This window comes from Pinus tabuliformis, chromosome 1_1 (assembly GCF_031772625.1).
Source record: "Pinus tabuliformis cultivar Carrire ecotype Pingquan chromosome 1_1, CPIR1, whole genome shotgun sequence".
Taxonomy (NCBI): Eukaryota; Viridiplantae; Streptophyta; class Pinopsida; order Pinales; family Pinaceae; genus Pinus; species Pinus tabuliformis.
In genome coordinates this window covers 766,556,484-766,628,572 of record NC_142297.1, presented here as the reverse complement: position 1 = coordinate 766,628,572, position 72,089 = coordinate 766,556,484, and positions in this window count along the sequence as shown.

Here is a 72,089-nt window from a genome sequence, read left to right as displayed (position 1 = left end):
TCCCTGTATTTGGCTTTTGTCCCTTAAAGATGCACTTGTTTCTGGCAAGCCATAGTTGCCAGCAAAGAATAGGGCGAGCATTTCCAAATTTTATTTATCACTGCTTTTTTCTTCTTGGTATAGGGGTAGCTTTGAGCCCAATTTTTTTGGAGAATTGACAACTGCACTGTTGTGTCTATGCTTAGCTCAATGGGCTGATTAACTACTTCCAGCATTCTCTTGCCATAGTGCAATTCATAAATAGGTGCTGAATGTTTTCCTCATCACTTTGGCACATGACACATTTTGAGGGTCCTTGGAAGCCTTTCTTTTTTAAGTTTTCTGCAGTAAGGATTTTTCCTTTCAGCAGTGACTGAGTAAAGAATTTAATTTTAGGAAAAAATTCATTTTTCCATACTATAGTCCGTAGATTCCAGTTCTCTTGACTATTGTAATTTTCTGATTTCACTGTGTAATTTCCTCCAGATGGATCCCATATAAACTCATCTTGGTCTTCTATATTCTTTGGCGCTACTCCTACTAAGAAGGCTTTCAGTTCTTCCCATTGGCTTCTCAATCTAGAAGGGAGTGTCGGCACTCACTGATTTGTCCAGATATTTTGTTCCCATTTAGAAATATAGTGTAAGGTGGTTAAGCTTGTCTCCTCCATCCAATCTTTTAATTCTCTTAGATTTTGTTGTTGTTTTAATGGATTTTCTCCCATTATTCTGCCCTCCCATATTGAGATTTTTTTCCCATTCTCGAGAATTTTGGAGATTTGATCTCTTATATGTGGAATGATATTTTTAACCAATTTCCAGACCTGTGTACAAGGTCACTCTGGAATTGTTTCGGTGAGAATTTTTGTCCTTTGACAAATTAAATATTTTCTTGTTAAAGCTTTTCCCCACCATTGTTCTTTTCCATTTATCATTCTCCAAACTAACTTGATCCCAAGTTCACTATTCATCAGTCCTGGTATCCGGATTGAAATCCCTCCTTTCACATAGGGGAGAGTTACTTGTTCCCATCGAACAAGGCTAAATTTTTTATTTTCTTGCTTTCCTCCTTGCCATAGAAAGCTTCTAATGATTAATTCCATTTGTTTATGGGCACTTTCCAGAGCCATTATTATGGCATACTGATATATTGGCAAAGCTGAAAGGAGGGACTTGATCATTATTGTTCTTCCTGCAAGATTGAGCCACACCATTCCCCAACTCTGAATTTTCCCCCTCATTTTTTCCACATGCTTATTCCAAACTTTTGCATTGACCACTTCTTTTGCTAATGGTAGTCCTAGATATATAAAATGGCTCCATTTTAATTGTACCGGTATTTCCATTATATGGGATATTCTCTACATTATGTTTATTGAGACATTCTAGTTGTAAATTCTACATTTTTTGTTGTTTAAGAGTCCTCCTGAAACATGGAGAAAGTCAACTAGAAATTTTTAAAGCATTTTGTAATGATGCTAGAAGCTCTCCTATGAGGAGGGTGTCGTCGGCAAAGAGGGAGTGGCTAATCTCTTTGACTCCTCTTGAAATCCTGATGCGTGGTATTTTTTATTTTCCCTTTGATTTTCTAACTGTGAACTTAGAGATTCTGCCATAATGATGTAAAGGAAGGGGGAGATAGGATAGCCTTGCCTCAATTCTCTTGAGCTTTGGAAGAAGTTTCTTGGTCTTCCATTAATCAAAGGTGCAATCCAGGGATTGGTGATGCAAGTCATAATGATGTTTATAAACTTGGAAGAGATGTCGAACTTTTGGAGGACAACATCAAGAAATTTATGATTCACTCTGTCAAAAGCGTTGGCCATATCCAATTTGATAACCATTACTTTTTCTTTTCTTTGTATACTACTATGTATGTTTTCTTGTACAATTATTACATTGTCAATAATTTGTCTTCTTGGTACAAAGCCACCTTGATTTTCAGAGATGATGCATGGCAAAAAAAAATTAATCTATTTTCCAAAATTTTTGTGATGATTTTGTAGGAAGAGTTACATAAGGAGCTAGGCTTGTATCTATCAAAGGAGATTGGGTTTGTCTCCTTAGGGATGAGAGCCAAGAAAGAGCCTTTTGTATTTCCCCCAAATTTATTTTTTTTAAAGACATTTTTTATCATTCTCACCAAGTCTTTCTTGGTAGTTTCCCAATGGTTCCTACAGAAAGCAATTGTGAATCCATCTGGTCCTGGGGCTTTATCTGGGTGCAAACTCCACACTGCTTCTCTATTTTCCTCCTCAGTGACCTATTTATCTAAATCTCTATTTTGTTACTCGCTGATTTTTTTTTAATTTGCAGTAAAAATTCCTCGTTGTCCACTTGTTGATCCCTCGCTGAAAGGATATTTTTGTAGTGGTTGTGAGTTGCCTTTTTAATTTCATCAACTCCTCTTATTTCTTGCCCCTCTACTTGTATTTTTTCAATTTGATTTCCAGCTCTCCTTATTTTCATAATATTATGAAAAAAAAGCGGTATTTATATCCCCCGCTTTCAGCCATAAACATCTTGACTTCTGCCTGCTCTCTTCCTCCTCTTGTCGATTCTGCTTGTATAAATCCAAAAAAATCTCTTTTTCTTGTGCATAATCTTGCTCACTCTCTTGTTTGTTTTCTTTTTCCTTACTAATGTTGTCCAGTTTCCCTTGAAGTTCTATTTTTTTTTGCTTTTTCTTTTAGTGTATTTTCTCTTGCCCATGATTTTAAACGAAGTCTTAAAATTTTTAACTTCATTTCCCACACATAGTGAGGAGAGCCTGTTACGTTTATTTTCCAACTTTCTCTTATTTGTTTGTCAAAATCCTCTTTGTTGTCTCAAATTTTGTTGTGTTTGAAAGGGAGCAGACCTTGGTTTTCCAGCCTACCCAAACTCAATACCATTGGCTTATGGTCTGAAGATGACGCATGAATAATTTTGCTTTTCACTATGGTGCATGTTGCTGCTATTTCTTCATGAATCATAATTCTATCTAATCTTTCCTTTATGTTATGTTTCCATGTTCTTTTATTGCTCCAGGTATACTTTCCATTACTTGGAGGAATGCTTAGTAATTTTTTTCTTCAATGATTTCTTCCAGTGCTGGTCTTGAAGGATCATTGTAGCAGTTACCTCCCAGCTTCTCATCAATATTTTTGATCAGGTTTAAGTCTCCTCCCATAATTATTTTACCTCTTTGCCTTTCTGATGCTTCTTCTTTCACTAACTTCCAGCATTGCTCTTTGTCTCTATAGTGGTTGGGGGAGTAACTATTTATGATGCAATACTCCTCCTTTGTACTGTTATTTTTCAGATCTGTTCTTACCCAGTTATTATTGTTTATTTTTTTTACTAGCTCCCACTTCCTTTTTTTCCACATTGTGCATATTCCACCTGAGGCTCCATTAGAGTCTATAGTTGTTCCTTCAAAGTCTTTGTGCTTTTGGATCATTTTTTGAAGTTCATTCTTACTTACTTTGGTCTCTTGGATCAAAAAGATGTATGGATGCTCCTATTTTATTATATCCCTGACTGCATTGATTTTAAAGGCGGTTCCCAAACCCCTACTATTCCAAGAGACCTTAATCATTACTTACTGTTTTTATGGCATGTCTCTCCCTTTTCTTTGTGCTAATATTTTTCTCCACTTCCCATCTATTTGCCGAGGAAAGTATCCATTGGTTGTTTTGTTCCTATGGCCATTTCCTTTGCTGCTACCTCATCCCTTATTTCTTTATTGGATTTCCTACCAACTTTTCTTGGTTGTTCCCATGCTTGATTATTTTCTTTTGCTTTGTTTCTAGTTTGGATTTGATCTACTATGGGCGAAGGAGGGGATGGGCTCTAGATAGGGGAGGTGATGAGAGCTAATGCGTTGGATGGTGGAGGAGATCATGGGGATGGTAAATCTTCTCCCAAAGGTTCAAATGGATTTGAGGAAGTTATAACTGGAAGAGCGGTATTTATTGGAGGAATTGGGGCTACTTCGTTGGTCTCTTGAGGCTGTGAGGAGTTTTTTTCATTTTGTTTATTGAGGGGCTTCTTTCTTTTTACTTGCTCCCATGTGTCTTCGTGAACTTCAGCACTTTTAGCTTCTTCCTTTTTTTACTACATCTATTTGCGAAATTACCATATTCATGACATACCTTGCATTTGAACAGAATTTGTTCATAGTGCAATTGCTCAATATGAGTCTGTTGATCCACCTTGATCCTAATCACCTCACGTAGACCTTTTCCCAGATCTACTTCCACACAAATTCTTGCACAGGCATCCATGTTGTCTTTGGGTTCACACCTGTCAATGTATTTGCCTACCGTATTCCCAATAGCTCTTACCGAGTCATCATCCCAACAGTGGAGGGGTAGATCCAGCAACCTGACCCAGACCGGGACCGCGCTAGGAATATCCATCTCTAGATCGAAGTCTAGTGTCCATCTATTCAGGTAAAGTCCTCTCGAATCCATAAAATAGGGCCCATTTCTGAATATTAAGTCTCTGTCCTCTTAGTTTCAAAAGGAACGTATAATAACCTCTTCCACATAAACGTATAGCTATCTTCCCTTGTGTATTTTCACTCCAGTTTCTTTCCACCCATTTCTGAACTGATCTTGGGGAAGGCCAGAGCCCTATGAACTGTCCAACAAGGACATGCTCTGCTAAGGAAATGGCAGCTTTCCTTGGGAGAGTTGGTGGTAGTGAAATCTATGGAATGTCTGCAAGTTTCTTCACAAATTTGTTGACCGATGGCCTAGTTCTTGGAGCTCCATTTTCTGATATCAGAGTTGCAAATGCTACTTCATTTTCATCATTCCCTTGTTGGGAGGAAGATTCTCCCTCTACCGTGGGACGCATTGTTTGAAAGAACTCAGCAGCAAGAGGCTACTGAGTAAAGGGACTGCGTGAGGCTGCAATGGGTGAAGGAAAGGGAGCTCGCAAACATTAGAGGATTAATCGAGAGGGTCTATGGAGACCAGTTAGTGCTAGACTGGGCTCAAGTTGCAGGAAGCTGCAAGAGGCAACAACGGCGGCTAGGTCAGGGGCATGAGCGCGCAGTATTAAATGGAGGTTTTAATCAATTAAAAAATGAGAATACTTTTATATATACATATGTGAAATTTATATAATATAAATAATATTATAATTAACTAGTATAGATGCATCTTAACCAAAGATCTAAGCCAAGTGAGAAAGAAAAGTGATTAATAATGATAGAGGAAATATAGTGTGTGATTCTTTTAATTTTTTTATTATTGTATTTTCTTTAACATGATTGATCCAAAATATAGGTTTAATATTTTACAACCAATTATGTAGAAATTTCTCTATAGATCAGCTAGCTCTGATACCATGTAGAAATTCTCACAGTAGATTAAACTGATTATGCAATGTACTAAAGAAAAATAACTAATCTACTTCTACTATCAAACTTGCGGAAGCTTAATTGATTTGAGAAAGATCAAACAGAACACATATAACAAGGAAGAAGAATCAATACACATGAAACATAAAAGAATACTCTGGGGAAAGCCTCAGCTAAAAACCCCACTATCTGTATTATCATACAAGGTGGAAATATCTCAAGATTACACAAAGCTTTAGCTCTCACAGCTATCCAGCTCTCAGTACAATCCCTCACTACTGCTTATAGATAGAATAGATAACACATATGCCTTCTCCTCTATCATCCAAGCCTCCTATTTCCTTGCGTTGTTCCTCTGGGATGATTCACCTTCAACCAAGTGGAACACTGCTATTACACACTGTAAAACTGCGCAATCCTCAAGGAACCTTGTTCCTTCTACATGGATGAGTTTCCTTTATAGGAAAATTCCTCCAACTGATAGTACAATGTCCCTATATTTAATCTCAACTACATCTTTGTCTGAACTGACATGCATGAGTTATTTATGAGAGAATATTCAGTTATCTAGAGAACACTAGTTGCATGCATGCATGCATTAACTAACTGAACTCACAATCAGTTCCACAAATTATTTGGAACTAATCTAATTGGACTTAACTAAGTTAACTGAGCTAACTAATTAACTCAAGATGAATTAATTAATTATTTTTCAAACAGCTGGTGAGACTAAATTCGAATTTTAATTCTCAATTTTAATTCAAGGAAAAATTAAAATTGGAATATATCCTGAAACGTTATCTATAGCAATGTTATATTTAGCATTTATTATTTCTATTTCCAAAACTCCCTCTCAACATGAAAGGAATTCAACTCGATCCTGATCCTGAACCTTTGGAATGTTATGCATGCAACACTTCTCTCAAGTGTTGTTGCTCCAACAACTCTAGAAACAAAAAATCATCCAACCTGAATCAGAATGATGTCTCTATCATCAAAGTCTCTAACTTTTATTGCCTTTGTTGACTGAAAACTCTACACCTATGTGCTCTTCAATATCTGACTACTCTAGCCTTTTTCACTTTGATCTCTTATTACATCAATCACAATGACTCCTCCTCCTGCATCTGTGTTGCTGCTGGTCCTGTCTCCTAGCACTGCATCTGCATTGCACCTCCTCTCATCATGTTACATCATGCTACCCACTGCTGCACTACAACTTAGTTACGTTGAAGTAAGTAACTGATCTCCCAATTGACCTCCCTATTGGGCTAGAAACACCCTCTAATGCTGAAGCTCCCTTTATCGCTCCATCCGCATCTATCTCTACCCACTCATCCAGTCCTACTACTCCTCGTTAGGGCTTCGGTAGCAAGGTCTAATCAAAGAGGCTGGGTACCTCAAGGATCTTGCCCCTATTTCAGCCTTCATGGGACTATCACTTCACATCGCCCCACCTCACACCTGGAGGTATGGCTGCATGTGATCCCTCTGCTGACTTGGCTTGAAATTTCCCCCTACTGGAGGTCTTTGCATGAGTGGATGCCTCCACTCGATCTCCTCTCAACATCTCCAATTGTGGCTCCTCCATAATTGTCTGAGACTTCTTCTGGGGCTGCATGTTGTGCGGTAATGTACTCTCCCACTCAACCACCAAGTCTCTAACATTGGCCTCACTCCTCAAGGATTTGCATGCATCTTGAACCTCAAGAGCATACAGGTTCTGTACCCGTGAACCGATCTATTTCACCTGTCCCGTGGTGATGTGTCTAAGGAAAACCTTTCCCTTACTGAAGACAACATCGTAGCCTTTGTCCTCCAACATCGCGATCGATACCAAGTTCTTCTTTAGTCTAGGCACATACTTCACATCTGTCAAGGTGATATAAGCTCCATGCTCCCTCTAAAAAGCAACTGTTCCCACTCTTGAAACACTATACCTTTCATCGTCACCCATCTCTATGAGTATCTTGAGGTCTTTCTCCTCCAAGGTACTGAATAAAATTTTATCGTTGGTCATGTGGAATGAGGCTCCATTGTCAAGAAACCAACCACAACCCATCATCGAAGACACCATGCATGCAATGAGGGTGAAGTCCATCTCGAATTGAGAGGCCAATGCCTCACCTTCAGATCCTTCCGAGGATCCCTTCTTGGACTTCTTCGATGGGAAATTAGTCGCATAATGACCCATCTCGTGACAATTAAAGCATCTCACTTTATATTTGTCACCCTTCTTTCCTCCATGAGAAGAACTTGATTTGGGATGAGAATCCTTCTCCTTCCCTTTCCTTGCCTTACTCACTAAGGCTAGAGTTTCTTCATCCTCCTTGGATGAAGAACCATCTCGTGTGCTCCTCCTAATCTCCTCCTGCATGAGATCTGACCATAGTTGTTCCCAATACAGCAGTTTCTCTCTTCCATTCACTGAGTCCTGGTCGCTATGCCAACTCTTAGGAAGACTGAGGAGAGCAAGACTCACCATATCATCATCAATTGTCATTATTCCTACACTTCCAAGCTCATCTTTGCAGGTGGTGAGCTTGTTCAAATATGTAGAAATCGTGTCGCCCTTTTCACACTTGATTTTCCAAAGCTTGTCCTTGAGCACCAGCTTCCTCTAATCGTTGTTGTTCTCATATAGGTCCTTCAATGTATTCCACATTGAAAACGAAGTCTCCTTCCCATGGAGACTCGAGACAATATGGTCTCGAACTCCCTCCAGAAGAATCCTCCCCGCTTTCACCACACACTTCTTCCATTCCTCCAATTCTTGGGCATTAGCTGCTACTGGCTTGGGGATTTCTTGATCAATGAAATCCTTCAAACTATTGTCTTCTAATACCTCTTCCATGTGATCCTTTCATGCTATGTAATTCGAGCTGCCATCCAAGGCATACTCAAGTCTCAAACCATTGAACGCCATTGGTGAAATTTGAGATGTGATAAGAAATCGATTTTGTACCTGCAATCAAGAACTTCAAACTTCAAGCTTTTTCGTTCTTAGTATGTTGTTCACAACTCTGATCACCTTTGCTATGATACCATGTAGAAATTTCTCTATAGATCAGCTAGCTTTGATACCATGTAGAAATTCTCACTGTAGATTAAACTGATTATGCAATGTACTAAAGCAAAATACTTAATCTACTTCTACTATCAAATTTGCATAAGCTTAATCGATTTGAGCAAGATCAAACTGAACACATATAACAGAGAAGAAGAATCAATACACATGAAACACAAAAGAATACTCTAGGGAAAGCCTCAGCTAAAAACCTCGCTACTTTTATTATCATACAAGGTGGAAACATCTTAGGATTACACAAAGATTTAGCTCTCACAACTATCCATCTCTTAGTACAATCCCTCACTACTACTCATAGATATAATAGACAACACATATGCCTTCTCCTCTATCATCCAAGCCTCCTATTTCCTTGCGTTGTTCCTCTGGGATGATTCACCTTCAACCAAGTGGAACACTGCTCTTACACACTGTAAAACTGCGCAATCCTCAAGGAACCTTGTTCCTTCTACATGGATGAGTTTCTTTATAGGAAAATTCCTCCAACTAATAGTAAAATTTCCCTGACTTTAATCTCAACTGCGGCTTTGTCTAAACTGACATGCATGAGTTATTTATGAGAAAATATTCAGTTATCTAGAGAACACTAGTTGCATGCATGCATGCAATAACTGACTGAACTCACAATCAGTTCCACAAACTGTTTGGAACTAATCTAATTGGACTTAGTTCAGTTAACTCAGCTAACTAATTACAACTCAAATACAACTCATCCTTATCTCCTTAATTAAGGGATAACTTCCTCAATCAAAGGGATAATTATTGCATGTCTTCACAAAGACTTCATGTTTGAATTTCTCCAACTAATTAACTCAAGATGAATTAACTAATTATTTTTCAAACTGCTGGTGAGACTAATCAAATTTTAATTCAAGGAAAAATTAAAATTAGAATATATCTTGAAATGCTATCTATAGCAATGCTATTTTTAGCATTACTATTTTCAGCAATTCTTGTTGCTATTTCCAACAAATTATGTTTTTATTAATTTACATACTTTCTTAAATACAATACAATGGGATGATATTTAAGAAAAAGAGTGAGATTGAAGGGGGAATAGATTGAGGTTTAATATTTTACAACCAATTATGTTTTTTATTAATTTAGATACTTTTTTAAATACAATACAATGGGATGATATTTAAGAAAGAGAGTGAGATGGAAGGGGGAATAGAGTGTGGGAGACAGACATAGAGGTGAGAGACATAGTGAGAGAGAGAAAGGAAGAGAGAGAGAGGAGCGGGAGAAAGGGAGGCAGAGAGATGGATTTGGAGGGGGAAAGAGAGGGAGTGACAACAGAGAGATGAAGATGGAATTAGGGAGAGGGAAGAAGAGAGAAGAGAGAGAAAATGAGAGGATAACGATAGGGAAAGAAGGGGAACAGAGAGATAGTGAGAGATAGATATGGAGGGGGGAGAGGGGGAGAGAGAGAAGGAGAGAGGGAGGGATATTGTGACAGAGTTGGAGGGTGGAGAGAGAGTGTGTGTATGATGGGGGGAGAGATGGAAGGAGGTGGGAGAGAAGGGGAGAGAGAGGAAGGAAAAAGAGAGAGGACTTGAGAGAGAGGGGGAGAAAGAGATGGAGTTGGAAGGGGAAGAAAGATACAGAGAGAGAAAGGTGGAGAGGGAGTGGCAAGAGAGAGAGAGATAATATGTTTTTGGGGTGAGAAGGAGAGACAATGGTAGATATAGATATAGATGGGGAGAGGGAAGGGGTAGAAGAGAGAGGAAAAGAGAGGGAGGGAGGAAGTGGTATAGATGGGAGATAGAGATATAGATGGAGAGAGAGAGAGAGAGAGAGAGAGAGAGAGAGAGAGAGAAGGCGAAGAGATAGAGAGGGAAAAGAATATGGAGAGAAAGATGGATAGATAGATATATATGGGGAGAGAGAGAGTGTGTGACATATGTTTAGGGGGTTGAGATAGAAAGAGAAATAAGGAGAGATGGAGGGAGGTATAAATATAGATGCCAGGGGGAGAGAGGAAAGAAGAGAAAGATAGAGAAAGTTAGGGAGAGGCAGATAGAGTGAGATAGGGGAGAGATGGAGTGGAAGAGAGAGAAGGAGAGGGGGAGGTAGATAGACACAGAATGAAAGGTAGAGAGAGAAGGAAGAAGAAAGAGTCTCACAGAGACAACTACAGACCTAAAATCTAGATATAGAAAGTCATGAATATTTTAGATTTTCACTAAAATAGATGTATTGATTTCAATGTAGATGTTGATTTATAATTCTATTTAATACCTTACATATATGCATTTATTTCAATGTCGATGTTGATTTCTACTCCTATTTGATCACTTGCACAAGATGCATTAGGTTTAGTGTAGATATTGATTTCTAATCCTATTTGATTGCTTGCACTAGATGCATTGATCTCAGGGTAGATGTCTATTTCTAATCATATTTTAATACCTTACACTAGATGCATTGATTTTAGTGTAGATGTTGATTTTTACTCATATTTGATTGCTTGCATTAGATGCATTGGTTTCAGTTTAGATTTTGATTTCTACTCCTATTTGATTGCTTGCACAAGATGCATTGGTTTCAATGTAGATAGTGTTTTCTAATCCTATTTTATCACTTGCACTAGATGCATTGATTTCAATGTAGATGTCGATTTCTAATCATATTTAATACCTTACACTAGATGCATTGATTTCAACGTAGATGTTGATTTCTACTCATATTTGATTTCTTGCATTAGATGCATTGGTTTCAATGTAGATATTGATTTCTAATCCTATTTTATTTCTTGCACTAGATGCATTGATTTTCGTATAGATGTTGATTTCTAATCCTATTTTGTTGTTTTCACTAGATGCATTGATTTTAGTGTATATGTTGATTTCTTATTTGATGCAACAAGATGTATGATGTACATTAATTTCAAATTAATTAAATTAATAGTGTGCATTGATTTCAATGTAAGCACATCTCTACCTCCTCCATCTATATCTCTATCTCCCATTGTCTCTCATTCTCTATCTCTTTGTCTCATCCCCTAAACATACACACTCTCTCTATCTATCTATCTATCTCTCTCTCCCTTCCTCCCTTTCCCCTCCCTCTCTCTCTCTTCCACTTCTCTCTCCATATATATATATATATATATATATATATATATATATATATATATATATAGAGATATAGATATAGATATAGATATAGATATAGATATAGATATAGATATTCCTCCCTCCCTATCTTTGCCTCTCTCTTATTCCCTCTCCCTGCCACATCTATATGTCTATCTCCCCTTGTATCTCCTTCTCACACCCAAAACACACACACACTCTCACAATGTAAGCACATAAAAATTATTCAACCATAAATAGAATACTTGAATTTTCACCCTAAATAAAATGTTTGCTTACCCCAAATGTTTGCTTCTTGAAACTATAAACTATTTATAATTGGGTACATTCTTATTATTCCCATTTTCCATCATTCAACATTGTAAATTACTTTGCATTCAAATGTGGTAATAGAAAATAACTACCATTGAAAATTTTTTGGGGTTTTGATCCGAATGGAAAATGGCATCAACCCATGGTATTCATCCACCCATGGTATTCATCCACCCATGGAATTTACCCATGGTATTATAAGTGGCATCCACTCATGGTATTTATCCACCCATGGTATTCATTAACCCATGATATTTTCCCATGGTATTGTGACATCCACCCATGGTACTCATTCACCCATGGAATTGACCCGTGGTATTGTGACATCCACCCATGGTACTCATTCACCCATGGAATTGACCCGTGGTATTGTGACATCCACCCATGGTACTCATTCACCCATGGAATTGACCTGTGGTATTGTGACATCCACCCATGGTATTCATTCACCCGTGGAATTGACCCCTGGTATTGTAACTGAAAAATAATCTAAGTAACAAGTCGCATTTTGTAAAAAGATAGATGGTTCGCCATAATGTGGCCTTTATAGTTATTATCGGTTTTAATAAAAAAATTCTTTGTGGTTTTATTTACTGTGTGTTCTGTCATTTTTTTTCTAGCATTGCAATTCTTCAGATATTGGGGGCCTCCCCCACAAGATCCATTTCAATCTTTTAGATCCTGGGGGCCTCCCCCCAAGATGCGGATCAATGGTATGGAAGCAGGTTACGATTCCATGAGAATGAGGGTTTCATGCATATTTTAGTTTCAAATTTTTGCAGCAATATTCAAAAAACTTCAGGCATGCACTGCGACCTCCACAGAGAACTTTCTTGGGCCAAGCAAGAAGAATTTTTCTTTTCATTTTTTTGCAAGAATTGTTTTTTGGGCAGTGAGTTTGCAGATCAGATCTAAAACATTTGGTACAATATTTACAAAGAAAATAAAAACAACAGATCTGGATTCCTTGCGAAAAATACCAAAATAAAAAAAAAAACGACCAAATCAGAGTTTGGATGAGGGAGATATCGCTGATTTAAAATTAGTTATGTTGTAGAATTTTTTTTCTGACGACAACTGGTGAATTTTTTTTAAGTTATTCTGCAGAATTTCAAAAAACGGATTGTAGATATGAGATCCTCTTGAAAAATCACCCAATTTAAAAAAAAAAATGGGTCGAATCGGAGTTCGGATGTGGGAGATATCAATCATTTAAAATCAACTATTTTTTCAAAACTTTTGTGATGACAGAAAAAATTGCAGCGTGAATCAGAGATTCTAGGGTGTCCAATTAAGGATTTCCAACACATAGGAACATGCAAAATGGTCCTTATGCTTCCAAAAATAGGTTATAATAAATATTCTGAGTTATATTGACCGTGTTATGTCCATTTTAATTCTGGAGCAACATTCAGAGCAGGTTCTCGTTGGAAACGTGCCCTCCCACCCCACTTCTGTAGGCACTTGCTTCACATTCATCAGTTTCAGCATAGAAGCATTCAGCTTGGATTATTTGGAGACGTGCCCTCCCACCCTAGGCTATGTAGGCACCTGCTACTTCATCAACAACCAACATCATGGTTATGGGTCAACTGCACAAAATCCTTGTCATCGAAGTCTATTTTCTAGGGCGCACACTGTTAGTATCACATTTGGTCACAAGCATTACGGGGTATCTCTATCCTCAGATCTTCATTTTTCATGGTTATGGGTCATCCACAAACCCACACTTCATCGAATTCCATTTTCTAGGCCACACACTATCAATATCACAGTTGTTCACAAGCATTACAGGGTATCTCTATCCTCAGATCATTGTTCATCGTGGTTATGGGTCATCCACAAACCCACACTTCATCGAAGTCCATTTGCTAGGCCACACACTATCAATATCATTGTTGGTCACAAGCATTACATGGTACCTCTATCCTTGGATCTTCGTTCATCATGGTTATGGGCTAACCACATAAAACCCTTCTCTTCAGTGGCTCTTCATATTCAACAAAGGCTTTGCTGGAGGGAACTTTATGCAATGCGGACCATTGCTTCTTAAGAAGGGAGAAATGATCCAAATGGAAAATGGCATCAACCCATGGTATTCATCCACCCATGTTATTCATCCACCCATGGAAGTTACCCATGGTATTATAAGTGGCATCCACTCATGGTATTTATCCACACATGGTATTGTAAGTGACATCCACCCATGGTATTTTCCCATGGTATTGTGACATCCACACATGGTATTCATTCAGCCATGGAATTGACCCATGGTATTGTGAAATTCACCCATGGTATTCATTCACCCATGGAATTAACCCATGGTATTGTGACATCCACCCATGGTACTCATTCACCCATGGAATTGACCCGTGGTATTGTGACATCCACCCATGGTATTGTAACTAAAAAATACTATAAGTAACAGGTCGCATTTTGTAAAAGGACATATGGTCTACCACAATGTAGCCTTTATAGTTATTATCGGTTTTAATAAAAAGTTTCTTTATGGTTTTATTTACTGTGTGTTCTGTCATTTTCTTTCTAGCATTGCAATTCTTCAAATCTTGGGGGCCTCCCCCACAAAATCCATTTCAATATTTTAGACCTTGGGGGGAGGAATAATCCAGATTTAAGCAGGAACGCAACAAATTACAGAGATAACCATAAACACAGAGATGCACCAAAAATAATCCTTCATTCCATTAATGTGAAATACTGAAATATGCTTACAAAAAGAAATGGAAATAAACTAGCTAGGGCAATGGTAGCTTAACTCTGAGAAGAGATGTAGTGGCTACATGCCTCTGAATTGTGTTACAATGAGGCTCGAATGCCTATTTATTGTTGAGAAACAATGGAAAACCATTCACATCCCAAAACCTAACCCTAGAATATGAAATGCCAAATTGTGGGCCCCGTTTTGGGTAAGTTGGTACATCAACTTCCCGAGGTCATAACTTTGGCACCCGATCTTCATTTGACATGTACAATAGCTCGTTAGAAAGATCTATCCGAGCACTACCACTTTGGGAAGATAAACATTGATCCAAATATTTACTGTGTGTTATGTCATTTTCTTTCTAGCATTGCAATTCTTTATATCTTGGGGGCCTCCCTCACAAGATCCATTTCAATCTTTTAGATCTTGGGGGCCTCCCCCCAAGATCTGGATCAGGTTTAACACTCCATAAGTCACAATGATTGAATTTCAAGAAAACTACTATTAATATTGGAGAGCAATAGAGAAAAGGTATGTTGTTTACTATAGTGGCTCGAGTTAAATATTTGAATGGTCTATGGTTCCAACTACACTACTCTTTTCATATGATCGATATGAAAAAATGGAAAAACAAATAGGTGTCACAATAGGAACATGAAAAAACGGAAAAACTAATTAGGTGTGACAATAGGAACAATAGAAGAAAATAGTTTTAGATTGATTGCAACGAAGATTGTTTGTAATTGACTATATTCTTAGTATTCAAATTTTCTATCTATCAAAATTGTTACATTGACACTTTGCACTCAAAATTTGTATTTCATCAATTTTCGTCATTCAAGTTACTAACATTCTCTCTCATCTCAATAAACTGAGGTAAGTAAGAAAAATTTAAATTAAATTGACCAAATTAATCTTAGACATATTGTTGTTGGGAAAAGTATCCAATACGGAATGACCCTATCCCACTCTAAGGGTGACAGTTCCTTAGCAACAACCGAAGCAAAGCTATCTAAGATTTCTTCTTTATGAAAGTAAAAGGAGGGAGAAATAGATCCACTAACCGATGTCTTTCGCTAATGGTTGATCCAATCTTCTCTCCTTGCTGCTTGCTCCCAGCTCCTTGCTCTTTCACGGGCCCAGCTACACACAGATCCTGCAAAATAACAAGAGAGGGAAACTACAAGAAGCATACATTCATAATTGATTCAAGGATTAGAATAAATCAAATACACAAGTACATCAATACATCATTGAAACACATGCATATAGAAGAACCTCAAATGCTTTATTAATGGAAGAAAGTAAGGTTCAGGATGTGATACAACCATAAGAGGCCCAATCCAGCATCACCTTCCCGACGGAAAGAAATCTCCTCTTCACCTCCTTCAAAGCAAATCACCTCAATAATTCTATACTAAAACCAACAACAATTCTTTGCACAAATTCCAGCCTTCAGATCTCATAGGGTAGAGATCCTTATATAGAGTTTTGGAGAGAAGATGAGTCAGCCTGAGACTGGTGTGAAGCTGACTTGTGTCCTCTCCCACTTCAGTTCTTCTTCAATTCTTGAGTCCACTTGGAGATCCTTGCTTCCACTTGGAGTTTTAGAACCTCTTACTCATCACCAGGCGAATTCCTTGATCCAAGTGTCACTTTGGAAGCTTCCTGGGCACTGACACATTGAGGAAAGATACCTCCACATGTCAAAACTCGCTCAGCGCAGGTAGCCTTTGTTGGAGTTGACATTCAACGCAGGTAGACCATGGAACAGTTGACATTCAGCGCAGATGCTCAGTGGAGCAGTTGACATGATCCAGAATTGACTTGTTTTTGAGTGTTTTTCAGTGGAGAACTGATTTGAATTGCTGTGGTTTGCTGACCTTGTTCCTCTAGGGGTAGGAACAACATGTTTAGGGACTTTGGATCCCTTAGATTATTGACATTTCATGCTTCATGCTGTAAGGCACAAAAATGTCTATAACAGTTGCCCCCTAAAGTATGAGGTCGTTTATCGGGTGAAATGCTTTATCAGGAGGATCCAAAGTTCATTCAATCGCCGGGAGGTGACCTGTAATAAGATACAATACAATACATTATTTTTCATACTGCTTTCATGATCTAGCTGAGGCGGGCATTCCCATGCTCAGCTTTATAAATACATTTTTCTGTACATAGAACAGACAATCGTCTGAAGGTAGACTGATAATTCTCTGCTGAAATTATCATCCTTTGAGTAGGATGATCATCTGCTGCACATGTCAATGTCTTTATTTCCTGAATATATATTGCAGCCCGGATGGATGAAACTAGATCTGGGGTCTTCAAACTCGTCCGATCTTCACTCTAAGTACAAGTCGATCCATGTGAGAATTTCTTGGAATCGAACATGGAAAGACATCGCTTGATTACCAGTCAATAATGTAAACTGTTAACAAGCGCGAGAGGAATCACCGATAGTGATGATGACCCTCAAGGTACTGCAGTACAATTCACGTGGTGTGAATAGAGGACTTGGCATCGAACACCACGCAAAATCTTCTGGTCGAAGGTCATTGATGTATACTTGTCGCCGGAAGTGAGAAACTTTCCATTGAGGCATGCAAGCTTCAAAGTACTGAGGGGGGTGTTCCTAGATCAACTTCTTGGATAATGAGCTGATGTCGACAAGAAGCGATCCATCACAAGAGGGCCTTAATGAATCCCACATCAGTGACACGGAACGGAGCTAATGATTGTGATGAAGGTGAAAACGATCTGTGAAATATGATTCAGGGTGGCGGTCATGAAAGGATGAAAGATGATGTATGGCAGTGGATGGGACACGGTTGACTCTTTCTGAACGACATCTCTTGAACATATAACGACACTGATGTGATGGATCGGTAGCATTACCCCTAATGTGGATGGTATGGCGAGACCATGGTGATGAGACCGGTGAATGAAACAACCCAACCCGATGTGGTACGGAGGCAAAAGTGTCATGTTCAAGAGTGACTTGCTACCATTAAAGCTTTGAGGTTCTCCCAATTTTTCCCCATTCATTTCTGACCATTACCTCTTTATTTTTGTCAAGCTTGAGGAGGATAACATATGCTTGTTCTATAACCTGCCCTTCGGGCAAGCCCATCGCTATGTTTTAACGAGCCTAGCGATAGGGAAACTCGTTCTCATCTAAAGACAAGTTTGTCGCTATTTAATGCATTTAACGAGTCTAGCGACAAAGACAACTCAGTCCTTTTCATTTTTAGAGAGTCTAAAAAGGTACGTAAAGTTAACTCCAAAGGTCATTTTTTGTCATCTAATCCCTTAAGTCCGAAAAAGTATAAAACAATACAGAAGGGATGAATGTTCGATAGTTTTATCGAGCCGAACTAGAAAAGCGCTCGATCTTTTGTGTAATAATCCCTTAGGTCCAAAAAGATTAAAATCTAGAGGAGGGATAGCTCTTCCGGTCCTTTTAATGAGCTGGAAGGCCAAAACTCGACAAACTTTTCATATTTTACGAGTCCGTGAAAAGAGCTCAAAGAAGACTCGTATTTTGAGGAACGAGTGATAAACAGGGATAGCAGCAGATTCCAGGTACAGGTTGGAATTTTCCAATCACGGCAGTGTCACAAGGATGGCTAGGTGAAATCACTCTTCGCAGCTGTTCCTCAAAATAGGTAAACAATCAAGTGGAGGTGAATGATCGACGAAATGAAAAGTGGAGGTGACGGTGCAAACACGACCAAGGCTTTTATGGCAGATGAATTTACGATCTCAAATGGTTATTTACCGGTTCATTTTTTCTGGATGAGCTTGAACTCTGGGGGAAGCTTGCTCACATGCTTATGTTTATTTTTTAACGAGCATGAATTCTGCGTTAAAACTGCTCGATTTTTCGTTTATTTTTTAACGAGCATGAACCTTGCCAAAACTGCTCGTTTATAAGTTTGCATGCCCCTAGCATAATAACACAAATCGAGGTGCATGTCCCCCAAGCTTCATTGCATTCAACTCGGTGGTTGGAATGAAGGTTTACTTTTGAGATTTGGAAAGGGGGTTTGTTTCATTTTTTTAATGAGGTTGACACAGTAAAAGAACTATCCTCATGACTCCCTGTTTCATTTTTTAACGAGGTTGACACGAGGTAAGAACCGTCCTCGGAGCCCACTATATTTACAGTATTTCCATTAGGGCGATGATCCATGCTGACAAAATGTTTAGGAATCTTCCGAATCCATTAGATATAGAAGATTTAATTTTGTAGGTTTCCACTGTGGCCACTTCCGCCAGATTAGTTGGAGGCAGTAGGGCAAAAGTACCCATTAAGGCAGGGTCTTTTAGGAGGCCTACTCCAATATTTTCAAGAGAATGATTGCTTCCATGGATCATTGGAATGCTTCCCGTAACTTGTGAACTGTCGGGGAAGAAATTTTGTTGGTCGACGACTGTAATTCCTCCTTGAAAGGGAAATGCAATCTTCCTGAAGTAGGTCGACACAATTACGGCCATGGCATATATCCAGGGCCTTCCCAGTAGGATGTTGTAATCGGGGTTTCCGTCAATTACTTCAACATCAACTTCTATTGTTTTGCCCCCCAGTTCAACTTGCAAGTTACTTAAAATCCCGTATGGAGTGTATGGTCGTCCATCAAATGCTTTTAATGTCGTTGACGATCTAGACAAGGGTGGTGAGCCTAAATTTTTCCAGCAACTCATCGACATAAGACATGTAGATGCCCCCTCATCAATAATTGTTCGATGAACAGTTTTGTCGAGGGCTTTCACTTGGATAAGGAAAGCTAGTTGAGCTGGTAACTGAGGGTCATATCCTTTATGATCAAAGGCCACAAGATTGGAATCCATTGGGCCAATCCCACCTATTGCTGATAATAAAGCTTGCTCTTGGGAGGGGCAATTTTGCGGTACCTCAAGTGTCGACATAGCGGACGGCGATTGGGCCAGGTCCTCTACTATATTATAATCCTGTGTTATTTTTGCACGAGGATTAAATGTCGATTTGTGTACTACTTCCTTTGGCGACTTTATCATTTGCTCAGGAACGATGGGTGGCACAACTTTGGTCAAATTTGTCGTTGAACTACTAGGTTGTTCATTGGCCTTGTTATTCGACAGTTGTGGATTCCCGTAATCTTTATTCCTTGTCAAAGCATTATTTTGCTGCTTTGATACAGACAACATAAGCACTTGGGATCGGGAAGCATTTTTATTAGCAACCAAATTTTGACCTGGATTACGAAACGGATCAGTCAATACTGCTGGGGTTTTTGAACTCTTAAAGAGTTTCTTAACTTCAGCTATATGTGGACAATCTTTCGTCCAATGATCCTCATTGCATATATGACACCCTGTCGAGGGTTTCCTTTTTCTCCCTTTCTTTTTCTTCTTGCCCCCTGGTTGCTTCAGTTGTTTGCCATTGTCGGTCGACATGGCATTTACTTCTGAGACAAGAAATTCTTCATTTACATTTTGACTAGAAATTTTGTGCTTGCCGATCACGCTATCGTCGGCGTGATAGTGATTGTTTGATTTAGGAGGAGGAGGAATTGAGAATTCCGGTCTAGGGGCGTCAGGTATTTTGTTGTAGAGTGTGCCGGACTGAGTATAGACCAAGTCTAGATATTGCGCACGAGCGATAACCTGCTCTTCCGTTACGACTCCCCCCTTTGCCACATCTTCCGTGATGGCAGGAAGTAATGACTTGATAAACCATTCAGCTAATAGCTGATCGGGAACGTACGTTTTTACCATCCTACAACGACGTCGCCACTCATGTATATGATCCGATATATGGGTGGCAGTCGTCTGTTTGAAGTTGGTGAGGAGTTCTGTTCCCGTTTCATACCTTATCGGTAATTGAAAATGGGTTAAAAAGGTTTTGGCTAAGGTACTGAAGTTGTCGAACGAAGCTCTAGGCAATTCAATGTACCATTTTGCTGTTGTACCCGTTAACGTCCTCTGAAAGAGGCGAAGTCTTATCGAATCATCATTCAAGGTGTTCGATGAACACCATAGATGGAATGTCATCACATGATTCGACGGATCTTCACCCGGATTTCCATTAAATTTAGGAATATCTGACGGAAGTTTATGTGGAATCGCTGGCCACCAAGGGGCATAAGCAATTGGATCATTTGTCAGCAGGTTTAGATCTGGTAATTCTAGAGTTGCTATAAAGGGCAACTGTTGATTCAGGTTAGGCGAAGCATATCCAGGATAAGATGGGATCGCCTGAGCAATGGGTCTTTGCAAACCAGCATAATGCTGACAACTTTGACAAGGTTGATGGGCATAAGCATTATAATATGGTTGCCCATTACTTACAAAGACTTGTTGCTCAGGTCCTTGATATGATTGCTGGAAAGGCGGTTGTTGAGATTGAACCAGCTCTGGTTGTTGGACCATTTGCTGTTGACCAATATTGGATGATTGACCAAGATGAGGAGTCACAGTACTTGTTTGAGCCTGAGTCGCTCCAGGTAAGGAGACACTACCCTGAGATTGTGATTGAGTCATTGAGACAAGAGGCTGTTGTATTGCAACTTGAGAAGCTTGGGGTTGACATACAACAGGTAGCGCTTGTACTTGCGACGCATTCACCATAGCAGGTGTGGTGGGAATATTCGACACAGGGTGTACTGGTTGCATTGAATATACAACTCCTGGTTGTTGAGGCAGTATTGGTACCCAACCGCTGGATGTAATTCCAGTTTGACCTGAACTTTGTTGTAAACTCCCATATGGTTGTTCTCTGGGAGGGAACAATGAAAGAGCATACTGCCCTCCATATGGTGGAAATCCAGTACTTAAAGGGTAAATCGGCCTTTGAAGACACATTGGATCAACTTGTTGAGCTTCAAAATAAGAAATACTAGATGATAATCCATATTAAGAAATAGGAACTAACCATGTCGTCGTCCCTGATTGGACTCCGGCTTGTTGTTGACATTTTGCCGGGACAGATGGTATACCAGTGAACATCGTTGGAGTAGCAGCAGGAGGCTCTACTGTTGCTGTGTCGGACGACACAGTCCTGGATGTCGACGGTTGTTCAGACATATCTAGTCTATCCAAAATATTTCTTAGCGATTCTACAAGAACTTACGATGCCAAAAGACTAACTGCGAAGATCAATGAGGGAATGGTGATGATTATTCCGTTTAAAATAAATTTTAACGATGCTTAGACACAACTTGCTTTTTCACTTTTAAAGAGTCGAGAAAAAGCTAAAGATGACTCTAGTCTCCTTCGATGTTTTAACGAGCTCGAAGTGACAAATGCTCGGATGGACTGTTTCAGTTATAGAGTTTGAAAAAGGCCAAAAGAAACTGCTCTGGAGTTCTAGGCAGAGGGTGTGCCAAACTTTTCGCAAAACCACAGAATACGTTTTACGGTACGGGTGGTCAATCTTCGTGAATGTTGTGTTCACTGCACTGCGATCAGTAGGGCGGCCGACACGACTTCCTAAGGATAAAGGCTTTATTCCTATAGGGGTCTCCCAATATATACGCGACGGTACGTGGGAGCACAAGTCTGTATTGATACTTATCGTTTCACCGTGGAGGAATCACCCAACCACTCGACGCTAAGATATCACATTTAACGACGCCGGAACACGTCTCTAGCTTAGACCTCTATGTGTTTGCGTTATGTTTCAAAGCGTTGTTATGTAAATTCAATTCATTTTAGGTTTATCTTTTTTAGCAGTTTGCCTTTATGGATCACCACGTGATGTATGGTACAACTCCTAAATGCAGTCTAAGAATGAGAAGCAAGATTTTTCAATTCTTTCAAATTATGAAAATCTTAACTACTGAGGGAAAAGAAAGACATCATCTTTTCACACAGATCATAGAGCACACACTAATGCACTTTTCCCTAAATCAACATGCAAGCTGTCAAAATGCACATGCATAATGCAGGTATTTCTTTTCTCTTCTTTAATGTTGATGTATTACAAAAAGAAAGCTGTTGTATAACTTTGAATTCAATTTCAAGTGAAAGCAAACAAGCTTTTGTCCAAAATCAAAAGACACCTTAAGATTTACTTGTTTCAACACTAGAAATATATAAATTCAAACCATATGACGAAAGCAAAAGCTCAATCAGCTATGAACAACAAATAAACTAACTCTTAGGATCAAAACGACACTTTACACAGGTCTAGATCTAAGAGGCCACAGCAATACTAGTTCACTTTCGTTATGGGAAACTGTAAATGAAGCAAGAAATACAAAAAGAACGGACATAGTTTATTTATACAACAGAGGCAAAATAGTGGCAAAGAAAGGTGGTTTCAGATAGGTACATTGGTTGATAACAGGCTGCAAAAACAATACTGAAAACTGGGCAACAGAAAGCAGAGAACCCCAGTTGCACAAGGCAAAACTGGTTCAGCGCAACCCTGACACTGTCAGTTTGACATTCAGCGCAGGTAGCCCCTTCGGGACCTGCGTTGAAATGCAGACTGCCTTCACAGTGCCTGCGTTGAAGAGGAAACTTTCGTTTCTCTCAGGTTCCGGGTCACAGATTGCTCAAAAATCAACTGTTTTAGGCCAAATCAAAGGCTATCAATCAAGTACACACTAGAGGATGATTCAAAGAGGATGAAGACTATCACTAAGAGCTATTTAGAGTCCTTGTGGATCAGCTCTTCAAATCATAAACATGCCCAGAAACTGAGCTAGAGTAGCTGCTCTCTACTTTGCATCTGAAAGATTCAAATGCAGTTCGATTCGGTACTCCCTGTGTTTAGGAAATGAATAGCAAGAAATACAAACAACCAAGAAGATACGTTCCCCAGCGGAGTCACCAATTTGTTGTTGGGAAAAGTATCCAATACGGAATGACCCTATCCCACTCTAAGGGTGACAGTTCCTTAGCAACAACCGAAGCAAAGCTATCTAAGATTTCTTCTTTATGAAAGTAAAAGGAGGGAGAAATAGATCCACTAATCGATGTCTTTCGCTAATGGTTGATCCAATCTTCTCTCCTTTCTGCTTGCTCCCAGCTCCTTACTCTTTCACGGGCCCAGCTACACACAGATCCTGCAAAATAACAAGAGAGGGAAACTACAAGAAGCATACATTCATAATTGATTCAAGGATTAGAATAAATCAAATACACAAGTACATCAATACATCATTGAAACACATGCATATAGAAGAACCTCAAATGCTTTATTAATGGAAGAAAGTAAGGTTCAGGATGTGATACAACCATAAGAGGCCCAATCCAGCATCACCTTCCCGACGGAAAGAAATCTCCTCTTCACCTCCTTCAAAGCAAATCACCTCAATAATTCTATACTAAAACCAACAACAATTCTTTGCACAAATTCCAACCTTCAGATCTCATAGGGTAGAGATCCTTATATAGAGTTTTTGGAGAGAAGATGAGTCAGCCTGAGACTGGTGTGAAGCTGACTTGTGTCCTCTCCCACTTCAGTTCTTCTTTAGTTCTTGAGTCCACTTGGAGATCCTTGCTTCCACTTGGAGTTTTAGAACCTCTTACTCATCACCAGGCGAATTCCTTGATCCAAGTGTCACTTTGGAAGCTTCCTGGGCACTGACACATTGAGGAAAGATACCTCCACATGTCAAAACTCGCTCAACGCAGGTAGCCTTTGTTGGAGTCGACATTCAACGCAGGTAGACCATGGCGCAGTTGACATTCAGCGCAGATGCTCAGTGGAGCAGTTGACATGATCCAGAATTGACTTGTTTTTGAGTTTTTTTCAGTGGAGAACTGGTTTGAATTGCTGTGGTTTGCTGACCTTGTTCCTCTAGGGGTAGGAACAACATGTTTAGGAACTTTGGATCCCTTAGATTATTGACATTTCATGCTTCATGCTGTAAGGCACAAAAATGTCTATAACACATATTTAGCATATTTAAAATGATCAAAATAATTAGATGTTCAATAAATTGTGTATGACCGTACACGATTGAAACCAGCCTAGATCCATCTTAACACTGGATCTATCAAGCACTGAGAGGGATCAAATCTCTCGAGGTGCAAACCTTTCCTCAAGTTTTGCACTCAAAAATAGGTTTTCACATCTAGAGATTTGATCCCTCTCGACACTTGATAGATCCAGTGTTAAGATGAATCTAGGCTAGTTATGATTGGTAACAGTGTAAGCTTTTGTAATACAGGTGTTATTCTCATTTATAATAAATATTTTGTTAATCAAATTTATTAATAAATAAGTATTAAACAATTTTAATGACAAGTTGAAAAATTAGAAATTTTCGATATAAACTAAAATATATTTATTTAGAAAAAAATTATATGTGTGTGTGTGTGTATTTAATATTAATAGATATTAAATACATAAAAACACACACACACACAGATATATATATATATATATATATATATATATATATATATATATATATATATATATATATATATATATATATATATAATTAAAAATAGATGCTTAAATTTTTTTTTCCAAGACAAAAATAAATAAATAAATAAATAAAAATTAACAATTTTCTATTAAATAGAAAAAAATGTTTACATAATAGTATATATGTTTCCATCATATTTTCCACATATCCAGCTATATTTCCACATTTATTTTTTGGTCATCGACTCTATACTATTTTCAATATCACTTAATAAATTGATTATATACATAATATTTTAATGTCCATGTACTCATAACTAATCATCTAAAATAGCTCGAATAAAGACTTTAAAATTGGAATCATCCACATTTATGGGCATTCATACACAAGTTCTTCTTTGTAGATGACTAATTTAATTGTATATACCCCATCCTAAAACCTATCATTGAAAAAGGAAGAGTAACATATACGCCCCGATGATTTGTGGAGACATGCTTTTGATCAACCATCAACAAATGAGTTATGCTCTCGATATAAATGGAAGAAATTCAAGTCTTGTAACTCATCCATAATCTTCAAGATTCTCTCCATCCAATTTATGAGCTTGGGGGGCCCAAATGAAGATTAACCCCGAACCCAATCTGATGGAGAGCCACTTAGTACAGAACAAAACCCCATGTAGTGCAATGACCTCTGCACAATTATTTGAATTGATCCCACAATTCCACATAAAGTGATAATAATAACTAGGATTAATGACAATATATGCCCCACTCCCACAATTCCCATTGGCTGACCGCCCCATCAAAGAAACCCAAAGGAAACTTGTCCTAGATGTGTATGTTTTGAAAGCATCTCTCATGCCTCCAAGTATCCATTGGACTAAACTCATTGAAATAAGAAGCAATGGAATAACAAATTTGCTTGATGTCCAAACTAGATCCCTCAAATATACGAACATTCTTGTCATGCCATATACCCCAGAAAATAAATAAAGGAAGTGTACTCCAAGTCTTGTACCCTAAGAGCCAAACCTGAAGGCATGCTTCAGTAGAATTAGTGTTCCATGTCACTATCAACTTAATGATATCCAATACCCCTGTCCATATGAACATCATAAATGGGAATTGTAAAAGAAAGATGCACCACATCTTCACATGTTGAGATGCACATGATACATCTCCTCATCCCATCATAAGTAATCCCATGTAAAAAATTTATTCCACCACAACAGCCAGCCAAAACACTTGAGTTTTAATGGACATTTCCATATCCAACTTTTTTGTATATACCTAGGAGTCTCACAATTATGTTGAGCAAAGGTGATGTAGCTATAAGCCTCCTTAACTGAAATCTGACCATTTTGAGTATTTCCATCCCATTGAAAGATATCCTCTTCATCATTTAAGGTTAGGCCCACCATATATTAGTTATGTATGTAATCGCCCCACTTTGTTGCCATCTCACCATATAGGCCAAGTCGTTGAGAGCTACACCATGTAGGATATGAAGAAAGCAGCTGAGGATCAATATGGATCTGATTTTAAGTAATATATCCCCATGTTGTGGATATATCGGATAAGATTAACGGACAGAATATGGCCCCCCACAAAACCTCTGATGGGATCCATGTCAATTTCAGCCTTATTACCTACTCCAACCTCCCATCTAAGATTATCAATCAACCAAATTTTGATTTTCATCATACAAGACCAAATGTATGATGGAATTTTTGGAACCACGTCCCCATTCTCAATCCATGACCACAAAGACATATTTTTCAAATATTTTGAATGACTAATTCTCTGCCAAATCCCAGATCCATTGAGTGTGTGCCATAGGATCTTCATCAATAGAGTCCATTTGAAATACTATATATTTAATATACCCAATCCTCCGTCCTCCTTCTTCCTAGAAATATTCTCCAATCATGCAAGGTGGATTTTTTTTGGGCCCCTAGATCTTGCCCAAATAAAATTTTAAATGACAAAATTAATCTAGTTGATAATTTTCTTTGGCATAGGATAGAGATGCATCCATTAAACAGAAATAATATGAAGGAAAAATCAGATAAGTATCGACCTACCCCGTTGTTGTAGCGCCTACAACTACCCTCCAATTTTTTTCCTATGCTTCGTTTTGGAGCCTCCCTCCTAGATCACAACAACTCATATCACACTACTCCAGGTACTTGTGCTTTGATTGAGCTTCATCCTTTGAACTATGTCTTGTGTTTTCGTACTTGGTTTACTATCTAACCCACAAGTCGATCTCTTCACTTGGTTTCCACCTGGTTCCAAGCTTGCGTTAGTGAATTGTGCAATCCTTGAGGGAAACCATCCTTTCTCTTGGGAATTGTGCAATCCAAGCTAACAGTGAGCCTTCAGCTCCAAAATTATGCAGAGCTAGTTGACAGCTATCCTTTAACTGGGAAACCGTGCAGAGAATGAGAGACAACCTAGAGCCACTCAGCCCAGAAACTATGTAGAAGCTTCTCTCGGGAATTGCGCATTCCAAGCTAACAGTGAGCTTTCAGCTCCAAAATTATGCAGAGCTAGTTGACAGCTAGCCTTTAACTGGGAAACCGTGTAGAGCATGAGAGACAACCTAGAGTCACTCAGCCCAGAAACTATGTAGAAGATTCTTCCTTAGAAGCTTCTCAGTGCATGAGATAGTAGGTTGCTCAGTCCTTCCTAGAACTACACAATCTCTTGGGCAATGCATGGTAGATTTTCTCAGAAAATAAAGAAAACTAAAGGGTAAGAAGCATCCCTAGGAAATAGGGATCTATTTATAGTTTCCTAAAGGTGGCACATTATTATCTTCAGAAGTATCTTCCAAGATTCAATTTTGTCCTTGATCTCTGCCATGCGTGTCATGAGTTCCAATTTTGATATAATGGACGTCTCTAGAGCTCATTTGTACATTCGATCATTAAGCTCTAGCATTCCTAAGGAGATCAAGGAGCCTTCAGAACATTGTCATTGCTTTTACGTGTGAGTTTTTCTTTTATAGTCTTTTGCCACTTTTTATATCGCTTTTTTTGTTTAGCTCGTGAGAGTGTTGTTTCACATGCACACATATACACTTAATCAGATTTGCACTCAACATTACATCATCATTCATATCTGCTTGATTTTCACACTCCCCATGGGCAGGTCTGGGCTCCCCTTACTTGGATCTCACACTTCACTGCATGCACTGTGTAATCTGGGAGCTCAAGGCCTCTACCTTGGCTTACGGAATTGCACAAAGCATGTCCTTGGATAGCTCTAACTGCACACTACGCAGTTCCAGGAGCCAACCTCCCACTCCTAGCCACTGAGACTACGCAATCTCTCCTGGTCAGTACCCAGATTGAACTGCACATTACATAGTTCCAATGAGCAAGCCTCCCTCACTAACTGTTGGGGTTGTGCAATGCATAGTTCTAACAGGCATCCAGTCACTCCTGTCAATCAAAATTTCACAATCCCCCCATCAAGTGCCTTGATTGCTGCTTGATCATGCTATGAATTTAGATTTGTAAGAGCTAACATTTGTGTGCCACGAGTTTCCTTTTTGTCCCATAGTTACCACACTTGTGAAGCACTTCTCTCCAGAAATGATTGTACCATGGCACCAAAGAGAGTTTCTTTAAGAGAGACCATTGAAAGTAGCATTGGGGAGGCAGTTGAGCAAGCACAAGTTTTCTCACCAATATATGTAGACACTCAATTGTTCATAGAAAAGGAATCAACACTAAAATGGTAGCAAGTCTAGCAGCAGCAGTAGAAGGCAGCAATCCAATACAAGATCAAGGAAAGAGGAAGTTATTAACATAATAATGGGAGAACAAAGCTGTAGAATGAAAGAAGATTCAATCTTCATGTAGGAAGCTTTGGCAGAAAAACCAAAGGGAATCAGAGGACACAAACAACAGACTGGAGGAAGAGAGAAAAGTAGCGCTTGCAGGTAGCAGAAATAAGGTTGCATAAAGCAGAACAAGAATCGATGGAAGAATAGTAGTTGAGGAGGAAAGGACAAGAAGAGAGGCAAAAGAAGGATGAATAGAAAAGGCTAGGCACAATGATAGAGCATGCAGTGCCATACAGGTTGATTAGCCAGAATGGCCAGCAGCTGAGGAAGAGAGTGAATAGATATAGGTTCCCTCATAAATGTTAAACATAAGAACCAAGTTCGACTAGAGATCAATGGGTGGGAGTAGCTAATATGAGAGGCCACCAGGGAAGACTTGGTGTTGAGCACACAAAACATGCAGAAGTACATTGGTGGTCCTATCATAATCAACACCATGTTGCACACGCTTTAGGATGAGTTGGACAAAAATTCCAAGACCATATACCCAGAATCTATGGAGGCAAGAGTCTATTATCATAAAAACACCATCAAGTAGTTTTGGGACATCATCGCATAGAACCAAGCTTGGCATCAGTATGTGACCGAGAAGCATTAAGTGGAGGTTGTCAATTTGGTCGTTCCCCAAACTTCTAAGTCATAGTGTTTTGTCTTGTTAGGTTGTCTCTAGCCTATTTTATCTCACATGGGTACATGTGGAAAATGTAATATTATTTTTAAATATATTGTAAGTGAAATTCCAAGTGTCATTAGTCGAATGTGAATAGTCACTATGTAATGTAATGAGTTATTTGTAAAGAAGTTGAAGAGTCATGAGGGTAGTCAAAGAGTCACAAAGGAGAATGTCAAGGATCCCCCCACCTTTTGTTATAAATAGAACCTCATAACTCATAGAATGTGATTTTCTCTAGCCTTAGGCTTAGAGAAGGATTAGGATTATTGTGACAAGCCTTGGCTTCTCCAAAACGTAGAGCGAGTATACTTCTTTGGGGGAGCAGGTGTTCTTGATTGTAATGTTCCACTATTGGGGCTAGTGGTTGTCAATGGTATATGCATGGACGGAACTTTCACTATAATAATAATAGCATAGACAGCATGCTTTCATGCATATGTTGTTATTGTAGTTGGACTATTATGGTTGCTTTAGCAATGTATGTTGTTTAACTTGTGCATTTTCTTATGGACTACTTTGTACGCAATTGTATGAATCATGTTAAATGTGTGTTGTTGGATTAACCCATCACTTTAACTTGTGGAATATTCTGCATCTTAGCTTGTGATGTCTTTCCGCTCTTGTGTTCCTTTCAAGTTGCATACTATTACATGATTCTAAGGGGCATACTTCCTTTTCCCCAATGTGTGTTAGAACCCCCATGCATCTCACTTGACTCATTGCAAGGTCACACACTTTCTTCCACCCAAATTCATAATATTTATCTTTGCACGCTACCACTATCAAGGCACTACATTATCACCCACTAAAGGGACTCCTACTCGAAACGGTCTGAGATCTAGTTGGGACTTCTTACCGGGTAGATCCCCTTGAATGTTGGCGGGTCCAACATCGTCAACATTTCTAGCATTAGAAGGAGGGCCAAATGACAAGTTGAGCCCTTGAAGTCTGTTTTGAATTTTTTCACATAATTCATGACTTATATCACAATCACACCCCAACATGTTTTTCTCACGTTGTTGATTTTGAAGTGTCGGTGAATGCTATAGATAAATTGTCCAGATACAAATTTGATGGCGAAAGCGAAACACCCCTACTAATTCACACAATTTCCTTTTTGGGTTTTTGTGATAGGAAGGATGTCCCCTCTGATGACATCACATTTGGGTTGCTCGCTTTCACGTTAGAAGGGCGCAACAAGCAATGGTGTCACACATTTCTCGCAACTTCTATACACTCTTTCAAGTACATGTTCATAAAATTATGTCATGATTTAGTTCTTTATGACCGTAAAGTAATTCATCACAAAATTTTAAAATTGAAAAAAGCACATGACGAATTAGTTGAGCACTTTTATGATCATTTTCTTCATTATCATTTTGAATTTCCAGAAGATGAATTTGACTAGAAATTTTTGGAAGGAATATTTCAATATCTTGTTTACCTCTCTGAGAATCGGCACAAGATACAAACTTCCGACTCTATCCCAACATACCTTGGTGTTGGAGCTTCTACATCTAAGATGGGTGAGGTTGTTGTCCCAAGTGACCCCCCTTCCCCTTCTCATTAAACAGCTCCAGCTTCGTAGGACGAGGTGAGAGAAGTTGTGAACCCACTTGTTGAACTATCACCATCTCCTCCTACCCCACCTGCCCTGGATTTCTGCGTAGACTTGGACTGCAAGCCTAATGGTTGTAACGTCGTCTCATCTTCTCAGCCTTCATCCATTGGTTACTTTGGTCCTCTGGATTTTGGTGTGTTGTGTTTAGTCGTTCTGGATTCCACGTGTGATGTTCACAAGGATCAAGTTGTCGACGAAGCTGGTGTTGGACTTCCAACCTACACTATCATTTTTTATGAGTACGTGTGGGAATATAAACAATAATTTGGAGTGAAGGACAACCTCCTTATGTTCGTACCTTTTCCGCTTTATCCTCACATCTTCTATTATTCTTCCATTTTTGTTCCCTCTTGTGAAAATCCATCTCTAGATGTTTCCACTTCCAATCATTCACAGACGCACAAGATGTCAATTTGTCATTTGATTGCGGAGAGGAGAAAGCTATCTTCATGAATCTAGTCGATCTCTCATATTTCATTTCTAGAAACTCAGAGCATGAAATTTTTTTGTTTTTTATCAACCCCTCTTTATGATTCATCAGATCATGAGGATGTCATTGTTTGTCTTGAAGTTTTTGATCATGGATGTCATGATCTTTTCGCTCATTCATTTGATCCCGATTTTTATTCACCTATTGTTAATCTTTCTAAGCCATTAATCTTTAATGACCCATATTCTGATGAAGTGGAAACCCCTCAATATGTTGAGGAAATCAGCCCGAGCTGATGGTTATGTTAGGTTCTCGTAGCCTTGAGGTCAGTTCCACTTCTGATTAGAAATCTATTGAATCTCCCCAGGCTCCTCATCACTCTCTTGTTAACATTGAAAATAAATCCAATTCACAGTTTTCGCATCCTCCACTAGAATCATACAATCCTATTGCTCATGCATTGGAGGAGTCATATGTAGCAAGCACTGTTATGAAACAAAATTTTTCTTCTTTAGTCATGTTTTCTTGCTTTTCAAGTTTGAAGGTGTGTACATGCTTGTCGTCCATGCGTAATGTGATAGAACACCATGATACATCCGCAGAGTGCCTTTCATGTGCTTTCAATCTTTTCTTTTATGTGGATGCATTCAAACTTCAAACAATTTGGTTTTCATTGTTTTATCTTTCTTGTTTGTTGGTTTGCTTGAATATATTTCTTTTCAATCATACTATCACCTACATGGGTCAACCAATGCGTCGGTGGTTGCATTGGAAATATCACTTCACGTGAGTTGGTCAATTCTATTCTTACTTAGGATTAGGAGTAGTGTTTTTCTTTTTGTTTTTTTTTCGATTTTCTTACCTTGTTTTGTTTCATCTTGCTTCTTTCCTTCACTTGTTCACTTGTGCATCTGTAGGTTAGTTTCTGCATGAAACCATTTTTGGCTTCTTGAGACAAGCAGGGTGAAACCCAAGAGGACTTGTATAGGTATCAACACTTGGTTATCTGTTTATTCCCTTTCCTTATGAAGATCTTTCATTTCTTCTAGTCAATGATACCCTAATGGAAAATATGCTCCTTTTAGAGTGAGTCATGGTGAAATCACAATGCCTGCACTCTTAACTAGTACGCCTACTCTAATCGGTTTTCTATATTCAGTTAACCCTTGTCAAATTAGTCAAGTAGAGAAAGAAGAGGGGGGAAACCATAACAAGTATGTCAAAGGTATATATAAACATCCTTCTTTGAAGGTACAACTCTTCTGCCCTCAATAAGTTGGGATCCCTCTTCTACCTCATGAAATAAAAAAGTGCCTATGCATAGTTCTTTGAAAAATGAAAATGAAATGAAAAAAAATAAAGGCAGAAGAAGAGAAAGGATTCCTACGCAGAGAGGTGAAGCAAGTAACTTTGTCGAGGTATTGTCTAGGTTCGCCAGCAGCGAAGCAATGCTTGTATTCTAAAGTGACTCCATCAGGCTATTGTCTAGGCCTGCTGCCAAAGGAGAAACACCTGGGATGAACCTAAAACTTTGACAGACTATATTACTTGTGCATCAATATACCCCTCATTCCCAATCGAAACAAATTAGTTGACTTGGCTTGGTATGTGTGATGCCAATAAAGAGAATGGTAGGGACTACATCTCTAACTCAAGCTAGTCAAGGAGCCATGACAATCAAAGAATAGAACAATACTTTCAGAAGAGTTAGACTTTATTTATACGAGACAATGTCCATACAGAGAGTTGGAGTTCTACTAGTACGTTGCCAATGTTGTAGCGGCTACAACCACCCTCCAAAACTTTGCCTATGCTTCATTTTGGGGCCTCCCTCCTAGATCAAAGTAGCTCATCTCACAATACTCCGTGTACTTGTGCTTTGATCGAGCTTCATCATTTTCATTATGGCTTATGTTTTCTTACTTGTTTTACTGTCTAACCCACAAGTCGATCTCTTCACTTGATTTTCACCTAGTTCTAGGCTTGTCTTAATGAACTGTGCAATCCTTTAGGGCAACCAATCTTGCTCTCGGGAATTACACAATGCAAGTTGTCATTGAGACTTCAGCTCAAAAATTGCACAGAGTCAATTGACAGCCAGCCTTCAGCTAGGAAACTACGTAGAGCATGAGAGGCAACCTAGAGCCACTCAGCCCAGAAACTGCACAAAAGCTTCTTTCTCAAAAGCTCCTAAGTGCATGAGCTAGTGGGTTGCCCAGTCCTTCCCAGAACTGTACAATCTCTTTAGGAAATGCATGGAAGCTTGTCCCAGAAAAGAAAGAAAACTAAATGGAAAGAAGCATCCCTAGGAAATAGGGATCTATTTTTAATTTCCCGAAGGTGGCACACTGTTATCTTTAGAAGTTTCTGCCAACTATCAGTTTTGTCATTGATCTTAGGCATGCACGTCATGAATTCTATTTTTGATGTAATGGACACCTCTAGAACACATTTGTACATTTTATCATCAAGCTCTAGCATTCCCAAGAATATCTAAGATCCTTCGGAGCATTGTCATTGCTTTTCCAGGTGAGTTTTGATTTTATAGTCTTTTTTGTCGCTTTTGTTTTTTTAGCTTGTGAGAGTGTTGTTTCACTTATTTCTTTGAATTATTGCTAGTGTTTTAACTTTTTTTAGCTTGTACAAGTGTTGTTCCAAGTTATAGATTGTCTTTCCCAAGTGTCGCATGATTTTTCCCGTTTTTGCACCAACAGTCGTCGTTGTAGTGATTCTCTTCACATGCTTCATTTTCCTTCAATTTAATAAATTATTTCACTTATTTCACATGTACGCATCAACACTTAATCGAATTTGGACTTACCATTACATCATCCTTCATATCTACTTTATTTTCACACTCCCCATGGGTAGGTTTGGGCTCCCCTTTCCTGGATCTCACACTTCACTACATGCACTACATAATTTGGGAGCTCAAGGCCTACCTTGCCTTCTGGAATTGTTTAGAACCTGTCATGGGTTGGCTCCAACTACGCAATGTGAAATTCTAGGAGCCAGTCTCCCATTCCTAACTGCTGAGATGGAAAGTGCCCAGAATGTACTGCACATTGCGCAGTTCCAGTTAGCAAGCCTCCCTCATTGACTGTTGGGACTATGTAATGTGCAGTTCCAACAGGCATCCAATCACCACTGCCATTCAAAATTGTGTAATCCCTCTCATCAGATGCCTTTATTGCTGCTTAATCATTCTATGAAGTTATATTTGTAAGAGCTAACATTTTCTTGCCATGAGTGTCCTTTTTGTCCCACAGGTACCACACTTGTAAAGCACTCCTCTCCAGCAGTGAGATTACCATGGTGCCAAAGAGATCTGCTTCAAGAGAGACCATTGAAAGCAGCATTGGGGAGGCAGTTGAGCAAGCACGAGTATAGTCACCAATATATGCATACACTCAATTTTTCATAGAAAAGGAGTCAACACTAACATAGCAGCAAGTCTAGCAGCAGAGGCAAAAGGCATCAAACCACTATAACATCAAGGAAAGAGGAAGTTGTTGACATAATAAAGGGAGAAAAACGTTGTAGAATGAAAGCGGATTCAATATTCATGCAGGCAGCTTTGGCATCATAAACTAAGGGAAGCAGAGGACAAAAACAACAGACTGGAAGAAGAAAGAAAATCAGAGCTTGTAGGTAGCAGAACTGAGATTGCAGAAATTAGAACAAGAACCGAAGGAAGAACAGGAGTTGTGGAGGAAAGGATAGGAAGAGAAGCACAAGTGGGAAGAAGAACAAAGGCAAGACGCAGTGATAGAGCACACAACGCTATATAGGTTGATGATCCGAAATAGCCAGTAGCTGAGGAAGAGAGTGAACAGGTTCAGGTTCCCTCACCAATGCTAAACACAAGAACAAAGTTTGTCTACAGATCAATGAGTACATGGAGCAACTAAGATGAGAGGCCACCACGGAAGACTTGGAGATGAGCACACAAAACATGCAGAAGTACATTGGTGCTCCTATCATGGTCAACACCATGTTGCACATGCTTTAGGACGAGTTTGACAAAGGTTCCAAGATCATATACCTAGAACCTATGGAGGCAAGGGTCCGCTATCTGAAAACACCATCAAGCAGTTTGAGGACATCCATGCATAGTACCAAGATTGGCATCAGTACATGATCGAGAAGCATCAAGTGGAGGTTGATGAGTTGGTCTTTCCCAAAACTTATGAGTCATAGTGTTTTGTCTTGTTAGGTTGTCTCTAGCCTCTTTTGTCTCACATGGGTACAAGTGGAAAATGTAATATTATTTGTAAATATGTTGTATGTGAAATTCAAAGTCTCATTAGTGGAATGTGAACATTCACTATGTAATGTAATGAGTTAATTGTAAGGAAGTTGAAGAGTCATGAGGGTAGTCAAAGAGTCACAAAGGGGAATGCTAAGCGTCACCCCACCCTTTGTTATAAATAGAACCTCGTAGCTCATAGAATGGGCTTTTAGGAGCCAATATGTTCGCTAGGCTTAGGCTTAGAGAAGGCTTGGGAGTATTTTGATGAGCCTTGGCTTCTCCACAACGTAGAGCAAGTATACTTCTTTGGAGGAGCAGGTGTTCTTGATTGTAATGTTCCACTGGGGATAGTGGTTGTCAATGGTGTATGTTTGGATGGAACTTTCACATATAATAATAATAACATAGCCAACACACTTTCACGCATATGTTGTTATTGTAATTGGACTATAAATTACATTTGCTTATGAACTACTTTGTATGCAATTGTATGAATCTTGTTGAATGCATGTTTTTGGATTAACCCATCACTTTAACTTGTGGACTATTCTGCATCTTAGCCTGTGATGTCTTTCTGCTCTTGTGTTCCTTTCAAGATGTGTACTATTATAGGCTTCTAAGGGGCACACTTCCTTTCACCTTCGTGTGTTAAAACTGCCATGCATCTCACTTGACTCACTGCAATATCACACACTTGCTTCCATCCAAATTCATAATACTTATCTCTGCACACTACCAAGGTCAAGGCACTAAATTACCACCCATTGTTGGGACTCCTAATCCAAATAGCCTGAGGTCTAGTTAGGACTTCTTACCAAGGAGATCCCCTCGAATATTGGTAGTTTCATCATCGTCAACACCCCCAATGAGCCATTTATGTGACCACAATGAAAATATCCTCTCAAATTTGTCCATTCCCCAACACAAGCCTTGTACCTCGAGAGCCAAACCTAAAGGCATGCTTCAGTAGAATTGGTGTTCCATGTCACTATCAACTTAATTATATCCAACACACCCATCCATATGGAAATTACAAATGGGAATTGTAAAAAAAGATGCAACACATCTTCACATATTGAGATGTGCATGATACATCTCCTTAACCCATTGTACCCTAGTATACATAAGTAATCCCACATTGGAATTTCATTCCACAACAAAATCCAGCCAAAACACTTGAGTTTTAATGGAGAATTCCATCTCCAATTTTTTTGTATATACCTGGGAGTCCCATAATTATGTTGAGAAGAGCTAATATAGCTGTAAGCCTACTTAACTGAAATCTAACCATTTTGAGTAATGTCATCCCATTGAAAGATGTCCTCCTCATCATTTAAGGTTAGGCCCACCATATATAACTATGTTTGTAATAGTCCCATTTTTCTGCCATCACACCATATAGGCCAAGTTGTTGAGAGCTACACCATGTAGGATATGAAGAAAGCAGCCCAGGATCAATATGGATCTAATTTTAAGTAATATATCCCCATGTTGTGGATATATCAGATAAAATTAACTAGAATAATATGGTCCCTCGCAAAACCCTTGATGGGATCCATGTCAATTTCCACCTTATTACCCACTCCAGCCTCCCATCTAAGATTATCAATCAGCCAAATTTTGATTTTCATCATACTAGACCAAATGTATGATGGCATTTTTGGAACCACATCCCCATTCTCAATCCATGACCGTAGAGACATATTTTGCATAAATAATTCTCTGCCAAATCCCAGATCCATTGAGTGTGTTCAAAGGCACTTCATCAATAGAGTCCATTCCAAATACTCTATATTTAAAATACCCCATCCTCCATCCTCCTCCTTCCTAAAAAATGTTCTCTAATCTAGTAAGATGGATTTTTTTTTTGGGCCCCTAGATCTTGCCCAAATAAAATTTGAAATGAAAAACTTGATCTAGATGATAATATCCTTTGTCATAAGATAGAGGTGCATCCAGTAAACATAAATACTTTGAATGGCATATTGGATGAGTGTCAACCTACCCCCCAATGAGCCATTTATGTGACCACAGCAGCAATCTCCTCTCAAATTTGTCCATTAACCAACACAAGTCCTTTATCCCATATTTATTTGGTTTCGAGATAAAGCCAAAATATTTAAAACCATAGTCAATGGCACAAAATCAATACCAAATATATTAGTGATATCCACAATTGACGGTTCATAGGGCGAAGCAAAAATTAATATAGATTTTGTTTTATTCATAAAGAGACTGAATGCATCACAAAAAGAGTATATGATTTGATGCAAATATTTCCACTACAATACAAAAATCACCCCCATGAGAAGATCATCATCCACAAATATGAGGTGTGTGATGGATGTATTGCAGGTAATCCAAAAACCTAAAAAGTAACCCAATGACTGTGCTTCATAAATATTCATGCTTAACCCGTCAATGACAACAAAAAAATAGAAGTGGGGAGAGAGAACACCCCTGACGAAGTCCATGAGATGCATTGAAAAAAATAGATGGAACTCCATTTATAAGTAGTGCATAATTTACCGACGTAATGCATGCTATGATCCAGTCAACATTCATCACAGACAGGCCAATTTTTTGTAAGACCAATATCAAGAAATCTAAATCCACATGGTCTTAATCCTTGATAAAATCTATATTCATTAACATAGCATGTTATTTCTTTACATTGATGGAATGGATACATTATTGAGCAATCATCACCACATCTTGTATCTGTCGATGTTCCAAAAATCTAAATTGTGCATCAATGATGTATTATATAATGTTGTTGTTATGCACAGAGAAATAATTTTGGATATGAGCTTATTGATAGCATTGCAAAGTGAGATGGGTCAGTAGTCCAAGGACGTTTTTGTCAAAGTCTTAGGAATCAGCGCAATGAAAGTGGAATTGATTGCCCCATAATTTTTGCACATAGTTTGTGACTCCTCTTCCATAAGAAGAAGACTTGGTCCCATAATATCCATGAAGTGTAGAGACAGTTCCATTGAGCAACCATTTGATCCCAAAATTTTATCCTTAGAAAATGATTTAAAACCGTCGCCACTTATTCAATAGAAAATATGTTGATTATCATTTGTGTTAAACATATTTGGATTTATGTGAATGTTATCCAATTGGTTTGATAGATCCACATCTACCCTCTCTTTATACATCTTTGCAAAATAATCAATGACCCATTGATGTAATTCCTTGTGTCGACCCGTTTCATCATAGAGATCTCAAATGTTATCTGCCTCTACTTATTTGTTGCATATTTCTGGTAGGACTTTGTGTTTTTATCCCCTCCATACAACCCAATGGCACAACATTTTAGTCACCATTCTACCTCATGATTTAAATATTTTCTCACTCCAAAAAACATATTTTAAAAAAATAAAATATGATATATTTAATTTTAATATCTACATATTATTTTTGTTTTTTAAATATTATTAATAAATACATAAAAACTGCATGAATGGTAAATGAATGTATTCGAGTCAATGACACAGACACACACACACACACAGATATATATATATTGATATATATTGTAAGCTAAGGGGTAAATCCTTTAATTTCTCAAAACATATTACAATATTCATCCCATAAGTGTTATTCGACAGATGATCTCAACCTGCCCTGAGGGAAACCGAGTTTGTTGACCATCTATTAACATAGCATCCAGTCCAAAATCTTAACAAAATAAAAAATTGCAGTGTCACTAAAGAAATTAGATCATCATCAAACCATCAATATAAAACTATAAATATTATAAAATTAAGTATCAAAGGAGGACACAAGTTCAGAGTCTCTTACGCTCGATCTCGGAGGGGCTAGAGCTATGATATCGGAGATGTGTTACTCAACTCTAACAAGTCTATTATTGATCTGCTCCATGTAAAATCTGATGTTTTGTTTTTCTTGTTTGATATATTCCAGGTAGGCGAATATGTTATATTGTTCAACTTGCCTCTCCATCAAAATCCTTCCTATCAACGATTTCATTTCCATTATAGAACGAAAGTTTAAATATATTGCTTCCTTCTACCCATCTTATTCCTAGATCTGCTACCAATTTCCCAAATGCTTGCACTAACTCAAAATAGGGCATTGAATGTCTATCTCTCATTTCCATTTCCTCCAAATGGGTCAATTAATTATGGACATCAATATGGGTGTTAGCATGGAATGCTTCTGTAGCTTCACTGGCTTGATTTTGATCCCAGTTGCACCCATGTAGGATTCTACCACCACCCCCACCTCTATGGCACCACATTCAATGTCACTGCATAGTATTCTGCCTACCACTTCAAACTTCTTTAACCCTTAAATGAAACCAACAAGTATTTCCCTTGAGACTATCAAGATGCTACAACTATGAGAATAGAACTTGCACACTAGCTTAAACACTATATAATTGACCACCCAAAAACAGGAAGCATGACACTAAGACACCATGTCACGTGGGCTGTAAGGTTCAAACTAAAACTGCCACAAATTTGTTCAAATAAGGGATGTCTCTACCAACTAAGGAGTTTAGAGACTCTTGCACCACTTCCAGGTTACGAAAGGTGCTAAATATTTTCAAATGACTCCCTTTACCATAGACACAAAACATAATAGTATTCACAACTTTATCCAGACAACTTGAAGCTTTATGGGGTTTAACATATACACCCACAGATAATACTCAACAATTAAAAACACAGTTTTTCCAAGAAAACCAAGAATAAACCCCTCCCACTAAGATAATTCATTGATCCCTTCAACCCAAAGGCCTCATAAACCTACAGAGGAGCTACATAAATGATAAATTATTGACCTAGGGAAGGAGGTAGGAATGTCATAAGAGGGCCCTCAAAATAATAGCACCCTACATTATAATAGCAAGAAGCAAACATAGATAGATCCCACTCCCTTTTATAAATCAAACATGGTGAGAGTTGGGCGACCCAAGCATTTTCCAAACAAGATCCAAACCAAGCAATTAACCAAAGAAAGCTATAAAAAATGAGACTAGATGACCATGTAAAATCCCAAACATTAGAATTCTATATAGAGACAAGGAGATTCAAACAGGGCAAGGAGAGAGAGAGTCCAAAGAGGACATGCCTCAGCATCTGCATGCACAAAATTCGACTTCAACCCCTAAACACCAGTGTCATTGATTGATCCCAAATCTAGAATCCATTACCACTACCCATTCGTAACTTACCCAACCACCAATAACTATGATACATATAAATTGGCCCCTTGATCCTGGTTCCAAATCCAAGTAGGTATAAAAAACAACACTCCCAAATGATAGAAAAAATATTGATCCTCCAACAAAATTACTCCAATACCTCTACAAACTAACTAGCACAGGTGAGCCTAAATCCAGACATTTCCTTAATTCACATCACATGCAATGGTGTACATAGGGGTGGCGACACTGCCCCGAGGAGTTAATGTCATGCATTATCGAACCGCCCAAGGTGCTGGACACAAATCCCCACTAGGCTCATATTTATATTATTCACCCCCATCGAGGAGCCATGTATTTCTTCTCTACTTAGACCTTGATTGGTTGAAGTGTCTTCATATTATTCTACTCAAGTCATCCAAATCAAATTACAAAAGATTTAGGGGCCAATAATTGTCTAATCTACTCCCTTGATGTGAGCAACCCCAATTGGCTAAGAAATTTGTAGCTCAATTTCCAATCCTTTTGGTATGGAATGGAACCAAAAAATTGAAATCCTAGAATAGATGACTGGTTCAATGAGAAAGACTTGCAAGGTGTAAGCTCTTCAATATCTTCTGACTAGGAGTGCCCTGGATAAGCTTATAGGTCGTTCTAATGGCTAGATTTGATTCCCTATCCATAATGAGTTTTGAATACCCTGTAGAAAGAGATATTGAGAGACATTTTTCTAAGGCATATAACTCTATTTCATTATTATTAGAAAACTCACAGTCTGAGGCATAAATATTTAAAACTTTATTTCTCCAGTCCCTAAATATCCCTCGAAACCATGCTTCCCCCATATTCCCTTTAGAAGAACCATCAACATTCATCTTAACAAAGCCTTCTTGGAGTGGCACATAAACCATGGGGGAGGTGGATAGGGAAAGTAGACGTTTCGATGATACTAGAGATAGAATATTCGGAGAAACATCCAACTATCGCAAGATTGTACCTTCTTGAGGTTGCACTTTCCAATCATCTAGATGCCAAGGTTTAGCTAGAATGGTTTCCCTTATATTTTGTCTCTACCCATCCCAAATTTCGCTCATAGGAAGTTTAGCGATTTTGAAATTGCATCAATTACACTCCTTCCAAATGGACCACATCATGAAACTAGGAGCCAAGGTCCATGCTCAATTGACCACCAGACTAGAGAAATAGAGGGTCTCCATAGTTCAATGGTATCGATAATGTTATTATGGGATTGGTCACTATATCCAAATAACTATAGGATATTCAACCATAGAGAATTGCAGAAGCTACATTTTTTGAGAACATGCTCCATATCTTCTCCTTGTTGTCCAAACAGAATATAGAAGGATTGGTCATTAGTTCCCCATATTTGAATTTGATCCCAAGTCACGGTTCTCCTACATCCCACTAGCCATAAGAACTGAGATATATTTGAGTAAAGGTGATATGTCCTTCTATTTCTCCACAACATCTCACAATTCAACAAGTGATGTCCGTCTAAAAGGGTATAAGCCTCCTTCACGATGAACAATCCTTTAGTTCTATAGCCCCATCTCAAGGTATCTATTTCATTGACAATTGGTATCTTCCTTGATCATAATTAGTGCTCCATCACATTCCATTGTTCAGTTTCTAGGGATTTTTTCCAATTGTCTCTTCCCTTCCAAGTTCTCCATTGGTCTCTATCATTTCCTTGCTTCCAAAACTCTGCAACATTATCTGAGCTTTCTTCAATTGTGAAAATCATAATGGTTTTCAAATCATTCCTAGTGTTTAGTTTAGGTCTTTGTTACCATGCATCCTATCAGAAGTGGGTTTTTCTTCCATCCTTTATTTCCCAGAAAATATGTTCCTATATAAGATTTCTATTATGTTGTGGCTAAGGTTCCAGATTGAAGATCCCAACGAGAAATTTTTTGCTCTCAAATTCTCCACCTGAGAATTAAAACCTCCATGTTTTCTATTCCATACCTGTTTCCGCAAATCTTCCCCTCCTTGTACCCATCTTCATCAAAGCTTCACTCCCAAGGCTTGGTTGAGAAGTTCAGGATCTCAAAGCCCCAAAACTTTGGTTAGTGTTGATTAGCATGGGTATTTCCAGGCTACCAGAGCCCATTTCCTTGCCTTCTGAGCATCACTCCATAAACTTTTTCGACATATGTCAGAGATTATGTTGAAATCCTTTTTAGGAGCAGCTAACCCAGATAGTTGATGTATCAGTATCTATTGGAGCATTGATTTCAATATGACTAATCTATCAACCACATTTAGAGATCAGAAATCCCATCCATCAAGCTTTGTGGTAAGTTTTTAAATTATCTCCCTCCAATAGTTGATTCTGGGAGAATTAATAAAAAGGGGAATTCCCAAATATTTCACCGAAAGGGTGCCAACCTTAAATCCCAAGATCCACGCCAGATGGGTTTGAACAACACCAAGGGCATTAAAAATAAAATATTATATTTTTCCTTGTTCATATCAGTGCCAGCTGCCTCCATTTTTTCCTCCAAGATGCATTTTAACTTCTTTAGTTCAAAAAGACACCAATATTAATTCACTAAGAAAAATATATTCATAAACAAGAGCCACATGGTGGCATGTCGCTTCTTATTTGCATACATGAATTGTGTGCATCTAGTTTATTTGGTTGAAATGTTATATGTGAACATGAAATTATATGAAATAAAAAGGCTTCATTGAAAATCTATATATTTAAAATTTCGTTTATATATTTTATTTTGAAAGTGTCCATAGCTTTAAAATAATTGATTTTAGATAACAACAAAAGTATATCAAAGCTTATGCAAAAAGTACATCGAAATGGATATAAGGAAAAATTATTCTAGAGATATTTTTTTGAATATTTATTTGAGTAATATTACAAATAATTTGAGGGTCGAATACCAAATACCAATGTGATTACTTGTGAAATTAAATTAAAATAAATAATAATGATTCATATGGATATGATATGGCAACAAGTGTCCAAGTGAAGAGAGGAATGTTAAGCGTATTTTACTTATAAATTAATTAGAATTTCTAAAATTTTAAATTATTAAATTTACTAGTAGGGTCAGGTTCCTTGCGTTCCTAAATAATGAGCCCCACTACTCCTTTGGAACCGATTGGCTCACTAGCTGCCGAAAACATGAGGTTGGGGTCAAGCTTCCTCATTGTGCCCCGTTGTGCCAATTTTGAGGTCAAACCCAACTATGACATCAAAGGTCGACCTTCTCTCTTCCTTGCAGACTCAACTACACACCCGACTCCTATGACACCCAACTTCAATGCAACCAATGCAACATATGAATTCAATCCACTACCACATGCACACAAATATTAAATGTTGATGCATATTTGCATATTGTTTAGGATGTTCAACACATTATTTATCTTGATGCAACGAGGTTTTATATGTTTAAAGTTGAAAAATAATGAGTAGGGTTCAATCAGTCTTGCATATTTTGTTGTAATTGCCTGGAAAATTTGATTCATCGTCTTAGCACAAACATCCTATTGTCTCATACTAATTGTTCATGTTGTTGATTCATTTTAAATTCTTTAACATGATACTTCTACTTTCATGATAGGTAATGAGGAGGTATATAGAGGGAAGGAAGTGGGCGGATGTTGTTAATAATTAGTTAGATAAATTTGGTGCAATGATGGATACAACACCATGAATGCCTTGTTGGATTCTCTTTGCAAGGAAAGAAGAACTAAGCATGGGCAAGCCATTTTTTTTGGATTTGAATTCATTCAATTCGAATTTGAAAGGAACTAAATTATATTGGCATTATGATACAGGTGTTGTCCTTGATGGCAACTCACTTAGAGGTATGATACAGGTGGCAACTCAATCAGATGATAGATCATAGGACAGCAGGTCAAGAGAGATGTATACAAAGGTTAACCTTGATGAAAGTGTGTATACACGCGGAAGATCAGAATAGAAGACGTGTATACGTACACATGCAGGTTCACAGAAGGAAAGGGGCGTACATGTCAGAAAACTAAGTTTGGGTCCGTGGTATTTGGTCTATGGTATTTTGGTATTGGTCCATGGTATTTGTTCCGAAGTGTTGACCCCAGGTATTGGGTCCAAGGTATTGGTTCTACATGGTTTTGGACCATGGTTTGAGAAAGGCCTAAACCTATATAAAGAGAAGATCATTAGGCCAAGGGAGTTGAAGTGCAAGGATTGAATATCTAATGAAGTGTGAGATCTAGTATGCAGGTTATGGGTTTGTGATGCTTAGCTTGATCTGAACCAAGGATGCACTCATGTGGATGATGATGAACATTGGATCGAGATATTAAGGCTTGGAATGTTTATCATTATATGGTTTGATTATGGATAGACTAGATCTGAATTATTGACGCATGTTTTATTGTATGAATTTATGATATGGGTATGACTGATGTCTGGAACAGCTGCAAAGTTATGAGTAAATATTTTCATATCTGTACGTGTGTTGGCTTTGGTAAAATCACGTATGTAAGTCGGTTTGGTTCATCATAGTAGCGTATACATTATGAGATATGAAGTTGCAGTTGGATCTGGTTATTGTTGCAGAGTTCTGTTGTCTGTTATTGTTGTGGGGAAAAATGCCTATGCAGGACGATCCTATCCACCTAAGGTGTGACAGTGCCTTAGCAACAAACAGATACAGCTATTTCGGTTTCTTCCTTTATGAAATGTGAAAGAGGGGAGATCGATAGACTTACCGTTGTCTTCCGCTTGTCCCTCGATCTAGATCCTCTTCTCTTTGGGTGTTCACAGCTACTTGCCTCCTCGCTTGCTCAAGAGAACAGCTACTTGATTCCCACGAGATCACAAGAGAATAGCTACCTGTGACAAGAGAACAGCTACTTGCGAAAAAAGAAGAACACAACACAAAGGCAAATATTCATATTCATAAATGATTTAGGATTAGAAGTAAATCAAATATACCAATGCAATCATACAAAATACACCAGCATATAGGAAAGAACCAAGATAGCTTTATTGATTGATAACAAGGTTCAGGAAGAGATACAACCCATAGGGCTCCAATCCAGCATCTCCTTCCCAGCAGAATGGAATTCCTTCTTCAACTCCCTTCAAAGCATTAAGCACCCAATGTTTCCAGTCTCAAACCAACAACAATTCTTTGCAATAACAAAATTCCAGCCTCCAGATCTCATGGAGGAGAGATCTATATATAGTTATTTTGGAGAGAGGATGAGTCAGCTTGAGATCTGACTAGTGTCCTCTCCCTCTCTCAGTTCTTGAGTCCACTTGGAGGTTCTTGCTTCCACTTGGAGATTTGGAACCTCTTACTCATCACCAGTCGAATTCCCTGAGGCAAGTGTCATTTTGGAAGCTTCCTGGGCATTGACACATTGAGGAATGAACCTGCCACTTGTCCAAACTCGCTCAGCGCAGGTAGCCTTTGTTGGAGTTGAAATTCAACGCAGGTAGACAGTGGAGCAGTTGACATTCAGCGCAGATGCTCAGTGGAGCAGTTGACATGATCCTGAATTGACTTGTTTTGAGCAGTTTTAGGTGGAGAACTTCTGTGAATTGCTGTGGTTTGTTGGCCTTGTTCCTCTAGGGGTAGGAACAACATGTTTAGGGACTTTGGATCCCTTGATTATGGACATTTCATGCTCAATGTTGTAAGGCACAAAAATTTCTATAACAGTTGCCCCCTAAAGTATGAGGCTGTTTATCGGGTGAAATGCTTTATCCAGGAGGGTCCGAAGTTCATCCATTTGCTGGGAGGAGACCTGTAATAAGATACAATACAATACATTATGATTCATACTGCTTTCATGATCTAGCTGAGGCGGGCATTCCCATGCTCAGCTTTATAAATTCATTTTTTGTACATAGAACAGACGATCGTCTGATGGTAGACTGATAATTTTGGCGAAATTATCATCCTTTGAGTAGGATGATCATCTGCTGCAATGATGTACATGTCAAATGTCTTTATTTTTCCTGAATATATATCGCAGCCCGGATGGATGAAACTAGATCCGGGGTCTTCAAACTCGTTCGATCTTCACTCTAAGTACAAGTCGATCCGTGTGAGAATTGTGCTGAAGTCGAACATGGAAAGACATCGCTTGATTATCGGTCAATGAGGTAAGCCGTTAACAAGCGCGAGAGGAATCACCGATAATGATAATGACCCTCAAGGTACTGCAGTACAATTCACGTGGTATGAATAAAGGACTTGGCGTCGAACACCACGCAAAATCTTCTGGTCGAAGGTCATTGATGTATACCTGTCGCCGGAAGTGAGAAACTTGCCATTGAGGCATGCAAGCTTCAAAGTACTGAAGGGGGTGTTCCTAGATCAACTTCTTGGATAATGAGCTGATGTCGACAAGAAGCGATCCGTCAAATGAGGGCCTTAATGAATCCCACATCAGTGACACGAAACGGAGCTAATGATTTTAATGGAGGTGAAAACAATTTGTGACATATGATTCAGGGTGGCGGTCATGAATGGATGAAGGATAATGTATGGCAGTGGATGGGACCCGGTTGACTCTTTCTGAACGACTTCTCTTGAGCATATGGCGACACTGATGCGATGGATCGGTAGCATTACCCCAATTATGGATGGTATGGCGAGACCATGGTGATGTGACCGGTGAATGAAACAACCCAACCTGATGGTGATACGGAGGAAAAGTGTCATGTTCAAGAGCGACCTGCTACCATCAAAGTTTTCTTGATTTTCTCCCAATTTTTCCCCAGTCATTGCTAACCAGTACCTCTTTATTTTTTTCAAGCTTGAGGAGGATAACATATGCTTGTTCTATAACCTGCCCTTCGGGCAAGCCCATCGCTATGTTTTAACGAGCCTAGCGATAGTGAAACTCGTTCTGTCTAAAGACAAGTTTGTCGCTATTTAGTGATTTTAACGAGTCTAACGACAAGGATAACTCGGTCCTTTTCATTTTTAGAGAGTCTGAAAAGGTACATAAATTTAACTCCAAAAGTCCTTTTTCGTCATCTAATCCCTTAAGTCCGAAAAAGTATAAAACAATACAGAAGGGATGAATTTTCGATAGTTTTAACGAGCTGAACAAAACAAGCGCTTGATCTTTTTGTGCAATAATCCCTCAGGTCCAAAAAGATTAAAATCTAGAGGAGGGATAGCTCTTCCGGTCGCTTTAACGAGCTGGAAGGCCAAAACTCGGCAATCTTTTCATATTTTACGAGTCAGTTGAAAAGAGCTTAAAGAAGACTCGTCTTTTGAGGAACGAGTGATGAACAGGGTTAGCAGCAGATTCCAGGTACAGGTTGGAATTTTCCAATCACGGCAGTGTCACAAGGATGGCTAGGTGAAATCACTCTTCGCAGCTGTTCCTCAAAATGGGTAAACAATCAGATGGAGGTAAATGATCGGCCAAATGAAAAGTGGAGGTGATGGTGCAAACACGACCAAGGCTTTTATGGTTGATCAGGTTACATACACAATGGTTATTTACCGGAATAGGTTCATTTTTTAACGAGCTTGAATGCGCCAAAACACTGCTCGGACTTATGTTTATTTTTTAACGAGCATGAACTATGTGTTAAAACTGCTCGGATCTTGCGTTTATTTTTTAACGAGCATGAAATTTATGCTAAAACTGCTCATTTATACCAGTCATATGATAAGAGTGTCTCATTGGAGATCGCTATTTTTTATGGAGCTTCATCTCACTACGCTTTGCTCTGCATCCTTTCTTTATGCAAGTTCGGAAAGGGCTAATCCTACGAGTTTAAAGGGTTAGACCTACAGGTTTAAAGGGAGGACATAAAAATTTAAAAAATAAATAGTCGCCCCTTGCTTACACTCCAAAAGGTTTGCATGCCCCCAGGCATAAGACAGAATTTGAAGGTTACCTCTACTTCTCTTCCGCCAAAACTTTTGTTTTAACGAGAGAGGCTTACCTCTTTCAGGTTACCCAAAGATTGTCTCGTTAATCTTTCAAACAAAACACTTCCTCAGCAGTGTCTACCGAAATAGATAAAGGTGAGCGACGGGTTCCGTCCTCTCACATAACTTTGACAAAAGAATCTTATTCTAGAACAACCCTCTTCCTAGATAGACAGGGTACGGACTAGTCATATTCTCCCGCGGAAACCTACCCTATACCCAAAGTTCTCTGCCGAAGCAGACCAGGACGCATGCCCCCTGGGTTCCAGTCATATCCTCTCAGATTACTCGCGCTCATCAAGAGGATGGACCGTGGGTTGAGACACTTCTTGTGTGAACAGACCATTTATGGATGGTATCTGACTATTTGTGTTGCGTGATCCGGGGAATGAAAGTTGGTCCACGAGCTTGACCATTCTTCCTTCATGCGGAAAACACATTACTCTAAAGAGTGATGAGATGATGGCTCCCATGCAATATATATAGTCTCGTCCAAGGAGTAGGTTATAATCCAAGTGTCCTTGAACGACCATCACGTTCATTTGAACGATCTTCCCTTTCAATGTTATTGGCACATTGGGGAGGATCCCTAAAGGTCGATTGGTTCCCTTATCAAAGCCTGATAGATTTCTCATTTCAGGCAAAAGCGCAAGCGAACCAAGCGCTTTCCAGGCAATAGAGGAAAGGATACTCACAGATGCCCCTTCATCAATAACTGTGCCAGCCATTACCATTCTGTATATTTGGACAATAATTCCGAATGGTATGCTAGCTGGCAAGCGGGGTCTGCCTAGTTGGTTCCAGTCAAAGGACACAACCAGGTTGCTTGGTGGTGGGACCGAGTATACGGCCGGATATCGCTCTGATGAACTTCCTTCCTGCGATAAAGGAATGGTATCATTGCCCCCTTGATCATCAGAGTCAGTGCTGATGAAGAGAATTTGGATGGTGTCGTCTTTATCCTCCTCTATGATGGTGTCATTCGAAGATAGAGCCTCTGAAGGCAAAACCTGGTCAACTGCCATTTCAACCTTTAGACTTTCGTCAGGTATGGATTCAGACGGTTCATCTTCAATGACAGGTGCTTCGGCTGACCACCTGGGCGGGTCAGTCGGATTCTCAACTAGCGAGGGACTTGGCAGGAGTCTTTGATATCCAGGAGGCAGATGTGCTCATAATATCGGGCGATCTTGCAGAACTCTTTTTGCCTCGTCTAAGAAGGGACAATGATGGATGGCGTGATCGCCTTCACACAGTCTGCAGGGAAATTTAGCTTTCCCGCTCTGTCCTGGGGCTTCACTCCCACTAGTTGACGGTGAGCAGTCGACATGGCTATCAGAGGTCGATGCTACCGAATTGTGCAAACGGGGGGACCAGTCTCTTAGTATCCGGGGGATACAGGGACAATCTATATGGAAGTGGTCTCCCTTGCATATGACGCATGGCGATTTAAGCCTTACGAGTTCTGTGTGTGGATTTTTGTTAGATGACACTTGTTTGCCCCCAGTCGCCTTAGGCTCCTTCTGCTTCTTTTCTTTCTTCTTCTTCTCCTTCTTCTCCTTAGGAACCCGGTTCTTTGTTCGACCAGTTCCATCAAGCGAAGAGGAAGGAGGAGAGGAAGATGAAGTGGAAGGCTGGTGGGCAACTCTTGTCTGATCTAACTGTTGACTCGACTGTTCAGGAATTGTGGTGTTCTGAACGACATTGGTTGAAAAGAGCCAGACTGGTAGGCCAATTGTCAGTCCTGGAAGCGACAATGTGGCCATGTGGGGCGCACCAACATCTCCCCAAGAGGAGAAGGGACTAGGATTTCCACCAAGGGGAATTCCTTGGTTGGTGTGCTCCATCTTTTCAACCTAAAGATCAACGTAGGAATAAAGGGTGATTGTTCCGTTTAAAATAAATTGTTAACGATGCTTTAGACACAACTTGCTTTTTCACTTTTAAAGAGTCGAGAAAAAGCTAAAGATGACTCTAGTCTCCTTCGATGTTTTACGAGCCCGAAGTGACAAATGCTCGGATGGACTTTTTCTGTTATAGAGTCTGAAAAAGGCCAAAAGAAACTGCTCTGGAGATCTAGGCAGAGGGTGTGCCAAACTTTTCGCAAAACTGCAGAATACTTTTTACGGTACGGGCGGTCGATCTTCGTGAATGCTGTGTTCACTGCATTGTGATCAGTAGGGCAGCCGACACGTCTTCCTAAGGATAAAGGATATATGCCTATAGGGGTCTCCCAATATATACGCGACGGTACGTGGGAGCACAATCTGTACTAGCGCTATCGTCCCTCAGGAGGAATCACTCACCTTCCATGAGATCGAAAGTCACTAGGCTTAACGACGCCAAAACACGTCTCTAGCCTAGACCTCTATGTTGTGTGTTATGTTGCAAAGCGTTGTTAGGTTCATTTAGTTTATTTTAAGTTGATCTTTTTAGAAGTTTGTCTTTCAGGATCACCACGAGATGTATGGTACAATTCCTAAATGCAGTCTAAGATGATAAGCAAGCTTTATAATCTTTTCAACTTTGAAAATCCTAGCTACTAAGGGAAAATAAATACACTATCTCTTCTCAAAGAGAAATCAGCACACTCTAATGCACTCTTTCCTAAATCAATCATGCAAACTTATCAAAATGCAAATGCACAATGCAGGTGTTTGTTTTCCGCTTTCCTAGTATAAATGCCTACAAAGAAAGCTTTTTGTACAACTTTGAATTTGCTTTTAAATGACTGATATAAACAAGTTTACTTTTTCCAAAATCAGCAAGGGTAGAAGAGATTACAATCACTTTGAAATTTTCGAAATTAATACTTGTTTCGACACTCAAAAGTGACAAACTCAAACCAATAAGCAAAAGCAAATGTATAATCAACTGCAAACAGCCAATGAACTCTCTCCTAAGACCACAATCAATCAGATCTGAATCAAGGGCTACAGGATGATTATTTCACTCATGCAAAGGAAAACTGTAAATGGCGCCACAAACACATAAAAACACTTACAGTCTTTTTGTACAAAAGGAGGCGGAATTCAAGCAAAGAAAAGGGGTTATCAGACTGGTACCTATGCTGGTTAAAGGCTGCAAAAACAGAGATCAAAACAGGGCAACAGACAGCAGAGAACCCCAGTTGCACTAAGCCAAACTGGTTCAGCACAAGTCCAACACTGTGAGTTTGACATTCAGCGTAGGTAGCCTTCACAGGACCTGTGTTGAAAGGCAGACTGCCTTCATAGTGTCTGCGCTGAAAGAGAAACTCTCGTTTCTCTTGGGTTCCGGGTCATAAAATGCTCAAAAATCAACTGTTTCAGGCCAAATCAGAAACACAAGCAAGGTATAATCAAAGGGATGCTTTGAGAGGGTACTAAAGACTATCACAAAGGATCATCAAGTCATTTGTGAGTCCATTTTTCAGATCATAGACAAAATCCAGTGAAGGATCAAGTCAGCAATAGTCTACTTTGCAGAAGCAGTTCGATTGTTGTTGTGAGTCTATGAAGCAAACAATGATGTAAACACAAACAAAATGACTAAAACAAATCTCCCCAGCGGAGTCGCCAATTTGTTGTGGGGAAAAATGCCTATGCAGGACGATCCTATCCACCTAAGGTATGACACTGCCTTAGCAACAAACAGATACACCTATTTCGGTTTCTTCCTTTATGAAATGTGAAAGAGGGGAGATCGATAGACTTACCATTGTCTTCCGCTTGTCCCTCGATCTAGATCCTCTTCTCTTTGGGTGTTCACAGCTACTTGCCTCCTCGCTTGCTCAAGAGAACAGCTACTTGATTCCCACGAGATCACAAGAGAACAGCTACCTGTGACAAGAGAACAGCTACTTGCGACAAGAGAAGAACACAACACAAAGGCAAATATTCATATTCATAAATGATTTAGGATTAGAAGTAAATCAAATATACCAATGCAATCATACAAAATACACCATCATATAGGAAAGAACCAAGATAGCTTTATTGATTGATAACAAGGTTCAGGAAGAGATACAACCCATAGGGCTCTAATCCAGCATCTCCTTCCCAGTAGAATGGAATTCCTTCTTCAGCTCCCTTCAAAGCATTAAGCACCCAATGTTTCCAGTCTCAAACCAACAGCAATTCTTTACAATAACAAAATTCCAGCCTCCAGATCTCATGGAGGAGAGATCTATATATAGTTATTTTGGAGAGAGGATGAGTCAGCTTGAGATCTGACTAGTGTCCTCTCCCTCTCTCAGTTCTTGAGTCCACTTGGAGGTTCTTGCTTCCACTTGGAGATTTGGAACCTCTTACTCATCACTAGTCGAATTCCCTGAGGCAAGTGTCATTTTGGAAGCTTCCTGGGCATTGACACATTGAGGAATGAACCTACCACTTGTCCAAACTCGCTCAGCACAGGTAGCCTTTGTTGGAGTTGACATTCAACGCAGGTAGACAGTGGAGTAGTTGACATTCAGCGCAGATGCTCAGTGGAGCAGTTGACATGATCCTGAATTGACTTGTTTTGAGCAGTTCTAGGTGGAGAACTTCTGTGAATTGCTATGGTTTGTTGGCCTTGTTCCTCCAGGGGTAGGAACAACATGTTTAGGGACTTTGGATCCCTTGATTATGGACATTTCATGCTCAATGCTGTAAGGCACAAAAATGTCTATAACAGTTATGTGTTCTGGTGACTGTGTTGTTGAAAGGGTTTCAGTGTTTCAGGGATTGGTGATGCAGGTGTAGTTGATGGGTGTTTTGCAATAGTGATTGAGTTTGTGCTTCAATGTTGTTGATGGGTCCAGTATGAAAATTGGATGAAACGTGGCCTTCAGATTATGGTGTTATGCTTCAGGAGTATCAGTTATGAAAATTTATGAAACGTGGTCCCTGGAGGAAGAAAGAAGATTGTAGCCTACAATAGGCTGTCACCTACGTACTGGTAAACATATCTTCTAGCAGAAGAGCCAGGGGTTGGAGCTCCCTTCCAGTAGCATCTGGAAAATGAGTGAAGGTTGGAGCCTTCAGTAGGCCAGCGCCTACGTACTAGTAAATGGATCTGCTAGTACAAGAGCTAAGGGGGTTGTAGCTCCCTTCTAGTAGAAAGTGGAAAACGAGAGAAGGTTGTAGCCTTCTGCAGGTAGAAGCCTACGTACTGGTATAAGACTGCACCAGTACATAAATATTGTAAAAAGAATTTTCTTATTAAAGGAAGATAGAGACGAATTGCAGCAGGTGGTTTTCACCCACATTGGGTTTCCACCTTATATCATGGTGTTCGTGTGTGTTTATTATGTGTGATGATTTGTTCTACTTTACTGCTCCTATTTACTGTTCATATGGTTAATAATGTTCTAATGCACTCTTTAAGGATCAACTAACTGAATCATAAGTTTACTGGATATACACTTGTTTTATTACACACAGTTGTGTATACACGCGGTTTGTCTTAACTGAAGTAGCGTATATGAATCTGAATATGGAAATGAAAAAGTTATATTGATTTGATAATATTGATTCACCCCCCCTCTCAGTATTATTTCCAACAATTAGTATTAGTTCAAGTCCTTTGGTAGAAGCTTGATCGCTTGAAGGAGATCCGTAGAACAATGGGAAAGAAAGCGCGTCAAAAGAAGAAGATAGCTCAAAAGAACAATGACAGCCTGTTGTTGAGTGGAAGAAAGTATTCAGATCCTGAATCACCTCAGATTGAAGATGAACAAGCAAATGAAGCATCAGATAAAATCATAGATCAACAAGAGCTACTTAGCAAAAGGGAGAGTGCACTCAAAGAAGAAATTATCAGTTTAAAAGCTCAGCTGGAATGTGCCTTCAGAGTTCGTCAAATGCTGCAAGCGCTGAATGAAGAACAAGAAAAAGAGATTCTCAAACTAAGGCAACAAGTGGAAGAAGGAAGAAAGTCTGAAGAAATTTTGAAGAAGCAATATCTGGAAAAGGAAGAACAACATCAAGTTGAGGTAAATATCTTGAAAGGAAAATTAGAAGAAAAGGATAAACTATTACGATTTCAAGATAGTACTAAGATTTTGGATGATATTCTTAGTAGTCAAAGGTCGCCTACTATCAAAACTCGTCTTGGTTTTTATGAATCTGTTGAAGGTGAATGTAGCTCACAAGCTGAGGCAAGGAACTCTAATGAGAAATCTGAAATGCTCAACAAGGAGATGAGAAGACAACCCCATCAACAGCTAAGGAAAGAAATACCTCAAAGAAAATCTTTTGCTCCTAACTATGGAAGTGATAGACAATTATTTCCTCCGATGAATAATGTTGAATGTTATGTATGTCATACTCTTGGACATGTTGCAGCCAGATGCAGAAGTAGAATGGTTCAAGATCATCACAGAGAAAGATCATCACGTTTCAGGTACTTTAAGGGATATTGTTTTTCTTGCAATATGTTTGGTCACAAAGATGTTGATTGCTACAGAAGGAATATGAAACATGTAAGATGTTATGCATGTAACAAGCTTGGACACATAGAAAAGGAATGCAGGAGAATATTTTGGGCACCATACCAAAAGGAGAAGACATCATCACAATTGAAGATATGGAAGAAAAAGGAAGTACAACCAGAAAGATGTGGCATAGCAGAGTACATAGACATGATAGACTCAGAGGAAGCTGAAAGTGTGGAATGTGAGTGTTCTAAATCTCATACGCAAGTATCATGAAGACAAGTCGCCTATATACGCGAGTTAGACGCTACCCAGTCGCGTATATGGAGCTCTGAAGAAAAACAACAGAACGGAGTTAGGAAATGGTTCTGTCATGGTAAATGATGGTTGGCACAGGCTCAGGGGGAGCATATGCTTCGAATAATGCATTGTTGGCATTATGATTAGAAGTCCTTGGTGATGATGCTTATTGACATATGTTGCTACTGATTGTTGATTGACCAAGAGAATGGATTGTAGGTTAAGATGCTTACAGTGCAAATCATATAGTGTATGATAGTTGTTGATAAATATCATGGTCTTGTTTAGGTCCTTGGTCTTTGTGAGTCATATGATGTATCTTGTTACCCCACTGTGCATGGGATGGATGATGAAATGGTTCTTGTGTTTGAGTCAAAAATGGTGTATCCCCACTTGGTTGGGAGATTAATGTATGTATAGATTCATGTTATGCTTTTGTATACCTTGCATGTGCTCAGGGGGAGTATGGACGGATTAGTATATCTTGGCATGAACATAGGGGGAGCTCAATCAGAAACTTCAGCATGTACTCAGGGGGAGCATGGATAGCAGAATGTATATCAAGGAAGAGAATATCTTGGTTCGCCCTTTGTCCTTGATGTCAAAGAGGGAGAGTGACCTAGTGTGGTGGTTGCCATCAAGTCTAAAGGGGGAGATTGTTGGCATTATGATACAGGTGTTGTCCTTGATGGAAACTCACTCAGAGGTATGATACAAGTGGCAACTCAATCAAATGACAGATCATAGGACAGTAGGTCAAGAGAGATGTATACGCAAGTTAACCTTGATGAAAGTGCGTATACACGTAGAAGACGTGTATACATACACATGCAGGTTCACAGAAGGAAAGGTGTGTACATGTCGGAAAAATAAGTTTGGGTCCGTGGTATTTGGTCCATGGTATTTTGGTATTGGTCCATTGTATTTGGTCCAAAGTGTTGACCCCAGGTATTGGGTCCAAGGTATTGGTTCTACATGGTTTTGGACCATGGTTTGAGAAAGGCCTAAACCTATATAAGGAGAAGATCATTAGGCCAAGGGGGTTGAAGTACAAGGATTGAATATTTAATGAAGTGTGAGATCTAGTATGCAGGTTATGGGTTTGTGATGCTTAGCTTGATCTGAACCAAGGATGCACTCATGTGGATGATGATGAACGTTGGATCAGGATCTTAAAGCTTGGAATGTTTATCATTATATGGTTTGATTATGGATAGACTAAATCTGAATTATTGACACATGTTTTATTGTATGAATGTTATGATCTGGGTATGACTGATGTCTGGAACAGCTGCAAAGTTATGAGTAAATATTTTCAGATCTGTGCGCAGGTTGGCTTTGGTAAAAGCACGTATGTATGCCGTTTTGGTTCATCATAGTAGCATATACATTATGAGATATGATATTTGAAGTTGCAATTGGATCTGGTTATTGTTGCGGAGTTCTGTTGTCTGTTATGTGTTCTCGTGACTCTGTTGTTGACAGGGTTTCAGTGTTTCAGAGATTGGTGATGCAGGTGTAGTTGATGGGTGTTTTTTAATAGTGATTGAGTTCATGCTTCAATGTTGTTGATGGGTACAGTATGAAAATTGGATGAAACGTGGCCTTCAGATTATGGCATTATGCTTCAGGAGTATCCAGTATGAAAATTTATGAAACGTGGTCCCTGGAGGAAGAAAGAAGATTGTAGCCTACAGTAGGCCGACACCTATGTACTGGTAAACATATCTTCCAATACAAGAGCCAGGGGGTTGGAGCTCCCTTCCAGTAGCAGCTGGAAAACAAGTGAAGGTTGGAGCCTTCAATTGGCCAGCGCCTACGTACTAGTAAATGGATCGGCTAGTACAAGAGCTAAGGGGGTTGTAGCTCCCTTCCAGTAGAAACTGGAAAACGAGAGAAGGTTGTATTCTTCTGTAGGTAGAAGCCTGCGTACTAGTATAAGACTGCACTAGTACATAAATGTTATAAAAATAAGTTTCTTATTAAAGGAAGATAGAGACGAATTGCAGCAGGTGGTTTTCACCCACATTGGGTTTCCACCTTATATCATGGTGTTCATGTGTGTTGCTTATGTGTGATGATCTGTTCTACTTTACTACTCTTGTTTACTGTTCATATGGTTAATAATTTTCTTATGCACTCATTAAGGATCAACTAACTGAATCATAAGTTTATTGGATATACGCTTGTTGCATTACATACAGTTGCGTATACACACGGTTTGTCTTAACTGAAGTAGCGTATATGAATCTGAATGTGGAAATGAAAAAGTTATATTGATTTGATAATACTAATTCACCCCCCCCCCCCCCCCCCTCTCAGTATTATTTCCAACAATTGGTATCAGAGCAGGTCCTTTGGTAGAAGCTTGATCACTTGAAGGAGATCCGTTGAACAATGGGAAAGAAAGCACGTCAAAAGAAGAAGATAGCTCAAAAGAAAAATGGCAGCCTGCTGTTGAGTGGAAGCAAGTATTCAAATCCTGAATCACCTCAGATTGAAGATGAACAAGAAAATGAAGCGTCAGATAAAATCATAGATCAACAAGAGATACTTAGCAAAAGGGAGAGTGCACTCAAAGAAGAAATTATCATTTTAAAAGCTCAGCTGGAATGTGCCTTCAGAGTTCGTCAAATGCTGTAGGAGTTGAATGAAGAACAAGAAAAAGATATTCTCAAACTAAGGCAACAAGTGGAAGAAGGAAGAAATTCTGAAGAAATTTTGAAGAAGCAATATCTGGAAAAGGAAGAACAACATCAAGTTGAGGTAAATATCTTGAAAGGAAAATTAGAAGAAAAGGATAAACTAATACGATTTCAAGACAGTACTAAGATTTTGGATGATATTATTAGTAGTCAAAGGTCACCTGCTATCAAAATTGGTCTTGGTTTTATGAATCTATTGAAGGTGAATCTAGCTCACAAGGTGAGGCAAGGAACTCTAATGAGAAATCTGAAATTCTCAACAAGGAGATGAGAAGACAACCCCATCAATAGCTAAGGAAAGAAATACCTCAAAGAAAATATTTTGCTCCTAACTATGGAAGTGATAGACGATTATTTCCTCCGATGAATAATGTTGAATGTTATGTATGTCATAATCTTGGACATGTTGCAGCCAGATGCAGAAGTAGAATGGTTCAAGACCATCACAGAGAAAGATCATCACGTTTCAGGTACTTTAAGGGATATTGTTTTTCTTGCAATATGTTTGGTCACAAAGATGTTGATTGCTACAGAAGGAATATGAAACATGTAAGGTGTTATGCATGTAACAAGCTTGGACACATAGCAAAGGAATGCAGGAGAAGATTTTGGGCACCATACCAAAAGGAGAAAACATCATCACAGTTGAAGATATGGAAGAAAAAGGAAGTACAACCAGAAAGATGTGGCATAGCAGAGTACACAGACATGACAGACTCAAAGGAAGCTGAAAGTGTGGAACATCAGTGTTCTAAATCTCATACGCAGGTATCATGAAGACAAGTCGCATATATACGCGAGTTAGACGCTGCACAGTCGCGTATATGGAGCTCTGAAGAAAAACAGCAGAACAGACTTAGGAAATGGTTCTGTCGTGGTATATGATGGTTGGCACAGGCTCAGGGGGAGCATATGCTTCGAATAATGCATTGTTGGCATTATTATTAGAATTCCTTGGTGATGATGGTTATTGACATATCTTGCTACTAATTATTGATTGACCAAGAGAAGGGATTGCAGGTTAAGATGCTTATAGTGCAGATCATATAGTGTATGATACTTGCTGATAACTGTCATGGTCTTGTTTAGGTCCTTGGTCTTTGTGAGTCATATGATGTATTTTGTTACCCCACTATGCATGGGATGGATGATGAAATGGTTCTTATGTTTGAGTAAAAAATGGTGTATCCCCACTTGGTTGGGAGATTGATGTATGTATAGAGTCATGTTATGCTTTTGTAGACCTTGCATGTGCTCAGGGGGAGTATGGACGGATTGGTACATCTTAGCATGAACAAAGGGGGAGCTCAATCAGAAACTTCAGCATGTACTCAGAGGGAGCATGGATAGCAGAATGTATATCAAGGAAGAGAATATCTTGGTTCGCCCTTTGCCCTTGATGTCAAAGGGGGAGAGTGACCTAGTGTGGTGGTTGCCATCAAGTCCAAAGGGGAGATTGTTGGCATTATGATACAGGTGTTGTCCTTGATGGCAACTCACTCAGAGGTAAGATACAGGTGGCAACTCAATCAGATGACAGATCATAAGATAGTAGGTCAAGAGAGATGTATACGTAGGTTAACCTTGATGAAAGTGCGTATACATGCAGAAGAGAAGAAGAGAAGACACGTATACGTACACATGCAGGTTCAAAAAAGGAAAGGCGCGTACATGTCAGAAAACTAAGTTTGGGTCTGTGGTATTTGGTCCATGGTATTTTGGTATTGGTCCATGGTATTTGGTCCGAAGTTTTGACCCCAGGTATTGGGTCCAAGGTATTGGTTCTACATGGTTTTGGACCATGGTATTGAGAAAGGCCTAAACCTATATAAGGAGAAGATCATTAGGCCAAGGGGGTTGAAGTGCAAGGATTGAATATCTAATGAAGTGTGAGATCTAGTATGCAAGTTATGGGTTTGTGATGCTTAGCTTGATCTGAACCAAGGATGCACTCATGTGGATGATGATGAACGTTGGATCAGGATCTTAAAGCTTGGAATGTTTATCATTATGTGGTTTGATTATGGATAGACTAAATCTAAATTATTGACGCATGTTTTATTGTATGAATGTTATGATCTAGGTACGACTGATGTCTGGAACAGCCGAAAAGTTATGAGTAAATATTTGCAGATCTGTACATGGGTTGGCTTTGGTAAAAGCATGTATGTACACCAGTTTGGTTCATCATAGTAGCGTATACATTATGAGATATGATATTTGAAGTTGCGGTTGGATTTGGTTATTGTTGCAGAGTTTTGTTGTCTGTTATGTGTTCTGGGTGTTGTTGACAGGGTTTCAGTGTTTCAAAGATTGGTGATGCAGGTGTGGTTGATGGGTGTTTTGCAATAGTGCTTGAGTTTGTGCTTCAATGTTGTTGATGGGTCCAATATGAAAATTGGATGAAACGTGGCCTTCAGATTATGGTGTTATGCTTCAGGAGTATCCAGTATGAAAATTTATGAAACGTGGTCCCTGGAGGAAGAAAGAAGATTGTAGCCTACAGTAGGTCGGCACCTACGTACTGGTAAACATATCGGCCAGTACAAGAGCCAGGGGGTTGGAGCTCCCTTCCAATAGTAGCTGGAAAACGAGTGAAGGTTGGAGCCTTCAGTAGGCCAGCGCCTACATACTGGTAAATGGATCGGCTAGTACAAGAGCTAAGGGGGTTGTAGCTCCCTTCTAGTAGAAACTAGAAAACGAGAGAAGGTTGTAGCCTTCTGCAGGTATAAGCCTGCATACTGGTATAAGACTGCACCAGTACATAAATATTTTAAAAAGAAGTTTCTTATTAAAGGAAGATAGAGACGAATTGCAACAGGTGGTTTTCACCCACATTGGGTTTCCACCTTATATCATGGTGTTCATGTGTGTTCCTTATGTGTGATGATCTGTTCTACTTTACTGCTCATGTTTACTGTTCATATGGTTAATAATGTTCTGATGCACTCATTAAGGATCAACTAACTGAATCATAAGTATACTAGATATACGCTTGTTGCATTACACATAGTTGCGTATACACGCGGTTTGTCTTAACTGAAGTAGCGTATATGAATCTGAATATGGAAATGAAAAAGTTATATTGATTTGATAACATTGATTCACCCCCCCCCCCCCCCCCCGTCTTAGTATTATTTCCAACAAATTCTTCCTTGCAGGATAAAACCCTGAAAAATGTGGCTCTTTGATGCACAAGTCAAAGAGTCGGATTGACCAGAGGTCAAGGTTAGCTTGCTCTTCTGCTCGCCACCATGAACGTTGACTTCCAACTTCTGGTGGTACCCACACACGAGGTCAGGGGTCAAGCTATCCTAAGACTTTTCAGTTGCAAAGAGTTCAGAGGGCCGCCCTCCGATCTGTGGCCCACAATCGATGAATAAGTCATTTCTGAGCTTAGGCACGATGGTTTTATTCACCCTTCTCTCATCCACCAACTGTGACTTGTACAGATGGCGAAGACTCTTCAACTCCATTACGAGATTCTTAACATCAAGGCATAATTGTAGAGGCATATGGTATTGAACGAATTCACAAATATCCTTCTCCAATTGGTGAATTTTAGAAGAATATCTGAGATTCTGATAAATATTATAAGGGTTGGTTTCTCACAGTTCTTCACCAATTCAACTCCATCCAAGAGAATGCCCAGAAATTTCTCATATTTGGTATTTTTCTCATTCTTGGGTGCTTTTATATTCGCTATACAGAGTAGTTGAATTGTTTGAATAAGGCACGCAAGAATCACATCTAATTTATTGCTTGACTTCTTGCAGAAAAACCCATCCAACACGTGAAATATGTGGTTTCCTTCACTAGCTTGTGGGAAGGACAAAATTTTAGGCAATGTCGCCAAAACAAAATATGCTTCTTTTTTCTCCTTTGAATAGATCTAGTTGTTCACACTACAATATCTATTTGTGGAAGATTTGTTCACCTTGGCAACACCAACTTCGTTGACCTTTGCAAGATGCTCATACCTGATATTTCACTCATTTTTCGGTTTTTTTAGATTTTTTTACACAGGGTGACTCAGTGTTTTGAATAAGGCCTACAAGGAATGCTACTATTCTAATGTCAAGATGCCAAAACCAACTCATGGAAAATTTTTGGAAAGTATAGAATGGCAGAGGGACGTGACGGCTCATTTAATGTAAGCTGACATTTGACTTAATTGTATCGTACCTAGATTGATCTGTCTGATCTCGGGATGAATTCCACCCTCAAAACCTGTAGCCGGGGATGCGGTGGCGGGCTAACGTTACTCGAAAATTTACAACAAAAGCATAATGTTAACTAGATAAAATTGCAAAATTTTCTATAGTACGGACAAACTAATACAACTCCAACAATCATAAATGTCATTGCACAAGCAATGACATAATAATAAGAAACGTATATTCGTAAATAATAACATTTGTAAAATATTTTGTTCCTTAAAATGGTGATGTAAATATGAAATTTCATCATTATCAAATAAATGTGTAATTTCACAATTATCAAAAGAAAATAATAATAATAATAAATAAATAAATGGTGTAATAATCCAAAAAAAATGCTTTCGACAATTTCATTATATATTTATTTAATTTTTAAAATTAAATATCATGTGTCAAATATTTTCAATTTTTTATTAAAATAAAATTTAAAATTTGTATCATAATTCAACATTTCATAAATTTTAAATCATGTTTCTCAAAAGAAACAAACTATATTTCTAAAATTATAAATAAATCATTTATGTTTTCAACTACACTATTCTTTAAAACTTTATTTAATCACATTGTTATTAATTCCTAGGAATTTTATCTGCTTTGCTTTGTGTACATGACAAAATGTAAAGAGAGAGATTTGTTTTCGTACCATGGAAAATGACTTCATCTTTTTAACATTTAATAAAAAATATTTTCTAGATAAAAAATGCAATGTTGAAGAACTTGAGTTGCTCAATATAATATTTTACATAAAAGGGTTTTTATCTACAGGGCTTCCACATTTGGTTTATATATTGCTTTGGATATTTTACTAGACAATTTTTCACAACAAATCTGATAAAACTATATTGAATATCCAATATATATATTATGAGCATTATTTTCTTTAGACTTTAGGATTGTTTAAGTTTTTATTTTATGCAAGTACTATAGAAAAAAGAAAAAAATAGAGAACAATCATAATAATACAAGATATGACCTAGGAAACTCTTACTTAGCTGGAAGGCGAGGTTGCTTTACTCTATCTCATTTTTTGAATGGAAATGAATGCAAGTACAAAGAAGTGATATTTGTGGCCCGTGGGCTACTACCACACAAAGCCTCTCTTGTTGCTCTCTCCCTATCGACACTACACCACTCTGATCATGTTTGGAACAAAATGCATTTGAATAGAATGGACCATTTTTTCCTCCTAATGGCTTGGTTATAACATAATCTAATAGCCTAATAGTAGTTAACTGTTATTCCTTCAACTTTTAACTATTCGACATTGGGTTCAACGTACCTTATGTGTTTCATGACATGGAATAACTACCTCTTGTGGAGCCTAACTCTAGTGATTGTAGCAAAGACTAACGCCTATGGGTTTTGGACTAACAATTATTGTGAGTCTAACAAGTGGTATCAAAGCAACAGATCTTGAGTTCAAGAGTCAGTCGGCTCCCGATGGGGGGCTATTGTTAGACATTAGGTTCAACACTCCTTGTATGTTTCACAAAATGGACTAATTGCCTCTCAAGGATCCTAACTCTGGTAATTATAGCGAATACTAATGCCTATAGGTTTTGGTCTAATGGAAATCATGGTGTAAACCGGTTGGTCCTTTTGGTGTCGACGGTCCAGGTTCATCAGTTTGCAGTAATTATTATAATGATAATAGGGACAGTCGTAATTATATCAGAGGTTATAATAATAATTATAAAAACGTTATTAATAAAAATAAAAATTTATATTATTCTAACGTTTTTAATAAGAATATTAATAATTATAATAACGTTACTATTAGTAATAAAAATAAGAATTTATATTATTGTAATAAGAATATTAATAATTATTACTATTACAATAATAATATTATTAATACTCATAACACTATCATTAATAATAAAAATCTATATAATTCTAATAATTTTCTTAATAATAAGAATAATATTAATACGAATAACATTATTATTAATAATAAGAATTTTTATTCTAATAATAGTCTTATTAATAATAATAATAATATTGATAATAATGAGGGTAATAATACTATTTCGGAGAATAATTTTTCTAATAATAATAATGATAATTCATGTAATTTTAATAATAGTATTTTATATCGCAATGGAACAGAATCTTCTAGCAATAACAATGATGGTAACCAGAGCAATAAGGTTTTGAATTTGGACCGGGTTATGTCCCACAATTCTAAGGTTGTTAATCTTTCTAGCTTTTCTTTTTCCCCTTCGGTTTTCAGTGTTTTAGGAAAAGGTCTAAACTTTGCCCTTGCCCCTAGAAAAATCCCGGAGGAGGACATTTTTTGCGACGTGGAATACGGGATTAGAAATATTCCGGATAATATTAAGGACACTATTAGACAGGATTGTGATGTCGTCCTTAGGAAGGCTATTCCCCCTCGGAAGAACCTCAGCAATGAGGAATTCTCCACCCTAAAATCCTTAAATCAGAACGAAGATATTGTTGTTGTGAAGGCGGACAAAGGAGGAGCTACGGTCATCCTTAACAAGGATGATACCGGAGGAAGATGCTAGATCATCTCCACAATAGTGGCAGTTATAAAAAAACTGCCCAAGAACCCTTTGAAGAAGATTTCTAGGACGGTGGCTCTTGCCATCAAATCTAATAATTCAGTGAGTTCCCTGTGCCACAAGCTCATTGAAAGTAGTCCCATTGCTCCTAGGATCTATGGGTTACTGAAGATTCACAAGGAAGGGGCCCCTTTGAGGCCTATTGTCAACACCATTGGCGATCCAACCTATCTTCTGGCTAAGTTCCTTGCCCTTAAACTTAAGCCCCGGGTTGGCCGCACTGAGTCCTTCGTAAAAGACTCTGCATCCTTCACTAAGGAGCTTAAGGATATTAAGCTTAGCCCCGAGGACATTCTCGTCAGCTTTGAGGTGGTGTCCCTTTATATTTGCATCCCTATAAACGAGGCCTTGGAAGTGATCTATCGCCTAACAGATCCTGATACCGCGCATCTGGTGGAGATCTGTCTTACTTCCACGTTCTTCTATTTCGAGAGTGAATTCTTTGAGTAGACTTGTGGTGTTGCCATGGGTTCCCCTCTTTCCCCTATTGTTGTGAATCTTTTTATGGAAGATTTTGAAGCCAAATCTGTATCCTCAGCTAGGCTTCTTCCTAAGCTTTGGAAAAGGTATGTGGATGACACTAATGTCATCTGGCCCCATGGCCCTGAGGAGCTGGATCGTTTCTTTAATCCCCTCAATAGCCTATCCTCTGCCATTAAGTTCACCATGGAAAAAGAGGTCAATGGTTGCTTCCCTTTCCTGGATATTCCTATATCTCGGAATAAGGATGGCTTTCTCTCCCACTTTGTGTTCCGAAAGAAAACACATACTGAGCAGTATCTTCATGCCGATTCCCATCATTTCCCTGCTCAGACGTTGGGTGTTCTTAACACCCTCACTACTCGTGCCCTTAGGATCTCTAATTGTGAGAGCTTTGATAAGGAGAGATCCCATCTCCTTAATGTCTTTGTGGAGAATGGATATAGTAGACGCCTGGGTCAGAAGGCTTTCCGTAAAGCCTCTAAAAATGCGTTAATTAAGAAAGAGCTAAAAGAGTGTCGTCTAGGTGTCCATCTTCCCTATATTCAAGGAACCACAGACAAGATTTCTCGGATACTTAAAAGGTATGATATTCCCTCAATCTTTAGGCCCCTCAACACCATTCGCAATTCTCTCCGATCGGTGAAAGATCCCGTCAACCCTAAGGACATGAAGGGTGTCTACTTGATCCCTTGTTCTTGTGGGACCCCCTATATTGGGGAAACATGGTGCTCCATCCATCAAAGGATCTGCGAACATGCGGCCGACCTAAGACATGGGAGATCCAAGTCTTCAGCATTAGCTGAGCATGTGGAAACGACCAAGCATCACGTGTGTATTGAGGAGGCCAAGGTTGTTGCCAAAGTTGCTCAGTTCCATCATCGTAAATTGAGGGAAGCTATTGAGATTGAAAAGAGGCCGAGCAATCTCAATAGAGATGATGGCTGGAAAATCAGTAGGTGATGGATTCCAGCACTCTCTTCTTAGTCGGTTTTTCTGCCCCCTCCTCGTTTTTGAGCTCTTTATATATATATATATATATATATATATATATATATATATATATATATATATGTATCTATATATATATATATATATATATATATATATATATATATATATGTATATATATATATATAATTTTTATTTTTATTATTAATATTATTGGTTTATTTATCTATAATTTTTTTTTAACTTAACCACCTAATATTATAATTTTAGTTAGAATATATATGTATATATATAATATTAACAATATTTAATAAATAATTTAATTAAATAATAAATTTAACTTTTAAACTAACCATTAAATTATTTTATTTATTTATATAGTGTTTTATCCTAACTTTATAATTTTAATTATAATATATACATATAAATATATATTTGATTATTAAAAGATAAATTATTAATTTTTTTTTTTCTAACCATTAAAAATTATTATTAAATTAATAAATGAAAACTCTCGACCTAATATTATCATTTTAATTAATATATATATATATATATATATATATATATATAGTATTAATAATAATTATTAAATAATTTAAATAAATAAATAGATTATCTTTTTAATTTAACCATTAAAATTATTATCTATATATATATATATAATTATTAATAAATAATTTAAATAAATAAATAAATTACTTCTTTAACCAACCATTAAAATTATTATTATTTTCTTTTTCATAAATAATAATAATAAACTAACCATTAAAATTATTATTGAATGAAAATACTCGTCACTTAACAACCTAATATTATGATTTTAATATATGATGATGATGATGATGATGATGATGATGATGATGATGATGATGATGATGATGATGATGATGATGATGATGATGATGATGATGACGACGACGACGACGATGACGATGATGATGATGATGATGATGATGATGATGATGGTTAACGTCCACTGAGACCAAATAATGGCCTATCGGACCTAAAGAAACAAATTATCTATTTTGATTTAAGATTTTATTCCTATGCTCAAAAAGCTTGGAGAGAAGCCTCCCGAGCTCACTATAATTTTGACATTGTAAAAGGCTAGGAAGGTCAGTATTGTAGCAAAGATTGTGAAACTGAGATCTAATGTGGTTATACACGGGGCACTCTAAGAGGAAGTGGTTTTCATCCTCGATGTTCCTATTCTCACATATATGGCAGATCCTTTCCGTCCATGGCGTTTTAGGAACTGCCCAACGACCTGTTTCACTATGGAGCTCATGAGAATTCGTTCTAATCTTTGCTATATTAATTTTCTTCTTTGAGCTAGTTAAAATAGAGAGATACTTTTGATCTTCTAGGGTGGGGTTGATGACCTTCTTAAAATAAATTAATTTTCTTTTAGCCACTAAGTCTTTCTCACACCACATTTTTTCTTTGAACTTAGAAGCAACAATATCTTTAATGTTATTTATGTTTTGCAATGCATCATTTTCGTTGATCTCCCAATAGTTTAACCAGGCCCTTGTGTCTTTATGCCACCCTCGATTGAGCCTTAGGTGGTTTTGGCTAGAATTTAAAGCTAGCTTAGGAAGTGTATGATCGTCTATGTTACTGATTTTGTGCTTGTACAACAAAAGCCTAAGCATAGCCAGGCTCTCAATAGGGGAAAGACCTGCTTCTATAAGGAGAATAGGATAGGGTGTATTACTTTTAATTTTTAGGTTATAAGTTATAAAACGCTTCTGGATTTGCTCAATCTTTCTCCATGATTCTCTGGAGATGCTGCAACCCCAAACCTCACAGCCATATAAGATAACAGGAAAGACTAAAGTTTCAAAGAGGAACTTCTTTTTATCCCACATTACAAGGTTTGCTATTTTACAATTATTTTCAAGACCAAAGTAAGCTTTCCATATTATATATATATAATTATTATTATTATTATATATATATATATATATAATTAATTTAAATAAATAAATAAATTCCTTTTTTAAACCAACCATTAAAATTATTTTATTTATTTATGTATTTTTACCTAATTTAACTTATTTCCATAAATAATAATAAGAAAAATAATAATAAAAATAATAATAATATTAAATTAATAAATAATAATTTGACCGGGGTCCTAGGGTCAAAATTAGTTGTTAGCCCATTTAGTCGTTGGAGACTCTGCTCAGACTATTTAACATGCTAAGCCGGATCTGTTTCTTCAACTTGTCCTAACGATGAATCACACTAGTTGGTTCGAAACGCATCGATAAATGTCTGTCTACATGTGATTTACGCCGAAGTTATTCTTTCAACTATTATGGATCACAGAAGCCTCAATTCAACTGTAGAATTAAAATATTGATTCTTTTAGGGCCTTCTTCATCATGATCATGTGGCTAGACCCTTTTCCCTGAATAACGGGGGCTAACATGGCATCCTCTCGAATCGTGGTGGTCAAAACAAGAAGATCAACTTTCAAGTGGCATATATTTTTCGTACATGCTCTAATTGAGGCAATTCTTACATTGTTGGAAAGAATATGTATGTAGAATAGCACTAGAAGGTGAAACACTTAAGTGGAAAAGTTTTACCCCCAAAAAAGTTTCGTTTGATGCCTCAAACTTCTTTTGAAATAGTTTAGTCCTTAATTTGCCAAAACAAGACCTATCGATAAAAATCATATTCTGAGCTGATTCATCCACATTTTCCTTTGTAAAAGCATCATTAAGGATGGAAAATAATATAGTGATCCTTTCCAAATCATACCTCCTCGTTTTCGGAGGTTTTTGGTCCCCAAAATATTATACTAAATGAGATGAGGGAATTTCCCCTCCACCTTCTCTTGGGTGTACCATTTAGCCTTGCCTAGAAACTATCCTTTCAACCGAATATGCAAAAGGTCATGCTAATATTGTCTTGTAGTTCTGGAAATATTTTATATAGTTCTAAATCCTCTACAAATGTTAAGACCTATTTATCTTCCTGATCTTGTATGGAAGGCTCATAGAGTTTCAAATCCTCTACATTCACTACTGAGAAAATGTACATGTATGGGGTTAGATTGAGTCTATAAGCATTATCTCCCACCTTTTATAGTATCTCAAAGGGATCATATTGCAAATCCTTGATTTTCCTATGAGGACCCTATAGCTGCTCCTTATTCAATTGTAACCATACTTTGTCTCCCACCTTGAAGGACTTCTCTTTTTAGTGTTGATCATGCCTGACCTTGTATTTTTCCTATGAATTTTGTAGTGTTTTTTGTACATGAAATTGGATTTTCCTGATCTTCTCAACAAAATATTATGCCCTTAATGCATCCCCTGTAAGATCCTCCCCAAGTCCTCCTTGCTCTCCATATCCAATATCCAAATATGAAGACAAAAAATATCCAAAACAAGTTTCGAATGGGGGACTTACCAGTAGAAGTGTGGACTACCTAGTATAAGAGTGATGTGTATATACCAGATTTCGTCCCAAGCCTTTGGATACTTCTAATTGTAAACCCTCAAAATTCCACCAAAGTCTTATTGACTACTTTCATTTTCCCATCCATCTATGGATGGAATGTAGTAAATCTATTCAACTTTATGTCTATCTTCTTCCACAATGTAGTAAAAATGCATTTAGAAATATTATATTTGTTAGAAATTATGTTCCTCGACATCCAAAAGTGCACCAAGCTTGTCCAAAGAACAAGTTTGATGCTTCTTTCTGCTCCTCGATATCCCAAAGTGCCCTCGAACCAATCCAAAGAAAAAGTTAGTTTCTTCTTTCCTGCCAATAATATTTTTATAGGATATTAGAAAATGCATCTTACTAAACTTGTCAACTCCCATGAAAAAATAATCATGTCCCTTCTTTGTTATTTTTAAACCCTCACAAATTCCATGGAAACACTTTCCCACGAATGAGTGGGTATAGGAAAGGAATGATATAGACCCTATTTCCTATTACTAGGCTTGCTAGTATAAGAAAACATGTATCCTCTTATGAACCTAGCTACCTCTTCTTGCATCCTAAGCCAATGCACATACCTATGCAAGTTAGCTAGTGTCTTCCCTACAACCTCTCTAATTTAATTATTTTCACTCACCTTCGAGAATACATAATTTATCCAACATGGAGAGTATCCCATTTTGGATATGGTAGTCAATTATGTTGTCACCATCGTGCACACGAATCTGGCTTTGCAACAGTTCAAACGCCTTCATGAATTATTCATCATTTGAATATGCCTCTCTGTATGCATCGTGTGTAAATGGCTACATGTGCATAAGAGTTCCCAATGTTGTGATCTTTGACATTGCTGGCCTTGAAAGCATGTCATCCAACTTTTTTATGTTGGCCTTCTTGTACCTGATCACTAAATGAAGTTGTCATAGAAACCCCATGTACTTGTAATGTTTGGCCTTATATAGCTACTATGAACCTATAGGTAGTGTAGTGGCTAGTGATAGGTATGGAGTACGGTCTTCTTTCCCATCATATAGTGTTTCCATTCTTCATAGCTTGCATCAAGGAATCGATCTTGTCGTAGGTAGGGTAGTTGAGAACCACCCCATGAAATACTTTAGAATGGTAGAATGCATGCCTTTCTCCCTAAATCACGACCACTTCCATAGCATACCCATTTGCATATATCTCCACTTTGAAGGGTTGCTACAAGTTTAGTAATGTCATAGCTAGTGCTTGAATGGTCTTCTTATTTAGCTCCTCAAAGGCCCTTTGCTGAACCTTTCCCTAATGGAAACTCTTGCTACTCATTATTATGACATGGAGTGGTGTTGCCACTAAGGAAAACATGGCTATGCATTTCCTTAGGTATTGTGTTGCCCCAATGAAACTCCTAACATTACAAACATTAGTAATCATTAAGCACTTCATGATGTCCTCCATCTTGGCAAGATCTATATTCAGCTATCCTCCACCTATCACATACCACATATACACCAAAGGCTATTGTGTAAAATTACATTATTTGATATTTTCCAACAATTGATACTTCTTTAATGTCTCTAGATGTGGTCCCCGTAGTTGGCATTGTATACCAACATATCATCCAAATAGAAAATAACAGATGAATATATAAAGGAGTATGTTACAGCATTCATGAACCTCATAAACTTAATTGGTGCATTGCATAGGCCAAATGGCATGAATAACCACTCCTACAAACCTTTCCCAATTTTGAACGGCATCTTCCTGGTATATTCTTCTCTAACCTAAACCTAGTGATATCTTGACTTTAAGTCCAGCTTGGTAAATTATTTGGCTTGTTGTAATTGATACAACAGATTATTTATCCTAAACAAGGGTTACATGTTCTTGAGCATAATTTTGTTTAATTCCCCAAAATGAAAACACATCTACCAAGTCCCATCCTTCTTTTGCATAATGATGATGGGAAACCCACATGGTGAGGTGCTTGGTAAAATGACACCCTATTTCAACAATTTATATGAATACTTCACCTCACTTGTTTCTATAATGAACTGCTTGTATAGCCCAATGTTTGGCAACAAGGAGTCTAGCAAAAACTAGATCTAGTACTCCATTTTTCTCTTA